The sequence below is a fragment of the Cricetulus griseus genome, chromosome 2 (assembly GCF_003668045.3).
Source record: "Cricetulus griseus strain 17A/GY chromosome 2, alternate assembly CriGri-PICRH-1.0, whole genome shotgun sequence".
NCBI classification, from domain to species: Eukaryota; Metazoa; Chordata; class Mammalia; order Rodentia; family Cricetidae; genus Cricetulus; species Cricetulus griseus.
Window position 1 is genome coordinate 417249241 of NC_048595.1, and position 71758 is coordinate 417320998.

The 71758-nt window shown below is 41.7% G+C and overlaps 3 protein-coding genes and 2 non-coding genes across 5 annotated transcripts; 3 read left to right on the forward strand and 2 right to left on the reverse strand.

Moving 5' to 3' along the window:
• Nucleotides 1-443: 443 nt before the first annotated feature.
• Nucleotides 444-32585, reverse strand: Ndufs1 (NADH:ubiquinone oxidoreductase core subunit S1). Its single transcript, XM_027397052.2, has 19 exons — nt 32428-32585; nt 28019-28084; nt 27015-27106; nt 25903-26010; nt 23050-23126; nt 21366-21447; nt 21146-21276; nt 20517-20702; nt 17554-17688; nt 16643-16757; nt 14037-14182; nt 13031-13159; nt 11511-11640; nt 10002-10162; nt 7181-7335; nt 4730-4905; nt 2327-2461; nt 2157-2229; nt 444-765 (listed from the first exon to the last, which is right to left on the reverse strand). Exons 2-19 carry the CDS (start codon nt 28077-28079, stop codon nt 674-676), a joined length of 2184 nt encoding a protein of 727 aa, XP_027252853.1. The 5' UTR covers nt 28080-28084; nt 32428-32585; the 3' UTR covers nt 444-673.
• A 227-nt stretch (nt 32586-32812) lies between these two features.
• Nucleotides 32813-35685, forward strand: Eef1b2 (eukaryotic translation elongation factor 1 beta 2). The gene is made up of 6 exons (XM_027397054.2): nt 32813-33171; nt 33637-33759; nt 34365-34491; nt 34777-34843; nt 35251-35376; nt 35478-35685. The coding sequence occupies exons 1-6, from the start codon at nt 33092-33094 to the stop codon at nt 35630-35632; spliced, it is 678 nt and encodes a 225-aa protein (XP_027252855.1). The 5' UTR covers nt 32813-33091; the 3' UTR covers nt 35633-35685.
• On the forward strand, nt 34618-34696 carry LOC113833631. Its single transcript, XR_003481736.1, has one exon. It is a non-coding gene; the product is annotated as a small nucleolar RNA SNORD51 (small nucleolar RNA).
• On the forward strand, nt 34998-35129 carry LOC113833632. The gene has a single exon (XR_003481737.1). It is a non-coding gene; the product is annotated as a small nucleolar RNA SNORA41 (small nucleolar RNA).
• Nucleotides 35686-38566: 2881 nt separating the features above from the next.
• On the reverse strand, nt 38567-39691 carry Gpr1 (G protein-coupled receptor 1). The gene has a single exon (XM_027396053.2). The coding sequence runs from the start codon at nt 39689-39691 to the stop codon at nt 38567-38569; it is 1125 nt and encodes a 374-aa protein (XP_027251854.1).
• Between the last annotated feature and the right edge of the window lie 32067 nt (nt 39692-71758).

Consider the following 71758-nt stretch of genomic DNA (forward strand, 5'->3'; position numbering starts at 1 on the left):
CTCAAATTTACAGAGATCTACCTGCCTCTACCTCCCGAGTGCTGGGATTAAAGGCGTGAGCCACCATGTCTAGCTGAGACAGACTCTTTTAACTCTGAAGCCCAGGTGGCTAGGTTTTGTGTGTGCAATTTGTAGGATTCCGTTTCTTCTACCATGTAGGTTCCAACTCAAGTTAGAGCTGGCTGTAAGCAAGCACCTTTACCCATTCTGAGTCATCTTGCTGGCCCAAAAGTGTTCAGCATAAAATGTAAGACTGAATGTGGAAGATCTTTGTTGTTTTCTTAAGTTTCAGGGATCAAATATTTAGCCTCACACATCCTTGGCAACTACTCTACCTATGAACTATGTCCCTAAGCCTGAAAGGCCTTTCATTTCATCCATTTTGAAATAAATGATCTATGAAAATAAAAAAAATCATATTTTAAGGATCAGTGTTTTTAACATTAAAGAACAAACAATAGTTTTATTAAACTACGGAATGCTTGCACATAATACACTTTAATAAATCTTAAACTGCCAAGATTTTTGATAAGTGTAATACCATGTTCAAACAAGCATAGTATAACTTTAAATATTACATCATTCAGAATCACGTTGGAAAACATTAATTTGTAAGGGATTACACCAGTGTCCATTTACTCTCTATAGCAAAACTGGGTCCCTGGTAGATGTCTCAGCATATGGATGGTTCCTCTACAGCCTGAGCTCCCTCTGTGACAGCTTTGACACACTTGGCCATTGTCTGTGAGGCTCTACTGATTGAATCTGAAAGACATTAAGAACATGCATTTTATTAATACAACCACCTTTGTTTTTTTGAAAACAGTGTTTCAGATTTCAGGCCAGACAGGAACCAAGTTAGCCTCAAATTTGGAGTGATGCTCCTACCTCAGATTCCTGAGTGTTGAGATTACAGGGAGGAGACACTATACCAAGTTTTTGTTGATGTGACTTTAGAACACACATGGAAAATTTAATGTTGCACAGATTCAAGAACAAAAGATGGTGAGGCTGTAATGCAATTGTAAGTAAGCAATACACTTTGCACATAAGCTCTTCACTAGCCGAGTCTTTTAAGTTAGGGTCTTGTGTATCTCGGGCTGTCTACGAAGGCAAGGATGACCTCCTGAAACTATGATCCTCCTGCCTCCACTTCCTGTTTACCACCACAGCTTTCTGGCCAACTGCTTTACTATCTAGCAAAAATTAAATAATCACATAATAGCAAGATAACATACTAGCATAAAAAAAATTAAATGATAGGAAATTCTTAAAAATCTAATAATAGACACAACTGTTTGTCAGATATAGTAGCTCCTACTATAGTCCTCTAGCAACAGGCTGAGACAGGAGAATTGCTGTTGAGTCTAAGGTCAACCTGGGCTACACAGTGAGAAGAATTCTCAAAAACAAAACAAAACAAAAACCCACCCAGGAGCTGGCAAAGGCCTGATAAGCCGAGTTTGAGCTCTGCATCCCAATGTAAAAGCCTGATGTACAGGCACACATCAGTCATCCCAATACTACTATGACAAGACAGGCACTGGGAACTAAGAGAATCACCCTGTAGCTTGGGCTAGCTAGCCTGGAATACAAATCATAGCAGAAAAAGCAAGAGACTCTTAGCCTCAACATGATGGAAAGAGTACTAGCTTCGGAAAGTTATCCTTTGTCCTACACAAGTATGGCGTGGCATGCACAGACCTAAGTTTCTATATAGTAATTTTTCTTATAATAGTAAAGTTTTATATTTAAAACCTTTTAAACATTTTGGGTGTTCAAACTTTGCTTACATGTCACAAACACACAAAAAGCTACAGGACTAGGGGTACAGTGCCCGTGCTTACCATGCACAAAATGAGCTTTCAGCCCCAGTCCTGCCTCCTATATTACATTAGTTTTAATGTCTGACAATTTCAGATTAGAGGCCTGTGAGGTGGCTCAGTGAACAAAGGTGCTTGTCACCAAGCTTAATGACTTGAGTTTGAGTGCCACAAGTTGTCCTCTGACCTCCACACTCTTCATGGTGAGAGAATGCTTGCCCACACACAAATACATGTAAAGCCAAAAGATCTTCAGATTAACAGCAAACAGTGCCAAGCACAAATCATCTACAATAATAAAGGAGATCCTGATTCTCTCTGATAGTTACTTACCTGTCATATAGAAGTCTTTTATAGTTAGCTGAGGTGGAACGAGTGGGTCAGCAAGAAGTTTCTGGTTCACTAGCTGAAAAAATAAGAGAAACCAACAATTGTGCTGAACATCTGTACTGTTGTGCCGAGATATACACCTATGGGAAAACTGCACATAGGCAAGCTTTTACCTTGGCAAGCTCAGTTGCTTGCTGGAAGTAATTCGCTCCTTCAACATCATCATATCGAACAAGATTAGGAGACACCTCTTCTAGACGGTTCCTCACTTGATCCAGAGTATCATATGGAAGAGTGAGACCTGCAATCTACAACAGATCAGATCTATCACCACATACAGCTTTACTACTTAAATATGTCAGAGTTGTGGCAGGCCAAGATGACTCAAACCCAAGGATCGGAGTCCATCCCTAGGACCCACTCAATAAGGGAGAGAAAAGACTCCATTGGGATGCCCTTTAAACCTTCAAATACATGCTGCAGCATGCACAACCCATGACCCAATAGAATAAATGTCACTTAGCTTGGCAAGATGGCACAGTGCTGTGGAATATTACTTTAACCAGGCAAAGATGTGTTATATTTGTTTATGCTGCATTTGTTTAAAGAGATCTTAAAAAAAAAGGGGGGGGGAGGGTGTTGCTCTGCCTGCCTAAGGTACCCAATTGGTCTAATAAAAAGATGAACAGCCAATAGCTAGACAATAGAGGGGTAGGCAAGGCTGGTAGGCAGACAGAATAAGTAGGAGGAGGAATCTAGGCTCGAGAGGTGACACCAGGGGCCAGACAGCCACAGAATAGGACATGAAGAATGAAAGGAAGGTAAAAAGCCCAGAGGCAGAATGCAGATGATGAGAAACAGGATAATTTAAGTTATAAGAGCTAGCAAGAAACAAGCTAAACTAAGGTCGAGCATTCATGACTAATAATAAGTCTCCATGTCATGATTTGGGAGCTGGTTGGTTACTCCAAAGATAGCCTGGTACAGGCTGGAGAGATGGCTCAGTGGTTAAGAATACTAGCTAGTCTTCCAGAGGTCCTGAGTTTAACTCCCAGCAACCACATGATGGCTCACAGCCATTTGTAATGAGATCTGGTGCTCTCTTCTGGTGTGCAGGGATACATGCAGACAGAACATTGCATACAAAATAAATAAATAAATAAATAAATAAATAAATAAAAAGCCTGGTGCAGCATAGACCCTTAGTACTAGCATTAAGGAGGCAGAAGAAGGTGGGTCCCTGAGTTTGAGGGCAGCCTGGTCTACAAATTGAGTTCCAAGGCAGCCAGGGCTACACAGACAAAATCTACTATGAGGAAAAAAAGAAAAAAAGTCTGGGCTAGGACTTAGTATGTACTTCAGACTGGGCTCAATCTCCAGGACCAAAAGAGAGGGCAAAATAATTTATAATTGCAACTATGGTGAAATATTGCAGCATTACTAAAAGGGAAAAAAATCTATTATTTTCTTTTTCCGTTTTTTTTTTCAAGACAGGGTTTCTCTGTGTAACAGTCCTGGCTGTCCTTATTTGAGGATGGCCTCGAACTCACTGAGATCCACCTGCCTCTGCCTCCCAAGTGCTGGGATTAAAGGTGGGAGCCACCACCACCCGGCCCTATTAGTATCTTTAAGCAGACAAATTTTTCTTTTCTTAAAAATTAATTTATTACTTTTTTGTGTATGTGTTTTGCTTGTGTGCATTATCAGTGTACCATGTGCATGCCTGATCTCCAAGGAGGCCAGAAAAGTGTGTCAAATCTCCTAAAAGGAGTTACAGATCTTGTGAGCCACCCTGTGTGTGCTGAAAATTGAACCCAAGTCCTCTGAAGGAACAGTCAATGCTCTTAACTGCTGAGTCATCTCTCCAATCCAGACAGATTTTTCAAGGAAGCATGAGGTGTGGAATATAGATGTCAAAAATTCTAATTCAGCCAGGCAGTGGTGGCACATGCCTTTAATCCCAGCACTTGGGAGGCAGAGGCAGGTGGATCTCTGTGAGTTCAAGACCAGCCTGGTCTACAAGAGCTAGTTCCAGGACAGCCTCCAAAGCCACAGAGAAATTCTGTCTCGAAAACAAACAAAAAATTCTAATTCATAAAATGTCACTATATTAATTTATCTGCAGAAAGTTGTTCCATAGTAGACAGTACTTAGTAAGTGCATGGTTCTATAGTAAAGGATTACAGAGATGATGCCAGCCTAAATATCAATGCTTGCTTTAATGCTTCATTTTCTGAAGGCTTCTTCTCCTACACTACCAGGTTATGCAAACCCTCCCTCATTTTAGAGAAAAACTTCCCATGATTCTGAAAATCATTCTAACAAGCTAACATGTCTAGCATCTCTTAAGCAGCATCACTACAACATGCCTCAATGAATGAATGTGTGGCTCAGTGGCAAAGCTCCTGCCTACTGAGGCCCTGGGTCTATCTCCAGCACTATAAATTATATACAGGAATTTATTGAACTCAGAGGACTTCAAGTATGCTAAGCAAGCACTCTACTAACTGAACTCAGTTGCTTAATGAATATTAACGAATAAAAAATACTTCAAAGAAATGCATCGAAAAAAATACCTCCGAGAGAGCTCTTATGATTTTCCAGTCTTCTCTTGCCAAGCCAGGAGGCGTCACAGCTACTTTGGTTTGCTGGGCTCTACCCTCAGTATTGACATAAGTAGCAGACTTTTCTGTGTAAGCAGCCCCTGGGAGAATAACATCAGCTATGGGAGCACCCACATCACCATGATGGCCTATAAGGAGAAAAGTGATGAACCACATTTAGTAAACACTAGATTAATACATACAAAGTATGGTACACAGCCATAATCCTAGAACCTGGGGCCAAGGCAGGAAAATTTTGAAGTCAATGTGAGTTATATAGTTAAGTATCAATACCTACCATCACCCACAAACCAACCCAGCATACACTGGTTACGACTATACTGAAGACAGCATAGCTCCTTTGTAATTGCCATTTTTATTTTTACAACTCTGAGCATCAAACTGCCTCTTGCAAACTATTTTCTATTACCCCCCCCCTTTTTTTTTGAGACGCAGTTTCTCTGTGTAGCACTGGCTATCTTAGAACTTGCTCTGAAGACAAGGCTGGCCTCGAACTTGGAGATCAGCCTGCCTCTGCTTTTTGAGTCTAGAATCAAAGGAGTGTGCTACCATGCGTAGTCATTTTCATAGGTTTAAAATGAGAATAAGAGTGTAGTTCAACCGGGTGGTGGTGGCACATTCCTTTAGTCCTAGCACTCAGGACACAGAGGCAGGCAGATCTCCCAAGTTCAGGCCAGTGTGGTTTCCAGAGCGGGTTCCAGGACCTCCAGGGCTACACAGAGAAAAACCTTGTCTTGAAAAACCAACCAACCAGCCGGGCGATGGTGGCGCACGCCTTTAATCCTAGCATTCGGAAGGCAGAGGCAGGCGGATCTTTGTGAGTTTGAGACCACCCTGGTCTACAAGAGCTAGTTCCAGGACAGCCTCCAAAGCCACAGGGAAACCCTGTCTCGAAAAACAAAAAAAGAAAAAAAAGAAAAGAAAAACCAACCAAAAACAAACAACAACAAAACAAAAACAAAAACACCCCTAAAATCCAAAACCTATTAAGACAATACACATTATTTTAGCTGGATGTGCTGGTGCATGCCTATACTCTCATCACTTGGGAAGCAGAGGCAGATGATCAGAAGTTCAAGGTCATCCTTGGCTATACACTGAAGTTAAGGTCAAACTAGGCTACAAGATTCTGCCTGAAGAGAGAAGAAAAAGAAATGGCATGCATATCAAACTGACTACCCCTAGAAAGCACTAAAATAAGATTTTAGTTCACTCATTTCGTTTTGTATTAACTATATATAAACTAAAGATATAACAAAATCTTTTTTTGTTTGTTTTGGTTGTTTTGAGACAGGGTTTCTCTTATTAGCACTGGCTTGTCCTGGAACTACCTCTGTAGATCAGGCTGGCCTCAAACTCAAGAAATCTTCCTGGCTTTGCCTCCGAAGTGTTGGGATTAAAGGCATGTGCCACCACTGCCCGGCTATTAGTTAAATTTTACAGTTTTGTCAGGCATGATAGTACATGCCTATAATCCCAGTATTTGGAAGGTGGAGGCAGGAGGATCAGAAGTTCAAGGTCATGTTCAGCTATACATTGAGTTAGAAGCCAACCTTAGCTACATGAGACCTTGTTTCAAAGAAAAAAATTATAATAAATGTTTTGCACTATTAAAGTTCTTTTCCCTAACAATACATAATAACTGTATATTATGATTAAGTAACAATGCTAAACATTCTGATAGAGTCTTATGTTGTCCTGGCTGACCTCAAACTTGTATTCCTCCTATCTCAGCTTCCTGAAGACAGGAACTACTGCTGCTTACTTAGCATTCCTCTTCATGAGTGAGCCAACCTCAGCCATTCCTTACCATTCAGTAATTTCAGGCAAGAAATCTTTTTAATTTTTGAAAATTATTTTGTTTATGGGTATTTTGTCTGCATGTGTATCTGTGCACTACATACAAGCCTGGTACCCTCTGAGGTCAGAAGAGGGTGTTGGGACCCCTGGATTGGAGTTACAGATGGTTGTGAGCTGCCATGCTGGTGCCTAAAATCAAATCTAGGCTATCTGAGGAGCATCCAGTGCCCATGACTGTGGATCCCCATCTGCAGCCTGGAAGGTATAGTTTTTATTAGCAGTGTCAAATATAGTAACATCTACTATGGGTTTTTAAAGACTGCCTCAAACTCTTGTCTCATCCTAGATGGGTGGTGACCACAGGCATATGCTACCCCTCTATATAACAAACAGATTTGTTTTGGTTTCTAAAATAAGGTTTATTATAACACTTGCAAATAAAAAAGTCACAGACTCAGATTAATCAGACCCAAAGTCTATGCATTTCAATGAACTTCTAAATAGTTAGAACAGCTATTCAAAACAGAAACTGTGTGTATCAAATAGCTTTTAATATACACCATGCATGACTCTCTTTGTTCCTAGTACCATGGTGCTACTTGCCTTGGTAAATAATGAAACAATCCTTTGGCAAGTCCTGTCGTGTGACACAACCTCCATCTGCTCCCAGAAGAAACAGCACTTTGGGAGGGTTCTTCCTAATTGCGTCTATCCCAGGTTTATAGCCAAGGTCCAAAGCAGCTACCTGGCTTGCAATCCTATAAAACAATTGTGGAATTTCAAATAAACATAGGGTTTCAATTTGAGTAATTACACAGGAAAAATTTGTAGTTTCTTTTTTATATACAATTCTTACCCACTTAAATATAGAATGCATAGCATAGTGTCTCTCTTTTTCTTCCCTTTTTGGGGGGAGGGGGAGTTTGTGTAGCCCTGGCTGTCCTGGAACTCACTCTGTAGACCAGGCTGGCCTTGAACTCAGAGATCCACCTGCCTCTGCTTCCCAAGCCCTGGGATTAAAGGTGTGTGACATGGCCCAGTTTTTTCGTTCTTTCCTGTGGTTTTGGAGACTGAACCTGGACTCTTGTGTGTGCTGGGCAAATACTGTAACAATGAACTACTTACTCATCCTCCTCCTGACACTTTTTCATGAAACAATATGCAATGGAGTAATTATGGAAGCTTTAAGTCAACTATAAATGGCTTAAATTCAACACAGTGGACACAAAACACCAGTAAATCAAACATCCTCACTAGAAAAAAAGCCACAGGATTTCAAAAATCAAAAGGGAGCTAGGTGTGGTAGCATATCACCATAATCCCAGCTAATCAGTTCAAGGTCAATCTGGATTGCACAGCAAGATCCTGTCTCAATGGGGAAAAAAAGCAACTAAAAGGGAGGAATTTAAAACTACTGATGAAACAGTAATTCAAGTAAGGGATGATACTGGTAGTTCCAGCTACACAAGGGTCAGAACTATGAAGAGGGCTGCAAGTTTGAGGCCAACCTGGTGGGGAAACATAGCAAGTTCAGGGCTATCTGGACATACATCAAGAACCTGCCTCAAAAAGCAAAAAAGAGCCAGGCATGGTAGTACGTGCCTTTAACCCAGCATTTAGGAAACAGAGGCTAATCCATCTCTGAATTCTATACCAGCCTGATCTACACAGCAAGTTCCAGGCCAGACAGAGCTACACACATATACACAGACGGGAATATACCTTTATGGAATTGTTTCCTGCAACTATTGTTTGTTTCAGTCAAAGAACCTCCTAAGGAAGAGGCTCAAAGTAACAACCCTCATATAACTAGTAGAAACACACAAAACGGCTCCAATTAGTCCAGTGCTTCTGTTCTTATAACCTAAGGAGGCAATCTTAAGCTATCAATGCTTAATTTGTTTACTTTTGTAGCTGAGAATGGAAAGCAGAGCCTTGCACCTAGATAGGTAAGCACTTTATACCACTAAGCTATACCTCAGTCACTCACAGAATTATTTAAAAGTCATTAGAAACTACTATCAGTGTACACGTTAAGAAAAAGAGTATTATATATTATTATCATAAATAAGTATTCATGTCTTTGTTTTATTTTTATTTTCTGTACTATTGGTTTTTATTTATCTTTTTTTTTTTTTTGAGAGAGAGAGAGAGAGAAAGAGCATGAAGTAGGGTGGAACCCAGAAGGAGTTGGGGAGGGGAAAGAATATGATCAAAATATATTATATAAAATTCTTTCAGGTTTTTGTTTTGTTTTGCAAGACAGGGTTTCTCTGTGTAATAGCCCTGGCTGTCCTGGAACTTGCTATGTAGCCCAGGCTGTCATAGAGATCTGCCTCCTCACCTTAACCCTAACTCTAACCTGAGTGCTGGCATTAAGCGTATGTGCCACTGTGTCCAGATGAAAAAAAAATTTTTAAAGGAAATAGTTCATAAAGGGTTTCCAATTATAGGTGAAAATTCTTTACTACTGAAAATAAGTTAAATCAGCATACAAAATTGATAGTCAAAGTATGATTTCAACTATATAACTAACAGTAATCATACAGGGAAAAAAAGACTAGAAGGAAAGGAACTAAAATAGCAATAGCAACTATTTTCAGATTATGAAATAATTTCATTTTCATACTCTGTTCCCTTTTTAGCGTTCTTAAAATAAATTAGCATACTTGAATGTTTACCAAAAAAATCTCTTTAGCTAAATTCTCATATCAGATTATATTTTTATCATCAAAGTCAGAGGACTCACTGTATTTTTTTTTTTAAAAGACAGGGTTTCTCTGTGTAGCTCTGACTTTCCTGGAACTCAATCTTAGACCAGGCTGGCCTCAAACTCACAGATATCTGCCTGCCTCTAATTCCCAAAGGCTGGAACTAAAGGCATGTGTCACCACTACCTGGGAAATTTTTTGTTTTTTAATACAAGGTCTCATATATCTCATGCTGGCTTCAACTTCACTGTGTAGTGAAAGATGACTTGAACTTCTGATCCTTGTGCCTCCACCTCGGCTGCAATTACAGCTGTGTATCACTATGTCCAGTCTTACGTGGTACTGGGGAACACACACAGGACTTCATGCATGCCATCTAAATCTCTACCACCTGAGCTTCATACTTTAAAATTACTTTTTTGGTCACCATATAGATAAATGAGTTTCATTTTATTCACTTTTCACCCCCTCCTCAGCTTTCCCCTATTCCATAAATGTTTACTGTTATTAACTTGCATTCTTTTTAAACAAAACATTTTATATTTCATATCTGCAATAGGAATAATGTTTCTAAAGGTTGCTTGTCCACATAAGCATGACAAGTCTGTCAGTAATGAAGACATTCACACACACACACACACACACACACACACACACACACACACACACACACAATCACTTGAATTTTCTAGTATGTAAAACAATTAACAAACCTATGCAGGATATTCATAACTTTCCAGTCTTCAGAAACACCGCTCGTCACTCGAATCATTTGTGCAATATTGGACACAGCTGCAAGAATTGCTGCTCCATCATTTCTCTGGAGTGCAGAACTGCCTAACACCACCATTGGTTTTTTAGCTTCCTTTAAGACCTATTAAAAAAAAAAAAACAAACCTTAAAACTTAAAACACTGCAAGTATAAGCTAAACCATTTAACCCTACTCCCATCTACATGTTCTTCCAAGTTTGGGAATCTAACACGAAGAATCCTTAGTTTACTTAACAACATCTGAGTTAATAAGAACATCTTGCCAATGTTATTGTGAAAAAGCTCAATATCACTTAATATAGATTTTACACAAGTAAGCATTGGGAATGAAAATCCTAGCCAAACATCATTTGACTGGAATGAATATGGGTAGGTTCCTACAACCTGGAGAGTGTCCACAGATACTCAAATGATCTTGAAGCCCCAGGTGTGGTGACACCTGTTTGTCATCTCAGCACTTGGGAAGGATCAACCTGATCTACATCATGAATTCCAGGCCAGCCAGGGCTACAAAGCAAGACCTTGTTTCAAAAAGACAAAAAAGACAAAAAAGAATTAAAAATGTTTAAACACAAAAGAAGATATGATGCAGAAGTGTCACCACTTACAGCTTCCTATGGTCACCAAGACCCAGACAGAAGACAAAACAGGGAAAGCAAAAGAGCATTCCTAAAGCAGCAAAGACTGTTTTACCACACAGTAAGGAAGCGAGTCTTCAGAGGACAGGAAACCACAGGCTTGGTGGGAGATGGGAAAATAAAACTGAAGAACAAACAACTCACATAATAGTATAAAAACAATAAAACAGCTGGCTGGTGATGGCGCACACCTTTAATCCCAGCAGAAGCAGAGGCAGGTAGATTTCTGTAAGTTCAAGGCCAGCCTGGTCTACTGAGCTAGTTCCAGGACAGTCAGAGCTGTTGTTATAGAGAAACTCATCTTGAAAAAACAAACAAACAAACAAACAAAATAAAATAAAATAAAGGAGTTAGAAAGATGACTCAGAACGTGGAGAGAAGCAGGAATTTGGTTCCTAGCACCCACGTGGCAGCTCACAACCATCTGTAACGCGAGTTCCAGGGGGTCCAATGCCCTCTTCTGATCTCTTTAGGCACCAGGCTTGCAAGTAGTAGATACACATGCAGACAGGCAAAACACTCATACATATAAAACAAAATATAATACATTTAAAAGAAAGAACAGTAATAATGATAATTAAAAAGCAGGGTTGGAGAGATGGCTCAACAGTTAAGAGCACTGGCTGCTCTTCCAGAGGACCTGGATTTAATTCCCAGCACCCACATGGCAGCTCACTACTGTCTGTAACCCCAGTTTCAGGGGATCTGGAACTCTCAAATAGACATGTATGCAAAACACCAATGTACATAAAAATAAACTTAAAAAAATAATAAAAAACCAGCAACAGTAGATATGTATAATTTAAAAGCACCTGGCTGAAAAGATGGTTCCCCGAAGCAATGTATTGCAGAATTTTAGGAGAATCTCCTAGATGGTTGTATCTGTAAGTGAGGTCCACTGGACTACCTATGAGAGCCACTTTTAAGTCATTATGAAGCCAGCTGAAACAAAAACAATTTTTGGAGTTAAATAAGCACAGCTCTTGACCTCAACAATTTTAAGTCCTACATCTGTTTACAATCACAAAATGTCAAAAGCACAAAAGAACTCATAGCATATTTAATCTTAGCAGATATAATTTCATGTGTACATTTCAAAGTAAGAGTGTTGTAAACATGTATAAACAATTCAGGGGAAAAATTTGTTGTGTAGGAGTCCTAAGTATAAGTACAATGCAAGCAAAGACTACTTTAGAATAAATAACTGACCTATAGGTTAAATTTCACAGTACTTGTATGGCAAAGTCAGTTATTTCTCAAATATTCCTGAAAATAAACTGTCTATTTATTTATTACTCTCTACAGCAGAGTGCTATGGAGCTTACTTTGAGTATGGTACCTATAATGCTTGTGTGAAGCAATGCTCATTTATCTGTTACCCTGAAGGAGTAACTCCCTCTTTCACTCTCAACATTTCCAGTGGGTGGGGCTGGCTAGACAGTTCTGCAAGGTAAGGCACCTGCCACTCAGTTCATTCCCGGGATTCACATGGTGGGAGGGAACTAACTCCTGAAAGCTGTCCTCTGATTATCACAGGTATACTGCACCATAGCATGTTCATGCCCATATACATATACATACATAAAATCCAAACAAACAAACATGCCTGTAATTCATGAAGAGGGGTGGAAGCTGAAGGATCAGGAGTTCAAACTCAACCTTAATTTCACTGAAAACTCAAGGCTAGTCTTGACTATGTCATAAGACCTTGTTTTTTTTTTTGTTTTTTGTTTTGTTTTGTTTTGTTTAAAAAGTAGCCAGGCGGTGGTGGTTAACACTGCTAATCCTAGTACTTGGGAGGTAGAGGCAGTTGGATCTCTGAGTTCAAGGCCAGTCTGGTCTACATATTGAGTTCCAGAACAGCCAGGGCTACACAGAGAAACCCCATCTTGAAAAAAAAAAAAAAGTACAGGACCAGCACTTGGGGTAAAGGCAGGAAGTTCAGGAGTTCAAGGTTCACTCTGACTTATAGTGAGCTTGAGACTAGCTTGGACCACAAGACAATAACAAGGAAGCCAGGTGGGGTGGTACATATCTTTAATCCCAGCATTCAAGAGGCAAAGGAAGGCTGATCTCTGAGAGTTCTAGGCCAGCCTGGTCTTTACAGTGAGTTCTAGGCCAGACCAACTCAAAACAAAACAAAACAAAACCCTAGCAAAATAAATGGAAAGACAGGAGTTAGGGCAGAATGAATCTGTTAGGAATTTTCCTCTAGAATTACTACAACTAACATTTAGTAGGAATCACCTAAAATATATTTACACACATAAAACAAAAACAATCACATATGTTTAAAACTCTGATTACATGAAGATTAAACTAAGTTACATACCTCTTTCGAATTCTAGCATTAAATAACGGGGCCTCAAAACGTGGGTTTGTGCCAACGAGAAGAACAACATCCGCCTCTTCCACACCAGCAATTGTTGTATTGAGAAGATAATTGGAGCGTAAATCTGTGCTACAAGGGTAATACACGACTCAAGCTCAAAAAGATAAGAAACAGTAAAGACATAAAGCCCTGCAGGTAAACGTAATACATGCTAAAATGCATACCTAAAGTTAATACATGTCAAGACTCCAAGGAATACTCTCTTATCATAAATCCCAGGGCACTCTCACACAAAAATTTTCATAAAGTGTGCCTAACTTTTGCTTAGGAGACAATGTCTCACTTTACAGCCCAGCTGGCCTTGAGCTTGAGTAGTCCTTCTCTCAGCCCGCCAACTGCTTGAGACTACGCAAGAACCACCACGCCAGGCAGACGTAAATGAAATCAAACTTACAGTATTTATTAATGACTACATTCTCCTACAACTTCAGCTGGTTTCATTTATTGAAGTCTTTTATTAGCATGTATTAATTACACACAATGGGTTTAGAATCCCATTTTCATACATGTATAATGTGTAACGAGCATATTCACCACTCATTACATTTTCAAGTTCCCCTCCCACTCCTGCTAATCTTCCTCTTCTCAAACATCCCCTTGTACTTTCCCCATGTTAGATTTTGATTTATATGTGAAGATTCACTGTGTGTTAGAGAACCACAGTGTGTCAGAAAGTGAACCCTGATGCTACAGATGTGGCTGTTTTATGTAACATGGTGGTTGAGAACAGCAGGACTTATTTTTAATTCAAACACTTGGGAGGTAAAGGCAGAAAGTTGTTCCATCACAGAGTTCAAGATCAGTTTGGGACACGACACATCCCCCTCCCCAAAATAAATAAATACATAGATAGATAGATAGATAGACAGACAGACAGACAGACAGACAGACAGACAGACAGACAAAACCCAAGGCAGCAGCTTGGAGCACAGCCTAATGTCCTCACCCAGCTCCTTCAGTGGGGAAGATCTCTTCAGTGCATAAGTTGTCAGAGTCTACTTTATTAAGCAAATCTTTCAGAGCTACTAAGGCTTCAGCATCCACCAAGCCACCTACAATTGCGGCCACATCCTTGCCTTGGAAGCTCTGTAACTAGAAACAGACAAAAGGGGTATCACTAAGAAACCTACAGTTAGCAAAGACCGTAATTGTTCAGAAAATAAAACAAGCCATTTTCAAGTATCGAAAGAGAACTAAACATCAGGATGAATCAGTCATCTTTCCTGGATAGGTGTAGTTACCACCCCACATCAAAGGAACTTTTTTTACAGCTAATGGAAAGAAAGACCACAACTGAACACAATGCAGAGATCAACAGATCATGGGGACCTCCATCACAACACATATATCTACATCAACAGCTCAGGGAACACCATGAAAAAGGCAGAAAGATTCTTTTTGTTTTTTTAAGACAGGGTTTCTCTGTGTAGCCCTGGCTGTCCTGGAACTTGCTCTGTAGATTAGGCTGGTCTTGAACTTAGAGGCTGACCTGCTTCTGTTTTCCCAAGTGCTGGGATTAAAAGCATTCACCACCACACCCAGTTTATGAGAAAATGTACTTTATGAAAATACTTTTCAACAAAAAAAGAAAAAGGCGGGGACTGGAGAGATGGCTCAGAAGTTAAGAGCACTGACTGCTCTTCCAGAGGTCCTGAGTTCAATTTCTGGCAATCACACGATGGCTCACAACCACCTTGAATGAGATCTGGTGCCCTCTTCTGGCCTGCAGGGCACATGCAGGCAGAAGACTGTATACTTAATAAATAAAATCTTTAAAAAAAAAGAAAAAAAAAAAGGCTATCAATTTGAGAGTGGGAGGGAAATGGGAAGGATTTGAGGAAGGGTAGCAGGGGGGTCCTGGAGGGAGAAACAGGGAAGTGATGCAATTCTATTTCAACTAAAAACATTTAAAAACTGAAAAAAAGCAAACACAAAACATGAATTTAAAAAGACACCGTTGTCAAAAATATTAGCAAATAACAGAATTTTAACCTTTTCTTTAACTAGCATACGATTGTTGAAATAACTTATGAGTTCTCAATTTAATATACATATATTTTTTGTTTTGTTTTGTTTTTGTGTTTTGAGATAGGGTTTCTCTGTATTGCTTTGGAGGTTGTCCTGGAACTCACTCTGTAGACCAGGGTGGCCTCAAACTCAGAGATCTGCCTGACTCTGCCTCCCAAGTGTTAAAGGTGTGAGCCACCAATGCCCAGCAATTTCTCCTATATTTTAAGAATTATACATTTATAGCCAGCCAGTGGTAGCACATGCTTTTAATCCTACCAGGGAGGCAGATACAGGTGGATCTCTGTCAGTTCAAGGCCAGCCTGGTCTACAGAGGAAGTTCTAGGACAGCTAGCACTATTACACAGAAAAACCCTGTCTTGAAATTCAAAACAAACAAACAAACAAACAAACAAATAAAAAACCAAATCACACATTTTCTTTGCCAAGTGCATCACTAATATATATTGAACAATCTGCAAAGCAGAAAAACAGTAACCCACATGTGACTAAAAAGCTCTCCACTGCTCATTCAGTCTAGAAAAGAGAAACAGCCGTGGTGTATATGGACCAAGGCAAGTAACTCTAGCCTGGTAGGATGCTGTGCATGCTACCTTCAGAACAAAGGAGCTTCAATATGAGCTCTGGAGAATGAAAATCATGGAATTAGAGTTACCTTAATTAAACACAGCCTCTCCTAAAATATCTGCAACTCCACCTAGGCTTTTGCTCTTTCTCTACACTGTCTTTCATCATGCCTATTCTTTTCCCTTTTATTGGCTGCTGGGCACTAAACCCAGGGCTTTGCACATGTTAAGCACACTCAGTACAAGTGAGTTAAACCTGACCGATCCACCTTCGCTCTGGCAAGCTCACGTTCATTTTCAGGCTTTGTTCCTGAATCACTTTCTTTAGGAAGGTATCTTGATACGGTAGTTTTGATTAGGCACCCTGGACCCCTTTCATGTTTTTTCTGGTATCAGTCCCAGTAGAACAGTAATTATGACTATTTCTCTAGCATAACAAGGTGGAGTTAGACATATGTCAGTGATTTACTGGTTATAGTCTAAAATGTATCTAGTATATCTGAGACACAGCTTTCAAAAATGTCATATAGAGACAAATTATAATCTTGGCAAGAAAGGAGAAAAGAATGGTAGTACATGCCTTTAACCCAAGTACTCAGAAGGCAGAGACAAGTAGATCTCTGCGTTTAAGGCCAGCCTGATCAGCTGGAGCTACATAATGAAACCCCTGTCTAAAACAATAAAAAGGACTGAAGAGATGGCTCAAATGTTAACAGCACTGATTGCTCTTCCAGAGGTCCTGAGTTCAATCTCCAGCAACCACATGATGACTCACAACCATGAGATCCAATGCCCTCTTCTGGCATTCATACATACATACACGCAGATAAAAACATTATATACATAGTAAATAAATTAAAAACAAAAAAAGGATGAAAGAGAAAGATATGTCCTGCCTTCATGGCCAAGTTGTTTCTTGGAAATGACACACTATTTATCCTATATTTCAATTTTTTACCATTTCAGCTACACGAGAGAGTGCATCTTCCCAGGAGGTATAAGTTAAAAGCCCCTTTTCATTTCTGACCATCGGCTCAGTCAGTCTTTGACGTTTTAGTCCATCATAGGCAAATCTAGATAAAAGAAATCACATATTTTATAGAATATTGATAAGGAGCAACTATAATTTTCAAGTTTAAAAACTGTTAAAAAAATGTTATTTAAATAGAAGATTACCTAAAGTGTCAAACAGAATAATAAATACCTAAGGCAGTCATGGTGGCAATAGACAGATCTACCTTAGCTGGGCATGGTGGGGCACGCCTTTAATCCCAGCACTTGGGAGGAAGAGGCAGATGGACCTCAGTAAGTTCAAGGCAAGCCTGGTCTACAGAAAGAGTTCCAGGACAGACAGGCTACACAGAGAGATGCTGTCTTGGGTGGGGGCTCTCCCTTTATTCCTTCATTTCCCCAAGCACTGGTGATGAAGACCAGGGCCTTGACTCTCTTAGGCAAGTGTCCTACAGCTAAGGTACATCTCCAGTCCCCTTTGAATCTTTATTTTGAAGCAAGATCTAAGTCTCCCAGGTTGGCCATGAACCTCAGATCCTTCTGTTTCAGCTCCAAGTACCTATGACCACAAGCTTGTGCCACTATGCCCAGCATTTGTAACTATTAATGTTGATTCCCTCCGTTCTTTTTATAAAAATTCACATTTTTCAATAGTTTATATCATTTTGCACATTAGAAATGACCATAAGGGCTGGAGAGATGGCTATGTGGTTAGGAACTGAGTTCAGTTCCCAGCACCCAGATGGAGGCTCACACTGTCCACAGCACTGTAGTACACAGACATCCATATATGTAAAATAAGTCTAAAAGAAAACTATAAATTTTTATATCAAGGTAAAAAACTAGGAAAGACAGTACCTGGTTTTATCAGAGATCCATTCTTCATTAATATCTTCATGCATTCGTGGCAAAATCCTCATTACCTCTCCTGTCCTCGTGCTAACCACAATGTTACTCCCCACTGCATCCATTACGTCAATGGACTCTGTCTTTCTAAGAAAATAAACATAATTTAATATGCTGATTCTAGGAGTAACAAGAGCTTCTGTTACTTAATCATGTCCCAATCAGTGGGTTGTTTTGTTTTGTTTTTGGTATTTTGATACGCTCATTTGAGGCTGGCCTCAAATGCTGTAGGTAATAAGTGATTTTGAACTGATGGTGCAGCCTCTGCAACCCAAGTACTGGGATTACAGACATACACTTCCAAACCCACCTCCTTTTCTAAATCTAAAAATAGTGCAACTCGGATGAATAGCAATAAAGATAAGCACCTCCATATTTTGAACACATTGACAAGCCAACTGGTAAGGAATACAATTAATTAATTCTGGGCTGTTATAGTCAGATACCAACAAATCAACCATTCCAGAGAGCAGAAACAAAGCTCAACAAAACCAACAACAACAAAAAAATTCCCCCCAAGTACCATTTTATCACTTACATATCAAAATGTAAGACACTTTAATGAGTAAAAACTACTCTGTGTGGCTGGAGAGACGGTTTAGTGTTGCTCTTGCAAAGAACGTGAGTTTGGTTCCCAGCACCCACATGGCAGCTCACCACTGTCTCAACTCCAATTTTAAAGGATTCAATGCCCTCCTCTGGCTTCTTCGGGCACCTGCATGTACATAGGGTTCATCCATAACTCAGACCCACACACATATACATAAGGTAAAAAATAAAATAAATCTAAAAACAACTGTATTGTGGAACTGGAAATATGTTTTAGTAGATGAAGTGCTAGCTATGCAAGCATGAAGACTAGAATTCAGATTCCTAGCATAAAAGACAGGAGAGCAAGGCAGTCTGTCACTCTGGAGGATGGAGGGCTGGGTGGGTGGACCAGGAAAACTGGTGGTCAGAGTACGGACAACAACTGGTAGAGAGCTTCAGGCTCAGCAAGAAATGCTGCCTCAGCAAACTGAGTGACGGGAGAGTCAAGACACCTGATGTCAGTATCTGGTCTCCACACATGTGCACATGCACAACCACACCTAACTAGCCTAAAAAAATCTGTGATGGCTGGGTGTGAGTGGCACAAAATGCAATCCCAGCACTTGGAAGGCAAAATGTATTTCTGTGAGTTCAAGGTCACCCTGGTCTACATAACAAATTCCAGGACAGCCAGGGCTACATAGAGCAACCCTGTCTCAAAACAAAAAACAAACTAACAAACAAATCTGTAATGGTCTGGCTTGATGCCGCTCCTGTCTCCCTCCTCACTAAAGGCTAGTACCATGGCATATAAGCATGCAATTCTTTTTAAGCTTACATAGAAAGCAACTCTAAATTTGTAGAGGTTTGTCCTACCTTTCAATTTAACTAGTTATCTTCCAATAAAACATTTTTATAGGACTGGGTCAGATCAATCAGTAGGTACAGGCCACACAAGCTTAAAGAAAGAACTGATTGATGTCCAATGTCCAAAACCCACATAAAAAGGTGAGTGTGACAGTGACGCCTTATAAACTCAGCACTATGGAGGCAGAGGTTGGGGGCTCACTAGGGCTGGCTGGATAGCCAGATCAAAAAGTTCTTGGTTCAGTGATAAGAAATTAAAGAGGTCACCTGACATCCAACTCTGGCATCCACACACACACCCTCCTCCCCACATATAAACATGTATACACATACAAATTTTTGTTTGTCTGTTTTGTTTTGTTTTTTCCAGACAAGATTTCTCTGTGTAGCCCTGGCTGTCCTGGAACTAGCTCTGTATACCAGGATGCCCTCAAACTCAAAAAGATCCATCTGCCTCTGCCTCCCAAGTGCTGGGATTTAAAGTCATGTGGCACCACCTTCTGGCAATACATTTTTTTTTCCCTTAAAGCAAACAAAAGTGTAGACCAAAATAAATTAAAATTTAGGAAGAAAATGACACAGAACATTTTATAAAAAGTAGTGAACTAAGCTGGGCAGTGGTGGCGCATGCCTTTAATCCCAGCACTCGGGAGGCAGAGGCAGGCGGATCTCTGTGAGTTGGAGACCAGCCTGGTCTACAAGAGCTAGTTCCAGGACAGCCTCCAAAGCCACAGAGAAACCCTGTCTGGAAAAAACAAAAAAGAAAAGTAGTGAACTAAAATTTAAAAACAGGTCCAGGAAAGTGGTTCAGAGAGCACTTGCTGAGCAAACCTGATGACCCAAGTCTGATCCCTAGAACCCACACCAAGAGTCAAGTGGTGCACATTTCTAATCCCAGCATTCCTACAGTAAGATGGCAGGCCAAAAGGAAACTGGCCAAAAGTTTATAGGCCGGCAGGTCTGGCATATGCAGTATAATGGAAGAAATAAGAGACCTTCCTTTACTAATTTCCAAAAGTTGTCCTTCTCATGTGCACACTGGCATGCATCCACCTGTGTATGAACACGCGCACAGGCACACACTAAATAAAAATGTAAAACAAATAATCAGGGCTAGGAGTATGGCTCAATCTGTAAAGCCATGGCCTACACCAAGTACAATGACCTGAGTTCTATCCTCACAGTGCATGTAAAAATGCTGGGTATGATGGTACACGCTTAGAGTCCCAGTGCTGGGGAAGCAGACAGAAGGATCTCTAGCCAGTCACTCTAGCCTAATTGGTGATTATAGGTCAACAAAGGACCCTGTCTCAAAGAAAGTGGACAATGTATCTGATCTGCAGATGACACCAAACATTGTCTTCCAGCTTCCAAATATATTTGCACACACATTTGTGGGCACCTGAACAACATCTGTCACACACACACACACACACACACACACACACACACACACACACACACACACACACAAAGATCTTGTAAAAACAAGTTGATCAAAATGCAAAGATAAATACCTTGTTTCCCAAGGTCGGGCAGTAAAGGCATAAGGCTTAGAGGTTAGGGCACCTACAGGGCAGATATCAATGATATTCCCAGACAATTCAGACATGAACATTTTTTCAATGTATGTGCCAACTTGCATGTCATTTCCTCTGCCCGTTGTGCCCAAATCATCTACTCCTGCAATCTCACTTGCAAACCTAAAAAATAACAATTTATCAAATGGTTGAGTTCAACAAACAGCATTTCCTTTCCTATTCATAATCACAAAGACAATGACTTCCAAAACATTAAAAAGGCATTAGCACATTTTTAATGATAAGCATAGTCAGCAAATAAAAATTAATGTTTTTCTGTAACTAAAGTATAACACACAAATGGAAAACTGTACAAATCATGTATATACAGTTCAGTAAGTTATCACATAATTAATACCAAAATTAAAGTTTTAAATTTAACTGAAATAGGCATTAATTGAAAGCAAATATCATAGTTCTTTCATCAAAATATATGAAAAAAAAAACACCCAAAACAAGAAAAACAAAATCTAACTTTCCCCACTAAATAATGGCTATCATTTCAAGTGTTATTATTCAATGAAAATAAGTTAGTACCCAGTGATATTCCTGAAGAGAAACATTACCTGATGCATCGAGTACACTGTATACATCTAGTCATGATAGTCTTTACCAATGGTCCAATGTTCTTGTCCTCCACAGCACGTTTCCCCTCTAGAAACCGGCTCCTATCGCTTCCAAACATCATGGACTGGTCCTTAAGTAGATTACGAGACAGTCAATCTAATGCTGCTAATGAAATTAAAATGAATCAATCAAAAAGATTAACAGAATTGTTCTAGATACCTGCAGATCACATTCACCTCCCTGGTCACAAATAGGACAGTCCAATGGGTGATTTGCTAATAAGAACTCCATCACACCTTCTCTGTATGAAAAATTGAATATATAAAGTAACGTAAGCAGCTACCACTAAAAAATGGCGACCTTTCCTTTAGACTACCTCCATAACCTTCAAAGGTATTTTTTTACAGTTAGCGTAAATTTTACATTGACTTCCAGACATGGTACCATACTAGTATTCAGCTAGTATTAAACACAGTTTGAACATGTTCATAGAGTTTCAACTAAAATACTGATCCTAAGAAATTGACTTTCAGGGCTTTGTTTATTCACTTATTTGAGACTGGCCTCCAACTCACAATGTAGTCAAGGATGTCCTTGCATTCTGATTTTCCTGCCTATACCTTCCAAATGATGGAAATACAGGTATATGCCACCATCATCAGCATTTTTTATTTTTTTAAAGACAGGGTCTTGCTATGTAGCCCATGTAGCATCAATCTCCCAATTGCTGAAACTATAGGCATGTGCTATTATGCTCATATTTTAAAATTATGACTTTTGGGCTGGAGAGATGGCTCAGTGATTAAGAGCAGTGGTTGCTCTTTCAGAGGATCCAAGTTCAATTCCCAGCACCTACATGGCAGCTCACAACTGTCCGTAACTCCAGTTCCAGGGGATCTGGCACCCTTATACAGACATGCATACAGGCAAGATACCAATGCACAGAAAATAAAATAAATGTTTTTTTTTTACTTTTTTTTTTTTCAAGACAGGGTTTCTCTGTGGCTTTGGAGGCTGTCCTGGAACTAGCTAGCTCTTGTAGACTAGGCTGGCCTCGAACTCACAGAGATCCGCCTGCCTCTGCCTCCCGAATGCTGGGATTAAAGGCGAGCGCCACAACGGCCCAGCTATGTATTTTTTTAAATGATGACTTTTAACAATACAGAACTCTCAAACATCGCTAGGGGTAGGGTGTAGCTTAACTGGTAGAATGATCACCTAGCATGCATGGAGCCTTGAATTCAACTCCACTACTGCATTACTGAGGCATGGTGTCCTATGCCTGTAATCCTGGTACTAAGGAAGGGGAACCAGACTCTCAAGGTCACCTTCAGCCTCATGAGTGTGAGACCATCCTGTGCTACATGAGAGCATCTCCAAAACAAATTCTGTTGAAATTACTGAAAGGTTCTCAGAAAATATCAACATTAATTTTGTTGTTGTTGTTTTTTGAGACAGGGTTTCTCTGTATTGCTCTGCAGACCAGGCTGGAGTCGAAATCACAGAGATCTGCCTGCTTCTGCCTCCCAAGTGCTGGGATTAAACATGTGCAACACCACCACCCAGCTTCAACATTAATTTAAAATGAAGATGGGGCTGGAATTACATACAGCACTATGGCAAAGCACTCACCTGTATCAGTTCTATAGCTTTACCACAAGCTTCAGAAACACACTGAGCACCAGAGCCAATGTATCATGAACTCAGCTCAGCAAGCCCTGGGTACTACTCATCACGAGGTGAATTTTCAACGCTGACACTATTCCAAGCAGTATCTTGACTACTTGAGCTGACCTCCTCTACTGTGTACTCATTTCTGCTGTTCTCCAAAGGCTGACACTAAATCCCTCATCTATGGGAGGCATAAATACCTCCTGACAATTCTACAGCAGTAACAACATACCTGGCTTTCTTAGATTTTTCCGAGTTAGTCAGGATATTCCAGCCCTTCATAACAGGCATAGCACAAGCAGCTACAACCTAGAATTTCAATGGAGAAATCCATATTTGTATTTATTTGTAGTCATAAGCAATGCTACATACAAAACATTAAAAAGTAAACAAAACCCTGGGACATACAATGAGTTGCATGATAGCCTGAGATCTGTCTCAAAGACTAAAAAAAAAAAAAAAAAAAAAAAGCAGAGATTTATTTTTCAAAATAGATTTTAGTTTTCAGCTAGGTATAGTGGTGTATGCCTATAACCTCAGCACTCAAGAGGTAGAGGCTGTAAGTGTGAGGCTAGCCAAGTCTAGCCAGGGTTTTATTTATAGTGGGACCTTCTCTAAAAGACAACAAACTTTTTTTCCAGGTATTTTTATAACCATAAGATAATCTGAACCTTCATGTTATTTTTTCCCCCCTGAGACAGGGTTTCTCTGTGTAACAACCTTGGCTGTCCTGGAAATTGCTTTATAAACCAGGCTGGCCTCGAAGTCACAGAGGTCCACCTACCACCACCACCCAGTCCCCTTCATGTTAATCTTAAAAAATAAATAAGGCATTGCTATGGTTTGTCCCCAATCTACAAAGACTTATGAGAAGCAGTGTCAAGTGGGAGGCAACTGGGACATGGGAGAGTAATACTGGTATCTCAGTGACTAGGTCTTAGAGTAGATTAGCTCTCACGAGAAGTGGGTTATTGCCAAATAAGGGGGGTGGGCCCTCTTGCTTTTCCTTCTGTCATATTATACAACAATCACATGTCTACCAAATGTAGTTGCTTGATTTGGGGCTTTCAGACTCCAAAACTATGAGCTAAATAAACCTCTTCATAAAGTATCCAGTCTTGGATATTTTGTTATAGCAACCCCAAAGAGGCTAAGATATATTAGTAGTCCTTAAGGATTTTTTATTAGTCAAAGCAGCATTTTATCATGCCCTCAAATCATTTTTTTCTTTTTCTTTTCTTTTTTTTTTTTTTTGAGATAGGGTTTCTCCACCTGGCTCTCTATGTAGACCAGGCTGTCCTCAAACTCAGAGATTCAACTACCTCTGCCTTCTAAGTGCTGGGATTAAAGGTGTGCACCATTATGCTTGGCTCTTACTTTTTAAACTTTTTCCTGGTCTGTCTGTCTGTCTTTAATTTGTTCTTACTTAAAAAAATGTAAAGACAGGGTCTTACTGTGTAGTCCGGCTGACCTGGAACTCACTATGTAGATCAGGCTAGGTTCCCACTGGCAGGTCTGCCCGCCTCTGCCCTGTGTGCTGGTATTAAAGGTGTGCACTATCACACCCATCCTGATCACCATTTCTGTGCCTCAAAAACCAGGAACAGGTAGACAAGATGGCTCAGTGTGTAAAGTTACTTACTATGTCAACCCTGGCACCTACATAAAAGAGAAGGGTGATCTGACAAGTTGTCCCCTAATCTCCACATTTCATGTCACATGCATACATATCATGCGCACATACATGATTAAAAAAAGGCATGGCAGCTCATGTCTATATTAGCATTGAGGAGACTAGTGGGTAATGGCACTTGCTGCCAAGCTTGACAGATGTACATGTGCAGCAGTATGCATATAATATACACTCAGGCATGCATGAAAGCAAGCACACAAATATATACACTAAATATAATAAAATTTTAAAAATAGTTTAACATTAGCGTGTGCTAGATATTAAATTTGAGGTCATCCTGAACTATGTAGAGAGACTTTGTCTCAAAAAAATGAAACCAAGGATCAGTGAGACGGCTCAGTGAGTAAAGGCACTTTCATACTTGGTGACCTGAGAGTTCAATCCCCAGGACCCACACGGTAGAAAGATTCAGACTCCTGTAAACTGTTCTCTGGCTTCCACATGTGCATCAAGACACGTACCCCAGACCTCATTTCCTACTAATTAAATGAATACTTATCTTTTAAATTAAAAAAGCAAACAAACAAAGAACAACAGTAACAAAAACCAAGAAAAGAGTCCTAGGATTTAAGGAGCTAGCTTGGTCAGTAAAGTGCTTGCTGTGTTAGGAATTTAAGTTTGATCCCTAAAACCAATATAAAAAAAGCTGGGCATAGTGGTGCCTCAGCATTGGGGAGGCAAAGACAAGCACATCCCTGGGGCTTACCGCTTTATCCTAACCAGAGAAACCTGTCTAAAAACAAGACGGAGGATCCCTGAGGAATGACACGTGAAGTTGTCCTTTTGCGAGCGCACGTGCACACACACACTCACACACACCCCAGCCTTGTTTTCATTTGAGGCATTGCTGACTTACAGCTGTATACACCAAAGTGCATTTACATAACTAAAGTCAACTTCTCTACAACTTGGCCAAGTGAAAACGGCACAGAATAAGCACTTCCACATGCTACATCTGCACCATGAGTCTTAACATACTCATACCTGGAGGCCTCATGGCAGCTGCGGGGCATGTCTTTAATCCCAGCACTCAGGAGGCAGAGGCAGGCAGATCTCTGTGAGTTCGAGACCAGCATGGCCTACAGAGTGAGTTCTAGGGCAGCCAGGGCTACACAGAGAAACCCTGTCTCTAAAAAGCAAAAAACAAAATAAAAAACAAACAAACAAACAAAACCAAAAACCAAAACCAAAACCACCTTGAATTCCTAGACTTGTTATATGGCCTTAATGTTTATACAACACTTCCATCAATGTATTTCACTTTGAAATGAATCATCTATATACAAAAAAACATTGAATTTATAATAGTATTGATGTTACAGAAAAGTTTGCTGCAAGATTTAAAGTTTTCTCCCTCCTATTGCATGATATGGAATTCCAGGCATCATGTACCTTTGGAGCTTTCTCAATTTCCACCAGGCACATCCTGCAGTTCCCAGCAACAGACAACCTTTCATGGTAACAGAACCGAGGGATCTGAATGCCAACCTTCTCGCAAGCCTAGAAGACAAAACTTTGCATTAGAAGATCTTCACAGCTGGGCAGTGGTGGCTCATACCTTTAATCCCAGAACTTTGGAGGCAAAGGCAGGCAGATCTCTGTGAGTTTGAGGCCAACCTGGTCTACAGAGTGAGTGCCAGGAAAGCTAGGACTGTTACATAGAGAAACTCTGTTTCAAAAAACAAACAAAAATCTTCGCTTGGGTTGGAGAGATGGCTCTGAGGTTAAGAGCACTGACTGCTCTTCCAGAGGTCCTGAGTTCAATTCCCAGCAACCACATGGTGGCTCACAACCATCGATAATGAGATCTGGTACTGTCTTCTGGAATGCAAGTGTACATGTAGACAAAACACTGTACATAATAAATAAATTAATAAATTAAATATTTAAAAAAAGACCCTGACTTTGTGCTTGTCCTCACTGAAACAGAAGGTGGGTGTGAGTGGGGTGGGGTCCTTTATTACTAACATCCCTAAATACCTCTACTTTCACCCACTACTCCATATGTTCCTGAAGAGATTTCACTCTTTACTTTGATTCCCAAACCGTCAGCTCTGAAGCTGCCTCAAAGGACACAAGCATCCTCAAAGTTTCCTCATTTTATGTGTAAGAAATTAGGTAAAGTACCCACAGTCTGTGGTGAAGTCTTTTCTCCCATTATCTGCTTTGAGCCATTGTCCACAAGCTTCCCGGTCAAACTGTCCCAGTGGCTTCATGCCTGGACTTCCCTTTTGTTTTTTGGTTTTTTTTTTTGTTTTTTTGAGACAGGGTTCCTCTGTACAGCTCTGGCCCTCTTGGAACTCGCTCTGTAGACCAGGATGGCCTCAGACTCTTAGAAATCCTCCTACCTCTGCCTCTCAAATGGTGGGATTAACGGTGTGCCCCACCACTGCCTGCTACTGAATGTTTTGCTTTGTTTTTAAACTAAACAGTATGAAGTAAATAATTTTTGAACAAAAATCAGAGAACATACCGTCACAAAAATAATTACAACATATGCATACCTGCAAGACAGTAGTTCCTGGTTCCACCATGACAGACTGACCATCAACAAATACTTCAATCAAGTTACTTGCTGCTGTGGCAGTTGTTCGAACTGATCATCAAAACAAAAATGAAAAACAAATTAACAGAGCTTAACTCATTACAGCAGAAGCTACTGGATTAACCATGCATAAAAATTTTCATTTTTGCTAGTCCTCTTCCTCAAGATGCAAACTTCTAAAAGTACTAAAGCAGCACAAAAAGTTTTTCAATTCAATTCTATCAAACATATATCTTTAGACTTAGAAAAGCCTAACAAGGCCCTTTTTCCAGGTAACCCTGGCTGGTGGGGAACTCAATACCTGCCTCTGCCTTCTGAGTGCTAGGATTAAACATGTGTGCCACCAACACCAGGGCTTAGACATCTATTTTTAATAGTAGTTTAAGATGAGACTTTAAGGCCTTGGTGGCACATGCCTTTAATCCCATCACTTGGGAGATCTTTGTGAGTTTAAGGCCAGCCTGGTCTACAGAGCGAGTGCCAGGATAGGCTCCAAAGCTACACAGAGAAACCCTGTCTCGAACCCCTCACCCAAAAAGATGAGACTTTAATATTGCTTTATCAAAACCAAATGACCACTGTTTTTGGTTTTGAAACAGAATGTAGTTTCTAGTATTTTCTATTATGTGTTTTTTGTTTATTTTGAAAATTTTTTTGTCAACTTGGGTCAATTGTTTCTACTCTTATTTAATGTAAATTATGGGCTCAAAAATATCTGATAGACCATGGAACTGACAAAGGTAAGTCTAATACTCATGAACATATATATATATATATGGCTCAGCAGTTAAGAGCACTGACTGTTCTTCTAGAGGTCCTGAGTTCAATTCCTGACAATCACATGGTGGCTCACAACCACCTTGAATGAGATCTGGTGCCCTCTGCTGGCATGCAGGCAGAAGACTGTATACATAATAAATAAAATAAAATAAAAAAAACAAACAAACAAACAAAAGAACTTACCATATCCTTTAGCAGACTTAGAAAGGGCTATTATGGCCCTTTTTACAGGTATCCTTAACATGTTGGCTAAAAAATAAAATAAAGATGAATTATAGTTATAATTCATAATTATAAAACATCTGGTATTCATATACATTATTCTAAGAGAATCTTCAGAAGTCCTGACGTTTTCTCTCAAATTGTATATACAACATTCAGTCTCAGAGACATTAGCTTATACAATGTCACATAGCTAAAAAGCAGTTAGCATACAGTAGACTTTGGGTCCTCCTCATCTAGATAAGTGCTTTACAACTGAACTACATCTCCAGTGTAAATTTGGGCTTTGTGATGCAAAGGGCAGTTTTGTTATAATCAGAAGGAAGTGGTGAGGGCTTAGAATACAGCTTGGTTGGTATACAACACACAAGAGTGCTTGCCTAGCATTCAGGAAGTCCTAAACTATAACCACAGCACAACATAAATTGGCTTACATGTCTGTAATCCCAGAATCTGGGAGGATCAGAAGTTTAAGGTCATCTTTTGCTACATAGCAAGTTTGAAGTCAGGGAGAGATACAGGAAACACTATCTTAAAAGAAAAAGAGCTAAGAATAAAGTAAAATAAATTGCAAAAATAACTATCACCTTTAGTCCCAGCACTTGGGAGGCAGAGGCAGGTGGATCTCTGTGAGTTCGAGACCAGCCTGGTCTACAGGAGCTAGTTCCAGGACAGTCTCCAAAGTCACAGAGAATGCCTGTCTCCAAAAACCAAACCAACCAAACAAACAAAAACCCCCAAAACAAAAAATTACCAGCTATTTAAAATAAATAAAATACCTTAAGGACCATTGTTTTACACCGAGTAGTAAGTTTATCTCACAGACCTGGAATTTGCCTGTATTAAGCTTATATCCTGAATGTATCACGACCTCATGGAATCTCCCACTTCAGTACCAATTCCCAAGAGCTCATAAAAATAAGCTTTACAGCAATGGTCCTCCATTGGACCTGGTGTTACAGGACTATAATCTCAGTTACTTGGGACACCAAGACAGCAGGATCACATTTCCAGGCCTGCCTAGACCATGAGTGAGTTCAATGTCAGCCTGGATAACTTGTTGAGATCCTATCTCAAAAAACAGAAAGGTGACTGGAGAGGCTCAGCAGTTTAAAGCACTCATTGCTCTTGCAGAGGACTTGGCTTCAATTCCCAGCACCCACATGGTGGTACACAGCCATCCATAACTGCAGTTACTCATGTCTTCCTCTGATCTCTGCATGCACCAGCATACACAGGGCACATGCATACATGAAGGCAAAACATTCATATACAGAAAAGAAAATATAAATTATTTTTTTTGTTATTTTTGTTTTTTGAGATAGGGTTTCTGTATGTAGCCCTGGCTGTTTTAGAACTCACTCTGTAGAGCAGGCTGGCCTTAAACTCAGAGATCTACCTGTCTCTGCCTCCTGAGTCATGGTGGGATTAATGGTATGTGCTACCACTTCCAGGTGTGGAAGCATTTTTTTAGTTGAGGCTCTTCCCTCCTTTCAAATGACTTCAGCTTGCATCAAGTTGACATAAAACTGCAGCACAGCCTCTAATATCATAATTTTTCTTTTGGAATTTTTAAGTTTTGTTTAGTCAGTTGGTTTTTGTTTAGTTTTGGTGACGGGATCTCATGTAGCTCAGGCTGACCTTAAACTCCTGATCCTCCTGCCTTTATCTCCAAACTGCTGTTATTACAGGGATGTATGTACAAGATGACTAGTTTGTTGTGTTTGTTTTTTCCTTTTAAAGGAAAAAAATTATGTGATTAGAAAGTATCAACATTAAAAAATGAGTAAAAAAGTTTCAATAGCAGTAGCAGAAGTAATAGAAAATAGTACAAAAACTAAAATTTTTTCTTTTTTTTAATTAAAAAAATTAAGTGTAAGTGTATTATATTTTACCTGTATGTATGTCTGTTCACTATGTGCATGCTTGATGCCCAGAGAGGCCATGACTGGGTGTCAGATCCCCTGGAACTGGAATTACAACCAGTCATATAGTTTTTAGGAATCAAACAAGGTTCTCTAGAAGAACAGCCAGGATTCTTAACCACTGAGCCACCTCTCCAGCTAATCTTGAATTCATGTCCTTCTGCCTCTACCTCTTCAACATACCCTATTGGCATGTGCTACCACACGTGGCTTTTGGCTATACAGAGACCAGGCTGGCCTGAATCCCACAGAGAGAGATTCATCCACAGGCCTTTGCCTCTTAAGTGCAGAGATTAAAGGCACTACCATTCCAGATGAAATAGAATCCTAAACTCTAAAGCCTATAGTTATCACAGATGACCTATAATTAAAAATTCATTAATTTACAACTCATTTCACTTAATTCCTTAATAACAGTAATTACAATTTTCAATACTGAATTTGAAGACATCAAGTCTGGTGTCTGTAAATAATTTCTGGTAAATCAGTTATTGTTTGTTTATCTAGAAAGCAGATCTACAATACCAAGGTCAGTAATTACCAATAATAAAAACAAAGAAAAAATTGCAATAAAAACTGACTTCAACTTCAATGGGCATTGACAATCAGATGTAAAGTGCTCTTCGCTTGTGGTCCTTTTCTTTACGAACATCACACCATACATTTATTTTACTGTTCTATTTACTAAACTTGGGCTAAGCATGTAGCTTTAGTGGAGGACCACTTCTTCAGCCTACACTGGGCTGTATCCCAAACACAAATAAACAAACAAGCCCCCAAAACTAAGTTCCTGGAGAATTTTGGTAGCTACTAGACTTTAAGTTCCTTGACAAGAAATCTGACTATTCCCATTTTCTGGCACAGTACCCTTACAAAAACAAGTCACCAAATTCCAGGATGAGCAGTACATACTCCATTAGCAAAAAGTACTGATGGGGCCAGCGTGGTGGCCCATGGCCATAATCCCAGCACTGGGGAACTTGAAGCATTTGATGTCAGCCTGAGCTACATGATATAAAACCTACATAGACAGTTCGAGGATAACCTGGTTTATACAGCATACAGTTTGTTTTGTTGTGGTGTTTTGCTTTGGTGGTATTTGATTTTTGAGACAGATCTCATAAACCTCAGAATGACCTCAAATTTGCTATGAAGACAAGGATCAACTTGGGACTCCTAAACTTCAGATCTCCACTTCCCAAAAAGCACCAGGATTATAAACATGAACCACGACATCCAGATTGGTATATGTTTCTTGTTGCTGCTTTTTACATTCATTTATTTACTTTGTGTGTGCTAGCATACATTAACTGCGGTGGGGCTCGTGCAGATGAAAGCCAAAGAACAACTTTTGGGAGTCAGCTCTCTCCTTTCACGTGTGGGTTCTAGGAATTGAACTCAGGTTGTCAGGCATGACAGCAAGCACCTTGCCAGCCCTGGAATGTATTCCAAACAGGAACAAAAATAGCTACTCAAGCTAGGGATGTAGTTCAGTTAGTAGAGTCCTTACCTAGCATAAAGTCCTGGGTTCAATCCTCTGTCTCGGCCTCCCCAGTGCCGGGATTATAGACAAGCACCACCGCACCTGGCCCATATCTTGGCTGTGACTTAGACAAACAACTTTCTAAAAGTTGCTGATGCTCTAGCTCAGAACACTCCATTTAATGCAAAACTCAGTGAAAGAAAAGAAAAGAAACCCCCCCCAGGAAAAACGAAACCTAATGTTTACAATTCAGTTTGACTTTGTATCTCAAGACCTTGAAGACACTGCAGCTTCCTGATTTGCGGCTGGGCCCCGAGCAAACTTTTTAAGATTCATTTTTTTTAAAACTTATGTGTGCATGTGCATGTCTGTGTGGGGCTCATGTAAGTGCAGGTGCTCACAATCTAGAAGAGGGTGGCAACCTCCTAGGGCACAGTGACAGGCAGTTGTGAGTCTTCTGAACTGGACACTGAGAACCGAATTCGGATCCTCTCTGCAAGGTACTTGAAAAACCGCTTAGCTAACCAGCCCCGGCTAACTTTTAAAAAGTTGTGGGGAGATTTCCCCGTCAGTAGAATAAATAAATTACTACCCAACATGGTCAATGAACTAGACAAAAACAAACAGTAGTGTGGACAGCTGCAAGACAGCAACTAACCAATGATGCCTAAGGTTTAAGTCCTTCGTGACACTGGGGCATGAGCCGGTCTCCTGTCAAGGCCACCTCCTGCTTTCCCCTGCAGAGAAAGCAGCTCGCAAGCCCGAGTTCCCAAAGGTCTGCTCCTCTTCCTCCCTCTGCTTCACCGGCCGGTTCTCCCGGGTTCCCGCGGTGGCGGGGCGGGAGGCGGTACCCAGTCAAGGACAAGAGGGGAATGACTTCTCTGACCTAAAGGATACAATGCTGCCAAGAAATGGAACCCGGCTTGAAGCCCTTCAGCCTTCCCACCTAAACACGCCCTCACCTTTTCTCCGGAGCCCACTAGGCTGCTCCGCGGACTGGTCCGGATCTCTCTGACCCCTCAATACCGGGCCGCTAAGTCAATATGGCGGCCCCGGCTAACTCCGTCACAGGAACTGGAGGACGGAGAGCCAAGAGGGACGAAAAACCCAGGCTCGACAATTTTTTTTTTTTTTTCCCCCTCTTTGGACTTGTTCGGCAATTTCCGGCAACCCGAGCGAGAGTCGGGAGGAAGCGGAGGGGACGACTTGGACCCGCAGTTCCGCCGGAAGTAGCTGAGGCCTTGAGGCCGAGCGCTTTCGCTCAACTCCGGCTCTTCGGGGGGCGTTTCCCTTAGTTTCGGAATCCTTGTAGGTAGGCCTTTTAAAATGCCTCTTTTATTAATTTCTCTCCGGTCCCAAGGAAAAGCCCGCGGACAACCTGTGGGCCGTTTGATTCCCAAGTCCCGGCTTTACGTGGAGGGACGAGACTAGGAATGTCCTTTGACCTTTAACCTCTAGCCGGTGCAGTGGAGGGAAACGCCTCCGTCTCTATATAAGGACTTTTCCGGCCGGCCCGGGCCCTTTTTCCCTTAGCGCCGGCCGCGGGCTTCTGGCGCTCTCTCTCTCTCTCTCTGTCTCTCCCTCTCCCTCCCTGCTGCTGCCGGCCTCCGGGATCCAACCGACGCCATGGGTTTCGGAGACCTGAAAACCCCCGCGGGCCTCCAGGTGCTCAATGATTACCTGGCGGACAAGAGCTACATCGAGGGGTGAGTCTGGAGGCCGGGGCCACGTGGCGCGGGCTCGGCGGGAGGAAGGGGGGGGTGGGAGCCGAGCCTGGGTCTCCCGGGGCCCGGATGCTGCCGGAGCAGGACCTCCCGGCAGGGGCTGCAAGCGGAATCATTGAAACAGGCTTGGTGGCCGCGTGGCCGCGTTCAACCAAGTTCTTCCGCGTCTCCGCCGAGTTAGGAAATCTAAACCTGGTTTGGTGGCTGGCCCGATGGCAGATGGTAGCTTTTGAGGTCTGTCCAGATACGTGGCAGATGCTGTTGGTTTGTGGAGATTCGAACACGTGTTCGGTGCACTTTATAGTTAAAAGCAACTAAAGCAACTTGTTAGCCCTGCAGTAGTTCCCACTAGTTAGTCTGACGGGTGTAGAGCTTGTCCTATACTAGCTGGTGTTCGTGTCTTTTCTTTAAGAGGTGTGTGCACTTTGTTTTTTGTGTCACCGGCAGGTACGTGCCATCGCAAGCAGATGTGGCCGTCTTTGAAGCCGTCTCTGGTCCTCCGCCCGCTGACCTGTGTCATGCTCTGCGCTGGTATAACCACATCAAGTCTTACGAGAAAGAGAAAGCCAGGTAAAAAATGTCTTGGTGCCACCTGGGTTTTCACATGGTAAACTAGGACCTAGGTTAAGTTACTTAGCTTTGTTGGGCTTGGGTAAGCTGAATTTCTTTGTGACCTTAAAAGGCCAAGAGACTGAAGCCCTCCGTTTTCTCACGGAACAGGTAGAACATGGACAACAGCAATTCAACTTTACCCCACACCTCTCTGCCAGTATGCTTGGACCTGGGGGGGCCATCGCTGGGGTGAGAGGGTAGCTCATTCATTCAGTCCCTGGCCATTCTTCTGAAACTACCAGCAAGCAAGGGTGGAGAGTTTGGGGAAGTGGACTCCAGTTAACTAAGAATGGAAGTGAGCATACTTAATGAAATCCCAAACAGAGATGTTCATTCTGAAAGAGTTAAACCATAGTGAGTATTGAGTATGATGTCTCCCGTGGTACTAATGTTTGTTGGAGGAAGAGCTAGACACATAACATCTTTACCTGGGATTGTTTGTGCTAAAGGATAAATAACCAGAATAGAAGAGATTGAGTGTTACTGGGAAAGAAAGGTTGTGTGTTTTGCCCAGAAAAGAATATGACACCCGACCTAATATTGGTAGAATGTTTGTTTTCAAGCCTGCCAGGAGTGAAGAAATCTCTGGGCAAGTATGGCCCTGCCAGTGTGGAAGACACCACAGGAAGTGGAACTGCGGATGCTAAAGATGATGATGACATTGATCTCTTCGGATCAGATGATGAGGAGGTATGGCTGACCTCATATAGAGTATGTTGATAAGGCAGCGTAAGTGTAGTATAAGTATAGCTGTGTAGTCACTCCCTGGAGTTGACCCCTGGCTTTGCTTTGTTATCTGCCTTTAAAAAGATATCACTGGGTATATGATGAATAAAATCAAATCACCATCTTTCGGCTGAGCTCCTGATGGATTTGCTTTTTTCTGATAAATCTGGTCTCTTTTTTTGTAATGACCCTGTCACTGTGTTTAAGCAGAAGATAACCAACTTTGTGAAATTTTTGTTTCCTATACAGGAAAGCGAAGAAGCAAAGAGGCTCCGAGAAGAGCGCCTTGCACAGTATGAATCAAAGAAAGCTAAAAGTAGGTAATTTTACAGTTGTTTACCTTCATTGGTAAATAATAATGTGAGTGGTGGTCTTTTCCAAAGCTTGACCCTAAAGTGGTTTTTTTTCCAGTTTCATTGAATGGGTCGGTATTTTTAAGAGTCTTCAATAAACATCTTTCCTTATGGAACATCCACAGCTACTGGTCTACAACTGTTCATATGATAGCAGCTGTAGCATTCCTCTGTGGGAAAGAAACTGTTACACAATTTAATGCCTCTTTCTTAGCCAAATTGAAAGAGGAATATGCGTGACAGACACAAGGTAAATTCTGTATGTTTTTTCAGCAAGAAGATGTCTGTTTTGAAACAAGTTGAGATTTGGCCTACGGTAAAGGTGTTTAGTAGAGTGCTTAAGTATAATGCATTTCTTAATCTTTTTTAGAGCCTGCGGTTGTTGCCAAGTCTTCCATCTTACTAGATGTGAAGCCTTGGGATGATGAGACAGACATGACAAAATTAGAGGAGTGTGTCAGAAGCATTCAAGCAGATGGCTTGGTGTGGGGCTCTTGTAAGTTTACTGATGGGTTTTGAAGTTGAAATTCATGTACATTTTCAATGTTTTCCCATCAATAAGAATTTCCTAACTTTTTTCCCTTGTTCTTTTTTTAGCCAAGTTGGTTCCGGTGGGATATGGAATTAAAAAGCTTCAGATCCAGTGTGTAGTTGAAGATGACAAAGTTGGAACAGATATGCTAGAGGAGCAGATTACTGCCTTTGAGGACTACGTGCAGTCCATGGATGTGGCTGCTTTTAACAAAATTTAAAACCATCCTTGGTCAGTGCACTTGAATAAAATCTCAAACAACCCTTGACTCTACATTCTATTGTGAGAAATGGTGGTGTGTGTGTCTTCATTTGGGGGAAAGGATTCAGTGGCTATGTAATTCCTAAGTAATGAAAACTTGGCTGGAAAGACAGATAAAGCACCAGGTCAAGCCCACTTGGCCATGCTTGATTGACCAGCCAGAGTTTAACCCTCAGGACCCACAAGGAAGAGGACTGACTCCTAGAAGTTGTATTTTAGCCAATGTGTTTTTCACATACCATATGACTACACACATTAAAAAAAAACAACTGATGTGTTATTAAACATTTAGCAATTATAGTTAATTTTGTAGCCTTTGTTGATAAAATTCTGTGGCTGTCAGCAGCAACACATGGTGCTGATGAATATGGTCTATTGTGAACAGACGTCTTCAAGATTGCTTTTTTGAAAAATTGACTTTTGGCCAGTAAGATGGTTCAGCCAGTAAGGGTACTCATAACACACATTTACCGCTTGGGTTCGGTCCCTAGAACCTGGGTGGGAAGTAGAATGCAGACTTTGGAAAGTGCTCCTCTGACCTTGACATGCACAGCACTCAGTCACAGAAGTATTTTCTTCATCAGTGTTAATGTATGTGCCACATGAATGCCTGCCTGGGGAATTCATAAAAGGTTATTGGGTCCCTTGGAACTGGAGTTACAGATGGGTGTTAGCGACTATGTAGGTGTTGGTGCCCAGGTTGTCAAATATTCCTAATTGCTGAGCAATCTCTAGCTCCCTCCTTCCCTTTTCTATGCCACTGTACCAGAGGAGGTGAGTCATAACGTCCATTTACAAATGTCACGTATTCATTCAGCTACAGAGGATGGGCCTATTGTTAGAAGTGTGATCTGATGCTAGGGATTGTACTGCCCTGGAAGTACACCATTGAACACATCAGCCATTTTGGCTTCATGTTAAATACCAAATGTAGTTACTATTGTTTTTACAGTTTGGATGTTGTGTCTTTAAAGCTTGCTGTATTTTGTAGATAGAATTCAGAAGGATAAATAATCCAGGGTTATTTCGCTCAACCAGCCAGTACTCTTGCTATCAATCTAGTGAGGGAAGCTTCCTGTAAAGATTTATTTAATAAAACATTCGCTGAGGAAAAGACAACAGATGCGGCCTGAAATAGTGGGAAGATTTTTTTCAGGATCATAATGGCCAGCAGAGGGCAGTGTCTAAACGACGAGAGCCAGAGGAAGGCAATGTCAGAACCATGAGGGTCGGCAGAGGGCGCACTTGCTCTTCTGGAAATTCATAGTGCTTGAGGATTCTGCAGAACACTGACGTAAAGGTATATTTTATTCATCTTATACTGGTGTCCACGTAAACAAAAGACCAAAAGATGGAACTATGCTGGCGATGCATGTTCTTTGAAGTACTGAGTTCGGACCAGCCTCTATATCACCTGGGAAATGTGTTTCTATTGTTTATAGTAATCTACACACTTGTATACAGCCGGAATTTTCCATAACCACGATGTTCTAAAAAACTAAAACTGAACACAAAATTGTAGACACGCTTCAAGAGGTCTGTCCCCTCTGATTCTGAGCCAGCCTAGTCTTGCTTTGACCAGTTGGATATTGTGGAAACAAGGCTGTGAGTGACATTCATAACCTTTAACAGGCCTGAGGATGAGGTTCGGTGGTGGAGCACTTGCCCCTTGCAGCTTTTGGACTGAGAAGTGTAGACGTGAGAGCAAGTACAGTTGATTAACTCGTCCCAACTATTCCAGGCTAGGCCACTTGCATTATTACCCATCTGAGGCTCCAGACAGACATAGGAAGCAGAGTCAAATCACCCTCTGTCTTGTTGGTTTTCCAGAACCTCAGAATTTAACTATACCAACAAGAAATTGTTGCTTTAAACAATTAGATTTTGGGGAAATTTATTAAACAGTTAACAGGAATGGAAGTTTTAAACCAATATAAACAATTGATAGCTTAATTTATAAATTATTAAAGTTGAATATATATGTATTATGCTGTTAAAATATATGTATATTCAGCTGGGCAGTGGTGGCGCACTCCTTTAGTCCCAGCATTTGGGATGCACAGGCAGGTGGGTCACACAGGCAGGTGTGAGTTCGAGACCAGCCTAGTCTACAAGAGCTAGTTCCAGGACAGCCTCCAAAGCCACACAGAAACCCTGTCTCGAACCCCCCCAATATATATATTCAATTTGTTTATTGGAACTTGAGGTCAGTCTAGGATACATAGTGAAACTCTATCCCAGACAAAGATTTTTGTTAATTTTCTCCTTTCTTAGTAACTGAAAAGGTGATGATTAGGGAGCTGGGGAGATGCCCTAGTTCTTAAAGAGCAACACACAAAAAGCCTGGCATGGTGGTGACATGCACTCAGTCGCAGTGTTGGGGAGGTGAGACAGGCAGATCTCTGGGACTTGCTGGCTAGCCATCTTAGCTTACTTGGTGAGCTCTGGGCAAGTGAAAGACCCTGTCTCAAGAAAAATTAGGTGGGAGGCTCGTGAGGAGCAACAATCTAGGTTTATTTATCACTGTTTGCACACATGAGCACCTGCACACATATGAACATGCATACACGCACAAAACGACCCAAAAGCAAACAAAAATGAGCCTGATATTTTTCCAAGATGATTAACGTAATGTGGTATGCATTATAAAGAAGATTTATTTAATCTGAGAGATACATTGCAGTACATCAATGGACGGAGGCTAAAACAGTGGGAGGAAAGTCATAGGTTGTCAGTACCACAATCGCCACCAGAGGGCAGCCAGAAATATGCAGCGTTTAAATGGCAAGGAAGAAATCCTACATTTTATACGCATACAAAAATATAAGGCCAATACACTGAACAAAAACAACAAAAATATAGTCAGTCAATTTAGATCAGGACGAAGCTTCATCTAAAAGGATTTGTTATTAGGCTCACAGGGCGACTCCACACTGATTTCTGGGAACAGGGTACTCAATTGGGCTGTTTCTAGGGAAGACAGGCTCTTGGTTTCAGCGCTCCTGATCTGTTCACTGGCTGTGCCATGGCAGCTGACTTCCCACAGTGAATGCTTTAGTATCTCAGCAGTAGAGGCCCGGAAGTGAGTTTGGAACTTCTTGCTAATTAGAACGTAAAGGATGGGGTTCAAGCAGCTATTGAGGAATGCCAAGCCGGTAGAGAGAGGGAGTCCACCCTGCAGCACGTGCTGGAAAGAGCTGTTGTGGTACATGGTGAGTTCCCAAATGCTAAACAGGTGATAAGGAGTCCAGCAGACCATGAAGGCAATGACCACACAGAGGATTGTCCAAAACTGCTTACTAGACATTGGAATGTTTCGCTTCTTCACCTTGAAGATGAGACACAAGTAGCAGAAGCTCATTGTCAGCAAAGGGAAGAGGTAGCCAAAAAGGAACTTCACCCAGGTTAGAACGTGATGTCTCATCAAGGTGAGGTCGGGGTCCTGGAAATTGTTATAACAAATAATGTGGTTATTGACCTCCAGAGTGTCCCGGAAGTACAGGTTAGGACCTCCAAGCAGAGAAGCCAAAAGCCACACAAATACAGCAACGACCAGTGAGTTCTTTAGGGTTCGGTGCCGATGAGACAAGACAGGATGGATCAAACGGAAATAGTGGTCTAGGCTGATCACTGTCAGGAAGAAAACACTAGAAAACATGTTCAGCAGGGCAATGAAAGAATTAGCCTTGCACAGCCACAGGCCAAAGGGCCAGTGGAAACTCAACGCCACATAGGAGACATACAGGGGCAGGAAGAGAACAAAAATGAAATCTGCAATGGCCAGATTGAGGAACCAAAGAGTAGAGACTGTCTTCTTCCACTTGAAGCCCATGAACCAAATGACAATGGCGTTTCCTGGAATTCCCAGGACAAATGCTAGGACATATAACATCAGGGATATCCAGTGAAGAATTCCCAGGTGCATGTCCTCCTCCAAGTCAGACTCCGGGGAGTAATAGTCCAAGGTATAGGAATAGTTCTCATACTCATCAAATACCGTTTCCTTTGAGATTTCCATGATGACCTTGTAGGTGGAGAGTAAGGAAATCTGTTGAAGCAAATTTTAAAGGTGGGAAAAAGCTTAAAGAAGAAAGTTTGGTGAACAAAGAACATAAACACAAAAGTACTTCAATTTATGATTAGGACGTGGTTTATTTTTCCGAAGGGCTGTGTTTATACCAAAGATGGCCATGTCCCTGTTTCCCTGATTCTGCTCTCAAAGCTTTTGAGAGTTCATTTGTGACTCAGTAATTGCTAAGTTAAAATGATCCACTCTATAGGTCAAGTCCTCTGTCCTAATACTTACAGTGCATTAAGAGAATCTTGACATTCAGCAAGCATTTATTAGGCTCCCGGTATGCATTATTTTACAGCGGATGCAAAGGAAACCAGATTGCTACTTACACAGTGGAAAGTTCCAGCTTTGTAATTGCAGCCCTGACTTCTAAAGCTCTAGTCCGAGAACAACAGCTTTCTGGATCCTTCCATTTCCATGACACTAGTAAGCACTGAAGATTTTGACCAAATTTTTAGGCCCAAACTTTTATGTCTTAGGCAGTGTTAGGAATTAAATTAGGGGCCTGGAACATGCTAAGCAGACACTCTACCAGCAAGTTAAGGCCTCAGCCCTAAGGATGATGCAAATGCTATTAATCAGTTATATTAATAAATGGCTTTTCCACTAGAAGATTCTGTTGTATTTTGGCTTTGGGTGGTTTTTTTGTTTTTGTTTTTGTTTTTTCCTTTGTCCTTCTTTGTGAGATAGGCTAGCACTCTGTAGGCCGTGTGCATGGCTGGCATCTCACTGTATACTCTAGGCTGGCTTAGACCTCACAGTAATGCTCCTGCCTCAGTCTTCCAAATGGTAGGAAATAGGGATAAACCACCACCCAATTAAAAGGTACCTTTTGGAGTAAATTTCATTATGGTCATATAATTTTCACATCAACTTTTCATATAATGCAATTACATTTTTATTTCATTGAAATTCCTTTGATTTGATATAACCCTAGCTTGTTGGAGCCCATTCCCTATGGTGAGATGCCGTGCTCAGCCTTAATCCATGGGAGAAGTGTCTTCTAAAAATTGTCCTTTGATCCACCAGTGTTCTGTGATACATGCTCTCATATGAACACAGGATGGATGGATGTTATTTAAAAATGTAAATACTGTGATGAAAAAACTGGGCAATAAGAATAGAGGGATGGGGGCTGGAGAGATGGTTCAGCGGTTAAGAGCACTGACTGTTCTTCCAGAGGTCCTGAGTTCAATTCCCAGCAACCACATGGTGGCTCACAACCACCTTAAATGAGATCTGGTGCCCTCTGCTGGCACGCAGGCAGAAGACTGTATACTAAATAAATAAAATCTTAAAAAAAAAAAAAAAAAAAAAAGAGGGATGTCGGGCATTGGTGGCACAAGCCTTTAATCCCAGCACTCGGGAGGCAGAGGTGGGAGGATCTCTGTGAGTTCAAGACCAGCCTGGTCCACAGAGCGAGTGCCAGGATAAGCTCTAAAGCTATACAGAGAAACCCTGTCTCGAAACCGCCCCCCCCCAAAAAAAATATAGAGGGAAGGGAGCTAGCAAGATCCTTCTGTGGGAGTATGAAGGGATTGCTCAGTGGTTAGAGCACTGGCTGTTCTTTCAAAGAATCCCTGTTCCATTCCTAGTACCTATATCTTGGCTCACAACCTTGTCTAACGCTAGCCTCAGGGTATCTGCTGCCCTCTTCTGGCCTCTGCGGGCACTGCATGCATGTGGTACTCAAGACACACATGCAAGCAAAACAATACACAAAATAAAATTTTTTAAAAATTAAAGATGGATTAGTGGGAGTAGAGAGATGGCTCAGCGGTTTAGAGCACTGACTGCTCTTCCAAAGGTCCAGAGTTCAATTCCCAGCAGCCATATAGTGGCTCACCACCATCTATAATGGGATCTGATGCCGTCTTCTGTCATGCAGGCACATGTGCAAATAGAGCACATTATAGATAAATAAACGAATCTTTAAAAAAAAAATGTATCAGTGGGTAAAAATGTTTAGTGCCAAGACTGAAGACCTGAGTTCAATACAGGGAAGAAGAAAAGGAAACTGATTTCCAAAAGTTGTCCTCTGACTTCCTCATACATGCCATGTTGTACCCCACCTCACAATAAACAAAAATATAAATATTTTTAAGAAAGAGAAAAGAAAGAATGAAGCTCAATGAAGTCGTGATGGCTCACGCCTTTAATCCCAGCACTTGGGAGGTAGAGGTGGATCTCTGTGAGTTTGAAGCCAGCCGGGTCTACAGAGCGAGTTCCAGGACAGCCTCCAAAGCAATACAGAGAAACCTTGTCTTGAAAAACAAACAAACAAAAAAATGTGAGCATGACATCAGAGTATGTAGGCAGAAGGATTTTTTTTGGGGGGGGAGAGTTTCCCCCGAGGCAGGGTTTCTTTGTGGCTTTGGAGGCTGTCCTGGAACTAGCTCTTATAGACCAGGCTAGTCTCGAACTCACAGAGATCCGCCTGTCTCTGCCGGGATTAAAGGAGTGCGCCACCAACGCCTGGCATTAATTAGAAAAGTATTATAATGACCTGGCTGGGGCTGGAGGCCAGCCTGCAATTTAAGTCATATGTGTAGGTTATAGCATGTTATATGGAATTATGACCTTGGTATCATTTTTCATTTGGAAGTGTGGCATAAGGCAATTCGACTGAATGTCGAGTTGATGAGGCCTGTGATGGTGAATCATGGTTGTCATCCTGACTGAATCTGGAGTCCACTAAAAGCCAGTAGCTGGGCACTACTGAAAGGGGCTTTCTTTCTTTCATTTTTTTTTTTTTTTTCTGGACAGGTTCTCACTATGTATCTCTACTTGTCCTAGAACTCACTATGTAGACCAGGCTGGATTAAAGGTGTGCACCACCCTGCCTGGTTTTTTTGTTTTGTTTTTTGTTTTTGTGACAGGGAATCTCTGTATAGCCTTAGCTGACCTAGAACTCACTTTGTAGACCAGGCTGGCCTTGAACTCCCTGAGATCTGCCTCTCTCTGCCTCCCAAATGCTGGGATTAAAGGAGTGTGGCACCACTGCCTGGCAATTTTAAACATTTTTGAAAGATACATTTATTGTATTTTATTTGTGTGGATGTTTTACCTACATATACATATATGCATCATATGTATCATGTAGGTGCCTGGAGGTCAGAAGAGGGGGTTGGATCTCCAGGGACCGGAGTTACAGATGCATGTGGGTGCTGGAAACAGAACCCAGGTTTTCTACAAGAGCCACAAGTGCTCTGAAACACCCAGTCATCTATCCAGCACAGCTCCACATCATTTCTTAGGAATCTTAATGGGAGAGGGGGGTTGCTAGCCAGTCAGTGGTGGCACACGCCTTTAATCCCAGCACTCTGGGAGGCAGAGGCAATCTCTGTGAGTCTGAGGTCAGCCTGGTCTACAGAGGGAGTTTCAGGACAGCTGGGGTTACACAGCGAAACCCTGTCTAGGAAAAAAATCTTAAATTGGGCATAGTGGTGCACACCTTTAATCCCAGCACTCAGGAGGCAGAGGCAGATGTTTTTCTGTGAGTTCAAAGCCAGCCTGGGCAACTTAGCAAGACTCCATGTCCAGAAACAAAACAAAACAAATCTATTTTGTATAGTCTATCGTAAGTCCATCATACTGTGTTGTATTTATCTACTCATATTTTGGTGAGTAAAAGAAGAAAGGGAAGACATATGAAAGAAAACAGAAAATTTTCCCTTAGTCTAACTAAGTAGAGCTATAGCAAAACAAATAGCAGGGTGTTGCAGCACTCGGGAGGCAGAGGCAGATAGATCTCTGTGAGTTCGAGGCCAGCCTGGTCTACAGAGAGAGTGCCAGGATAGACTCCAAAGCTACACAGAGAAACCCTGTCTCGAAAAACAAACAAACAAACAAAACAAAACAAAACCCCAACTAGAAACACACATGTGTACACACATACATGTGTATTTGGGAGGCATGATTGAGTCTCAGAGGTGAGCTAGGCAGAGGAAGGAATTATGTTAGGCAGAGACAAGAAAGAAATATGGACAAAGTAGATGTTAAGTCTTCAAATTTGCATTTAAAAGAAATGTCATTTATTAAGCAGACAGCTCACAGTCACTTTGCACCGAGATGTAGGTTTTCTCAATTTGGAAGAGCAAAATAATGCCAGAATGAGGCTTTTAGGCCTGACTGAAAATAGGAAAATAGCTACTGTTTTAGTCTAAAACCATTTGTGTGACTGAAGGGTAAGTAAATAATTCTGACTGCAATAAAGGCTAATAAAGATATTTATAATCATAAAACATTTTGAGTTGCCACTAAAATAACTGCCAAGCTTCAGTGTAGACATGGATAGAGCCACTGGAATCTGCTAGAAACGTGTGGAAAGTGCTTGGGACAGAGCCAAGCTGAAGAAACTGTCCTTGACGTCCGTGGTCTGGTGTCCTGAGAATGTGAAGGGGCATATTGAGGGATTCGGTTGCTGTGAGGGCCCAAGCGATCACATTTCCTGCTTACATTTATTCATGCCCTTAAGCATCTGTCCTGTTCTGGGGACAGGAATTTACAGGAGTAAACAAGCTAGCTTCTGATCTACCAGGAGGCTAGCTTGAAATAGGTGCTAAAGCTTGAAACCCTTTTCCGAACAAATATATTTTACTGTAAGACTTTTGTCAGAAAGTATTAGTGACAAATGGTCTATACACCAGATGACTTTGGGGGAGAGGACATCTGGTAAGAATGTGTAACATTAAGCCATGACATTAGACAAAGCGTGGCTACAGTGGGAAGCATTGGTTTTAATTGCCACCATCTCAGCACTCAAGAGTTAGAGAGAGGCAGGAGGACTGGGACTTGGGGAGTTAGAGGTGAGCCTAGACTACATGAGACCTTGTGTTATCTCAACAACAATGCTACCTTCTGACAGAATGTGGGGGAAGGTGGAGGGAGATGCTGGACTTAAGTTCTGTGACATCAAGGTGCATGGTTTTCCTGAAGAGATGTGTGCTTAGCAGAGTCGGCAGGGGGCTTGGACTTTAACCTACTTTGACAGAGGAAGATTGGATGCTGTTGACTTTTGTCTGTGCAGACTGAAGGAAAAGAAGCTCATCAGCAGACTGTTTATCCTGTTAAAACCATGGGCTTTGGCTGGCCATGGTAAGGAATGCACTTATGCCCAGAACTCAGGAGGCAGGGACAAGTGGATCTATGTGAATTAGATGCAGGACAGCCTGGTCTATGTAGATAGAGAGTTCTAGCCCAGCCTAGGTGACATAATGAGACTTTATCCTTAAAAAAAAAAAAAAAAAAGGCAATTAAAGCTACAGACCTTTGAAAGAACATGTGTTTTGCCTATGATTGGATAACAAAAACAAATGCGAAGAGAAATAAGAAATTCCAGCATTTGGGAGGCAGAGGCAACTGGATCTCTGTGAGTTTGAGGCCAGCCTGGTGTACAAAGCAAGTTCCAGGATTATTACACAGAGAAACTCTTGTCTTGAAAAACCAGAAAGAGGGGGGAAAAGAAAGAAAGAAAGAAAGAATCTATTAACATGAGAGAAACTTTAATTAAAGCCACACAGATTCATGATCCAGGAATCATACTGAGTCAACAGTCAACAAAGTTGCATTACTGTTGAGAGAAGGCAGGATTTCATGTAACCCAGGCTGGCCTCGAACTCCTGGATTCCTGATCCTCTTCCTCTACCCACTGAGTGCTGGGATTACAGGCATGAGCTACAACACTTAGAGAACATAGCTATTTTTAACAGATTTCTTCCTAGTTGAAGAAAGAATTTTGGGAAAGCGGACATGTGTATATGTGCTCACGTGTGCCTACATGTGTATGCACGGGGCAGGGCGGGGATGACTTAGGTCATTGCTCAGTGCTCTCCACGAACTATCAGACGTGAACTATATACCACACCCCAGGATGCACTCAAGATGTTTGGCACCAGTAGAGTATTCTGCCGCCCTTTGGATGAACAATCTCTTGGAAAGTTCAAGGCACAGTAACATTTTAAGAAATACCCTGTTTATTTACCCAAGGGGAGCAGAGGACATTTTTGTTGTTGTTACCAGGGTTTAGGATAGAGTCTAGAGCCTCTGGCATGCAACAGGAGCTTCAATGAGGCTGAAGGAGGTTGTGTACAGTATAATCTTGACACTCCAAAGGCCCAGGGGGATCACCAAGAGTTCCAGGCAAGCCTAGGTATATAGCGAGTTCCAGATCTGGTGAGGCTAGTGCATTGTTAGATCTTACCAAAGGAAGAAAGGAAGGAAGAGAGGAAGGGAGGGAAGCAGAGAGAGGGTGGAGGGAGGGAAGGAGATGAGGGGAGAGGGCAGAAAAGAGAGAGGGAGGGGGAGGGAAGGAAGGAGATAGGGGGAGGAAGGGAAGGAGGGGGAGGGAGGGAGAGGGATGGAAGATGGAAGCTGTGTATTATACTGACAACCTCTGTTGGTCAGTAGGCAGTAGGACAGAAATTCCCAGATTGTACCTCCCCAGCTATCCCTTTCCTTCAATAGAGAAGTATCTTGCTTTCTTTGCAGTCACCACATCATTTATTGCTTCATGCCAAGAGCGGAAGATAAAGGAAAATATTCTTTGGTGCCTTACAAGGAGTGGACTTGTTTTGGTCTAGCTGGAAACAACACAAAACTTTGGGAGTGTTCTGAGGAAGGTCTTTGAAAGTCACTGCTCACGGGTTTGGATTTTATTCCACTGCCAGTTGGGAGCAAGTGAAATGTTTCTAGCAGGGAGTGACATACTAAATCTTTGTTTTTATCAAAATCATCTGGTAGCAGTTTGGGAGATGAGTTAGGAAAAAAAAATATTTGAATGAAAGTAGGGAGACAGTTACCACACTTGAAATCCAAAAGTGGAAGGGGGCTTAGCAAGAGCTAGAATGGAGATGAGGGAGGCACACTTGAAAGATGTTAATTCAGTGACTGAACAGAATGGGGAGGCCGGGCTGAATATAACCTTCACAACAACATTCATCTCGAGCTGGCGCTGAAAAGTCTATCTTGGACAGAATTGCTAGCTAATTTGAGACATAAATGTGTTATTTGGCTTTCAAGGCTGTGATGGAGAGAGAGAGAGAGAGAGAGAGAGAGAGAGAGAGAGAGAGAGAGAGAGAGAGAGAGAGAGAGAAAGAAAAAAGAAAGAAGAGGGTTTTTTTTAATCATTAAAATAAAACAACAAACGAACGAAACAACCAAACTAAATCAAAGGCAATGAAGTGGTATCTGTTCCTCTGTGCTGAGACCAGGTTCTGCTCATAAAAGGACTTGCAAACTGATCTGTCGGTTGCCCATGCCTTACTTGGACAGTTGGGGAAAGAGAAGGAGGCACATATTCAGGAATGTCACCGCCTACTTATGGACCAGTTGTTTTATTGCCCCACCCAGAAATTAGTCCCTTCACTGGCACAGTCTTGGGTCAGGGGATATTTTTCAGGCTTAACTTCTTTGCAAGTGTTAGAATAATCAGCACACAGGTATACTTTAAATACCAGGAAATACAGTAGGGGCTGGACTGCCTTCTGTCTTTCAAACCCCAGTTCCACTTCATGCCTATGGGATGTTAGACGCCTGCTCCTTTGAAGTCTCTTTTCTTTTCTTTTCTTTCTTCCTTCCTTCCTTCCTTCCTTCCTTCCTTCCTTCCTTCCTTCCTTCCTTCCTTCCTTTCTTTCTTTCTTTTTTTAAGGGTTTCTCTGTGGCTTTGGAGCTTGTCCTGGAGCTCACTCGGTAGACCAGGCTGGCCTCGAACTCACAGAGATCCGCCCACCTCTGCCTTCCTGAGTGCTGGGATTAGAGGTGTGCGCCACCACTGCCTGGTTTTCTTATCCTTCTTATCCTGAAGCATAAAGTTGCTGTGATGGAGCTAGAGAGATGGCTGAATGGTTAAAAGCACTTACGGCAATAACCGGAAGAGCAGTGAGTGTTCCAATCCCGTCAACAACATCAGACAGCTCGCAAAGGCCTATAATTCCAACTCTAAGGGACACAGCGTCCCCTTCTGGCCTTTATGAGCAACAATCACTCTCCCCACTCGTGTATATGTACAAACAGAAATAAAATAACACAGACTTCATAAAATTTGTTGTGGGGGCTGGAGAGATGGCTCAGAGGTTAAGAGCACTGACTGCTTCTTCCAGAGGTCCTGAGTTCAAATCCCAGCAACCACATAGTGGCTTGCAACCCTCTGTAATGAAATCTGGAGCTCTCTTCTGGCCTCCAGGGATGATGGCACATGCCTTTAATTTCATCACTCTACAGAGCTAGTTCCAGGACAGGCTTCAAAGCTACAGAGAAACTGTCTCAACCCCTACCCCCAGAAGCTGTTGTGATAATCATGTGAAGAAATCTCCCAAAAGTGCTTAGCTCAGGGCTTGACCCAAAGCAGGCTCAGCAATTGCAAATACTGATTGTTACATGATTAGAACAAAGCAGTAGGAGAGAGAGGAAGGCATGAAGAGTGGGGGCTTCTTTTGTTGTTTATTGTTTTGTAGACAGGGTCTCGCTATATAGCTATGACTGGCCTAGAACACCTTACATAGATAGACCAGGCTGGCCTTGACCTCACAGAAATCCACCTGCCTCTGCCTTCTCAGTGCTGGAATGAATTAAAGATTTACACCACCATACCCAGCTACAGTGGGAATTTATCTGATCTAAAAATGTTTTCCGTGTTCCATGTTTTCTCTGCACTTTATTTTCTTCATAGGGGCAGGAAGAATGTAGAGAGGCAAGTCCTGGCTGGCCTGGAACTTGCTCTGAAGACCAGGTAGGTCTTGAACTTGCAGCATCTTTCTGGTTCATAGTTTAAAAATACTGACTTGGGCTGAACAGTGGTGGTGTGAGCATACCTTTAATCCCAGCACTTGGGAGGCAGATGCAGATGGATCTCTAGGTTCGAGGCCAACCTAGTCTACATAGTGAATTCCAGGACAGCCAGGACTACACAGAGAAAGCCTGTTTGGAAAAATCAAATTTAAAAAAGGGAAAAAAAGAAAGAAACTATTCTATTAACTTGGTATGGAGTTCACAAGTATTATCTTTCTTCCATTTGAGTTGGAGATTTCTGTGTCTAGCCCCAAAGTGTTAAATTTAGCCTCAAATTTCACAAAAGATGATAAGAAATAGACGCCTAGATAGTATTTTCTTTCTTTTAAAATTTTTTTGGTATATTTATTTTGTTTTATGTGTACGAATAGGATGTACAAAGCCCTAGGTTTGGTCCCTACCCAAAGAAGAAGGTGGAGGAGGAGGAGGAGGAGGAGGAGGAGGAGGAGGAGGAGGAAGAGGAGGTAGAGGTGGAGGAAGAGGAGAAAAGGAAAATAAACTTAAAAGAACATGCTAAAAAGAAACAATTTTCTTGGTCTAGAGTCTTAAACCATGACTTGGAATCTGCAGATCAAGACAGTCTTCCCAGAAGCCGGGCACACACAATGGGAGTGTGTCTGTGTGCATTACCACAGCCCTGCTTTTTATTTCACCATTCCTTGGCATGTTTTGATTATCAGTCACACACTGTCAGTGATATCTGTAGCAGTCCAGGGGAAATGCCAGATTTCGGGTGGAAACTGAATTGGCAGCCCCTATATTCTTATTTTAATTTACATCAAGACATTTCTTGTCTTAAAGACAAGGCTGTTCTCTTAAAGGAGGAGGAACAACGGTAAGAGAATCTGCAGAATAGATCAAGGCTGAAGTCACTTAACAGAACAATACTGCTCATCATGCAGGGTGGTAAAGGTGAACTTGCTGCAGCCTGTGGGAAGAAAGCATGTTTTTGGTAGCAATGCAATTCTGTTCCATACGGCAGCAAACAGTGGGGGAAGAGAAATGGCAGCAATTTGAACTCTTTCTCTTATTCCTACAAGATTACATCTGGACATATTTTTGCTGTCTTTTTTTTTCCTCCTACTAAATAGTAGGGTGTGCAGGTTAGCACAAGCAGAAGAAATCTGTCTTTTGTTCACAATCATACTGTGGTGGGTTAGAGAAACACCATCATTAAACATCTTTAATAAATATTAATATTACTATCCCAAGGTAATGATAGAAAGTTAGCCACTGAGATTCCTTTTTTTTTGAAGACAGATCTTGGGGTTAGGGGTTTAGTTCAGTGGTAGAGTACTTGCATTGGATTTTGTTCTCAGTTATGGGAAAAAAAAAAAAAGACAAACAACAACAACAGCAAAAAAGGACAGGTCCTGTTGGGCAGTGGTGGCGCATACCTTTAATCCTAGCAGGCAGATCTCTACAGAATGAATTCCAGGACAGCTAGGGCTGTTACACAGAGAAATCCTGTCTCGAAAAGCAAAAACAAACAAAAAGGACAGGCTTTGCTATGTCAGTGGTTCTCAACTTGTGGGTTGTGACCTTTGGGGGGGGTTGAAGGACTTTTTCACAGGGGTTTGCACATCAGATATCCTGCATATCAGATATTTACATTATGATTCATAACAGTAGCAAACTTACACTTAAGAAAAAGCAACAAAAATAATTTTATGCTTGGGGTCGTTACAGCACGAGGAACTGTTTTAAAAGGCCACAGCATAGGAAAGTTGAGAACCACTGTGCTAAGTAATTTTAGCAGTCATTATGTAGCCCAGGCTTATCTTACAATCCTCCAGCTTCCCAAGTGTTGACACCATACCCAGCAGGGGTATTCCTGTTATGGCCAATCTGTATTAAGAGAACTTAGTTGAATTCCCCCGACTTTGAAAATTTCATTAGAAAACTGAAGCAGGGCAAAAGGAAGGACTAAAGAAAGTGTGCTGAAATTATAACGTAATTGGAATGGCTGAAACAGAAAGGAAGATTAAGGAATGGCGATTTTCCAAAGCTTGAAGATGAGGAAACAGATGTTTCTTTTAAATGATTCTGGTCTTGGAATTAGAACAAAATTCTTAGTATAGAGTTGGTAAGATAGCTCACTGGGTAAAGGTGCCCCTGCCAATGCTGGCAAGCTGAATTTGATCCGTGGTACCCACATGGTAGAAGGAAAAAGCTGACTCCTGGAAGTTGCCCTATGACCTCAAGACTCATGCTATGGCATGAATGAATAGTCTCCCCCAAACACATGCAAAAGCTCTGTTTCTCCTTTTCTCTCATAAATACAATATTTTTTCAAAAGTTCCTATTTTATTATTATTATGGTTTGTTGTTTGTTTTCTGAGACAGGATTTCTCTGTGTAGCTCTGGCTGTCCTGGAACTCATTCTGTAGACTAGGAATGGCCTCAAACTCAGGGATCCACCTGTTCTGTCTCTCCGAATGCTAGGATTAAAGGCCTGTGCCACAACTGACAGGCTTCAAAAGGGTTTTAAAGAATCTTGGGGGATGGTGAGATGGCTCAGTAAGTGAAGGAAGGCACTTTCCACCATATCTGACAACCTGAGTTCAACCCCCAGGACCCACATGGTAGGAGAACTAACTTCTGTAAGTAAGCTGCAGCATGAGTACACAACACACACACACACACTCACACTCTCACACACATTTATCTACATGAATCAATAAACAATAAGATTTTCTTTAAATCAGCAAACTAGGATAATCTGGGTTTTTAGGGGCAAGAAGTCTATTCAAAATTGAAACTGTTAAGAGCCTACAAACCAACAAACCCAAAAGAAGGCACTGCATTGCCTGGACTCTCCTAAGTTCAGACAGCTCAGTGCTACTGAACTGGCACATTCTACAAGGCACTCATATACACACTAAAGGGGCTCTGACTGTTTCTTTTTTTCAAGGCAAGGATTTGTGATAAGAAATATCAAGTATGAGTCTTTCTATTTAAAGAGGAAGAAAGTGAAGACTAGAAAAAATAAAGGATTTACAAGAAACATAGAGCTGGTAAGTTGCCACGGCCATAATTGGCATCCAAACTGAAAACTACCTCTGTCTTAACCTCTGGGCACCTGGGTTTACAAGTGTTCACCATACACTCCGTTCACTAATTACTGAGGTTCCAACCAAGGCATTGGTCTGTGCTAGGCAAGCACTCTGCCAACTTCATTATTTCCCTAGCACTCTCATTCTAAACGTCTATGACTCTGCTTGTGGGCTTTCTTTCCTAGCTAGCTGAGAGGCAAAATGATGGATGAGCTTGGAGAACAGTACGTTGACTCTTATGATATTGTTTTAGTAAAAGATGAATCACTAGGAGTTAGTAATTTTATTTTACAGAAGTTTCCGTCAGGAAGCAAGCTTCAAGAAGACCTCTTTTGCATGATAAATAATGTAAGAACCACACATCTATCTTGCAGAAAGAATCTTGTATGGCTGTTTGTTTGTAGAGAAGACCGCTTTGGACAGCCCAGACTGGCCTCTAACTCTTTTCCCAGCTTTTCCTCCCTAGCACTGGGATTATGAACATTACACCCGGATCCAGAAAGGCTCTGATTTACAATACATTCTTTCTCTTGACATTTTGCCTTTGCATAACAGTATTTTCAACATGTTGAACCCATCAGTTGTCAGCCTCTTCTTTCCCCCACCTGTCTCAATACACTCATTGCATTTTTTAACAGATTAAAACACTCTTAATGCCAAAATTTGAATAACAATTCCCTGTTTTTCTGAACTGAATTTCGTAGTTTAATGTTATTATGAAGTTTTGAACTTGTCTTTTTAAATGGCGAAAGTTTCTGGAAGTTAAAAAGTTTTATCTAATAATGGTAAATGGTGTGCATAGTTTTAAGTGTGCATAATTGCTATTTGCTTTTCACTTTAATAAATTATGCTGATGGCGTCATTATCTCCTAAAATTGATTCCTACTTGGTCATTCTGTCAGGAGTAAATTGTTATTTACTAGAAAACACTAGTACTTGTTTTTGGTTTTGCTTAGTTTATTTATTTGTTTATTTTGCTTCCATATTGAAGCACTAAAAATAAACATGGGGGGGAAAACTCTGAAAAAAAAAAAGTCTCCAACTAATATTTATTTATTTATTTATTTATTTATTTATTTATTTATTGCTCTTATTGTTTGAGACAGGGTTTCTCTTGGTAGCCCTGGCTATTCTGGAAGTCATTCTGTAGTCCAAACTGGCCTTGAACTCAGGAATTCCTCTCTGCCTCTGCCTCCCAGAGTGCTGGGATTAAAGGCCTGCACAACCACTGCTCTGCATTTTTTAATTGCAAATATACAATGAAGGAGTGAAGGAAAGGCATACAACAGAGGCTAGAACCAAGATACTACACAAGATATTCTTGCAAGTCAGACAAGATCTTGCCAAATAAAAAATATCCTCACACCCTTAACTATAATAATAAAAAAAATCTAAAATCGGGCCGACAAGACGGCTCAATTGGTAAAGGACTGTGCCAAGAATCCTGATCCTGGGATCCTAATGGCGGAAAGAGAGATGTGACTGCAACAAGTTGTCCTCCAAGCTCCACACAATCACATGGATGGACACACTAAAAAGTAACATTTTTTTTCTTAAAGTCTATGAAATCATTGATCTTTCTGCTTTGTTTAAGCATAGAAAAATCAGGTTGCCTTTTTTTTCCCCTCCAAAATGTATTTTGTTCAAATATTTCAGGTTGTGCGTGAAGCTGACTTGTGCAACCATTTCACCCTTTGGGATTCCTTCCCACTTGATGATACACAGTACCACCCGAATGAGTCACATTTCATAAAATGTAACATCTGTGCGAGAGTGTTATAAACATGACAGTGCCCAAAACAGCTGTGGAATTTTGGAAGAAACAGAATCTCTCCTTACAGCTCGTTCTACATAGTTCGGTTTGCAGAAGATGAGCACGCGCTTGTGCGTACAGCCCTCATACATTTTCCTTTCTTGTTTTTATCCGCAAAGGGAGGGCCGGTGGTGTAGCTCAGTTGGTAGAATGTTTCTCAAGCTCGCACAAGGTACCGCAGACGACACTTTAAAAAGCGGGCCAGGATCCTCCACGAGGGATTCACCTCACTCGTGTCATTTGGATGTTAGGACCCCGACTTGGCCCACTTACAAAAAAAACACTAAGATTTGAGGGCACTCAGTCAGGCAGAATCCCAACCTGCCTGGCCACAGGTAAGCCCCTCGAGCAACCTTAAACTGCCAGGTTCTACCCACAGAATACTCTAACTGCCCTAATTGCTGGAACTTGCCCACCACCTACAGAGTAAAAGGTCAGGATCTTAGGACTTGAGATCCCACCAATCTCCATTCTGGAAAACTTCAACCCGAAAAGCTCCACACCATTGCCCAAGAAATTCTACCTAAGCCCTATATCCTGTCCAGTGCTCTGTTGCTTCTCACCTGAGCAGAGAGAGAGACACCTTCATGGTTTCTGCCCTCCCATAAATAAATAAAGCTCTTGCATGAGGTTTGTTGTGTGGTGTGATTTTGTGGTTTTCCTTGGCTCCTGACTACCATGATATCTTTTCATCTAAGCTACAATGCTGACATTGGGTGTAAAACCTGAGATAGGTTCTCCTAGTGTCCGTGGTTCCCCTTGGGTTCTAAGATGCACTGGGACTCCATCCCTCCTCTCTACTCTACCTGCAACACACTCACCTTCCAGCTTACCAATTGCTCAGCACCCCATCCACCAACAGCAATTGTTGGGGCCTATAAAGATAGCTCTGCTTCATCTTGGCTCAAGATTAGAGTGTTCAAAACTGTCCCTAGTAAGTCATAAGACCTGAAGGACTAAGGTGTGGCTACAGTAGGATGTTTGATCTTGGCCTTGGGTGTCTTATCTAAATAACAACAGATTTGGTATGAGGTGTGTTTACTCTTGACCCTTAAGGCCAGATAACAGAGAAATGGAATCTAAGGTGTGGTTATTGAATCCTTGGAGAATTGAGGAAGGAAGTCTGTTCCATATACATGATATCATCTTCCCCTTTTTGGTTAAGGTATTTAAGATGGTGAAGAATAAACTCAGCATGTTCAGTATTCACTGGATTGCCCTCCTGACTCTATCCTGTGTCTGTGTGTTTCTCTTAGTGTCTTTATCTGCCCTTTCTCAATCCACACTCCCCCTCTCAGATACAAACCAGGGGCAGGTGGGCTGGTTCTGACTGTAGCCCCACAAACACGGGCTCCCACAAGCAATTAGCTAAGTTTCTCTTTGATCAGTGCAAAAGTTTCCCTGAGTCCAAGAAAGCGACCATTGCATGTTCAGCACCCCTCTGGTACTCTTGGTGGCAGAGGTACCCCCAGGCGTGGTCTTTAAGGATAGGTTGGCTGTCTTCACCTGACTCCGTCCTCCCAACCTTGGAGCTGCAATCCTGAAGTTTTCCTTAGGCCCAACCAGGCTATTTTGCCCCTTCTGCCCTCTTTTCCCATCTTCCCTTCAGATCTGTGAAGAGCAGAGCAGAGCAGAACAACTCTTAACACTTTGCTGGGGAAACCCTCCCCTGTTGTAGCAGAGTTCACACACTTGCATTAGGGAAATCTTTCCCAGAGCAGAGCTGTAACACTTTGCTTGGGGAACAGAACCGCAACACTTCTGTTAGGAAAGCCTTCCCTTAAGAGCTACTTGCAATCCTGCAGCTCCTCTAAACTCTCGTAGTTTTTGTGACTCTATTCTCTACATCTTTCCTGTGGATGAGATCCTATTCCCAAAGCTTGTATTTTTGTCTTCGCCCTTACGCCTCTATGAAATCCATGGTACCCCTTGAGTGTTATGATAACTCACTGAATGGCCTGGTCCTCATTCAGTCCTCCCTGAGTTCTGGGGACACCCATTACAGGATGCACTGACGTTACCCTTTTCTCTCATCCATGTTTTGTCCTCCATACCCTCTCATTACCTCTTGGTACACCTCTTAGAAAACCTCCAGCCTCTCCCTCCACCTGATGCTTGACTTAAAGGGCCCTAAACTTACTCAATTTTGCAATCAGATTTGGCTTCAATAACCATTAGATAATCAATCCAAAGAGCAGCCTAATAGCACCCTAGATTCCAGTATTATTTGGGACCTTTACAAATATTGTGAGTTATCAGGTAAGTGGGAAGAGATTCCCATTCCCTATTTCTCTTTTCTCTGCTCCAAGCTGGTTTGTTTTTGTCAGATCTCCCCCACACACCATTGTAACGATACATTCCCCATCACACCATAGTATAAATATCCTGTCTTTTAAGTTGCCATAGATGTATCTATAAAGTCAGAGCCAGGAATGAGGGGGAAAAAGCAAAGGAGCAGTCCAGTTGCAATGTGCACACACCCTGCACACACTCACACACTTTTCACTGGCTGGTGCTTCTCTCAACTCCCTCCCACAGCATCCTTTGTCTATAGCAGTGCAAAAAATTTTCCTATCTCTAAGCTTTCTTTGTTCCCAGCTTACTAGATTCATTTTTACAGACATTCAGGTGTCTTTCAGGCATGAGTGGCATTAGACTGTTGTTTCATGTTGTCCCACTTGAATTAAAATCTGGCTCTGGGGTTAGGGTATGGTTCCCCCTCCTCTAGACCCAAGCAGGCTTGTTTAAATGTGTCTTCCAAAATCTATTTCCCATATCAGGCAAGCCACCTGACTATGTAACAGAGAAGGGAGAGCAAAAAAAAATGAAGAGACAGACAGACAATTCTCAATACGGGCTATTGCTAATTACCTCATACTCTTTTGGTTTTAAGTTTAACTGTCTAAAACTTTTGCTAAGGTCTAAATCTTATCTCAAGATTTGTAAAACTATTATGTAAACTTTCTGTATCCCAATAAACATATTGGGTATGATTAAACCCTATAAAATGGGGGCTGGAGAGATGGCTCAGTGGTTAAGAACACTGGCTGCTCTTCCAGAGCACCAGGGTTCAATTCCCAGCACCCACATGACAGCTCACAACTGTCTGTAACTGTCAGTTACAGGGATCTGACATTCTCACACCAATGCACATAAAATAAAATAAATGTTTTTAATTTTATTATTTAATTAAAAAACATAAAATTTGTAGCAAAGGGGTTGATTTTAAAACTCATAACACCAGGGTTGACAGTTAGAATCCATACATAGGTAATCTTAAACATATGGTTTGCTGCCACCTTAGCTGCTGTCTCCACATTGGGATGGAGGCACCCATGTGGCTGACAGCCATCTTTGCTAGGGTTGGAAAAGATGAATTTTGCCATGTGACCTCACTCCCATCTTGATTAAAAGTGACCACATAGCATAAGCCATCCAAGGAAAAACAGCTCCTCTAAGCTATGAGGCCCAAACCAGATGACTCTTCCATTATTTTTGATCACACTAACAAGCATCAACCCACAGTCCCTCATCTTCCTTTCCAACCTTCATGGTTTCCCTTTCTCCCTTCTTAACTACAGACTGCTCACCCAGTTGAAGGGACCAGCTCCCCATTTCAGCAGCCATGACAGTAACATGTGCTTGCTATGACCTTGTCCTAGTCACTAGAAGTCAGATGCCTGCCTCGTGGCAAGGAACCAATCAGAAGTTAGCTTGTGGCACTATGCTTTAAGGCTCTGGGTGTGCTTTACGGACAAGTACACAGCAATGACGTGCAGAGCATAGCAACCACCCTGGGAGGGCCTATGAGCCATAACAACAACAAGTTGGTCAATCAACACAGGGCAAGCCCTCTAAGCCTGGAGGGACACCAATCCTGAGCCTGTTTGTACCCCTAGACACGCCCCTTATGCTGCCCTACAAGATCTCTATGCAGCCCCTTCGAGCTGTCTTTGCTAGCCATCCGCCATGGCGGGTGAGTGAAAGACCCGAGCTAACATGGGGTTAGCTCATTAAACAACAATAAAGCCTCATGCTGTTTGCATCAAGCTTTTGAATCTGCCTGGTGATTGGGGTGACTGAGGACCTGGGCTGAGACCCTGGAGGCATGAGTTTTCTGGGGGTCTAACACAGTCAGGGCTGCAGCAGCCCCCCACCCCCACCCCATGAGGGTCCTGAATGGAATGACAATCCCCCAAGGGCATCCTTGCTAGGGATCAGTTTGTAACTTGTCTCCTGGTGATCGCCCTTTAAACAGTAAATCATGAAAAAGTCCAAATCATCCAGGCCAAACATGAATACCTCATTTAATTCCTAGACTGCCTCACAAAGGCCCTCTTACGATATACCAATCTGGATCCTCAGACCCCAGATAGAAAACAACTCATTATGACCCATTTCTCCTCCCTATTATCAGTTTCCCTGATATTAAGGCTAAACACACATCTATAAAGAGGACTTCTGATTCCACATGCCAAAGTCTTACCAATGGCCTTTTTTTTTTAAGATTTTATTTATTTATTATGTATACAACATTCTGCTTCCATGTATATCTGCACACCAGAAGACAACAACAGATCTCATAAGGGATGGTTGTAAGCCACCATGTGGTTGCTGGGAATTGAACTCAGAACCTCTGGAAGAGCAGTCAGTGCTCTTAACCTTTGAGCCACCTCTCCAGGCCCCCATTTTAAGGTGTATCATGGGGCGTTTTCAGGTGTATCATGGGGGGGTGTGTATCAAAAAGCCTGAAAATAAAAATAACCACAACAACTGCCTAACTGCCTAGGCTCCCTTGACCTGACCACTGCCATCTTTCACTGGGAGCCCCAGGTAGACATCACAATATAAGAGTGATCTATCTCTCTTCTTCTGGGGCCACCTATTTAGTACTGATGGAGTTTTCTGGACCCTCCTCTTCTTGCTCCCCTATTATCAGGGTAGGGTGACAGCTTTATCAAACTCATCAAACCGCATGAAATCTATCACACAGGCTTTAACCTCTGACTTATTCTCTGTTTCTCCCTAAAGCCAAGCTTATACAACATAGCCAAACATGAACAGCCTGTGGGTCGCACACCAGGGGGAGCGCTGAAACTAAGATGATGATAACCAGAAGCTTGGTCGCCGGGCCAGAAGAATTTTAGTACTTCCGGGTCTCGGAAAATGGCGGCTGTCCATGGTTTAAAGCTATATGTGATAACCAAGTAATCCCGTAAGAAAACTTTGTTCTGGTTATTCTCCTATTTAACTATGGAACTGGAGATACTGCCTCAGTAACTTCGGGCTCACAACGCGGTCGGCCGTAAAGGTAACTATTTGTCACTTGCAGAGGTAACTAATCCGTTCACGTCTGCTTTAGGGAACTGAGTCTTAAATTTGTGGAATTTGTACTATCTCCAGGGTAGTACCTCCATACAGGAACACCACACACCACATTTGTACTTAGTGACCTTTGGAATTGTCCAATCCCTTGGATTGTTTTACAGACTTCCGTGAGCTGACTTGTAGGTACTGGGAATTGGACCCTGGAAGAGCAGCCAAGTGCTCTTAAGACAGTCGAACCATCTCTACAACCCAACTCTTGGTTTCTTGAGAAAAGATCTCATTGTGTATCCCACCCTGGTCTCAAACTCCTCCGGCCTCAGTCTCTTAAGTTCGGGGTAATGGATACATATTGCCACCATATTCTGGGTTTGATGTAAGGATGTCATGGGATAGTCTATAGACATTCAGTGTCTGGCTCATAGAACTCTGTAAATGAGAGTCCCTATAATAGGTTTATAATAGTTCTCACAACTTAGATATGACTACAGAAGGGAGCATGTTTTTGAATTTGTAGCTAATTTAATGATGTATAGCTTAGATCAGAGAGCTTATTTGAGGATATTATGTGTTAGGTTTAATAACAGAGTTACGTTTATACTGAAAGAGAACATCAGCTGAAAGAACCATTGTAAAAAGCAAGATAATGGCGTCCTGGCTATTTTAGAATGGTTACATTGTGCTCATTCTTTCTTATATTTTGTAAAAGTAGGACATTCTGATCCTCTGATAGATAATGGTCTGTGTTTGTTTTGTGTCAGACCATTCAAAAGATGTGTTCATTTCTTGTGATGAATATCAGTACAACAGACCTGAGTTTCTTTGTATGGCCCTGCTGATGAGATATAAACCACCTGGCTTGAGAACTGAAAAATTATCTGCCTCAATGAGAAAAATGATGTCCAGGCACCCTCTTAAGTTTGATGAATATATTATATACTGATTGTAAGAAAAAAATGAGAAAAAATGTAAGAGGGAAAAAAAGGCTATTCTGTAGAAAATTACTGCCCATTTGAGCAAATTCACTGATAATAGGAACAAAACAATTTTTTTTTTAAATTAAGGGTTTTTTCAGTGTGAAGCAAATGAGTATTCTTGTATATATTCTAACAAAAGCTGGGCATGTCCTACATACACGATCATTTTCTTCCTTCCTGTTTTGAAATATACTAATTTATGAGAAAAATCTAAAAAATATACTGTATTTTACTTTGTTGCTGTTGTTCAAGTTCAGACTGGCCTGGAACTTTTTTTTTTTTTTTTTTTAACCAAGACTGGCCTTAAAGCCATGATCTTCTAGTTTCCACCTCCCAAATATTGGTTTTAAGGTCCGCATCTCCATATTTGGCTGAACATTACCTTTATGTACCTTGAAATTCACGCTTCTCTCATTAGCTCTGCAAAACAAAAGTAGAGTACTGGTTCAAACCTTTCTGATGCTGTGACTCTTTTTGTTTGTTGGTTGGTTGGTTTGGTTTGGTTTTTTTGAGACAGGGCTTCTCTGTGGCTTTGGAGGCTGTCCTGAAACTAGCTCTTGTAGACGAAGCTGGTCTTAAACTCACAGAGATCTGCCTGCCTCTGCCTCCCGAGAGCTGGGATTAAAGGCCTTGCTGTGACTCTTTAATACAGTCCCTCATGTTGTGGTGACCCCACCCATGGAGACAGATAGAGGAGTATGTCTCAGTTTCTAAGACCATCAGAAACATGTGTTTTCCCATGGTCAAACAGGTAGCGACCCACAGGTTGAAAGCCACTGGGCTAGAACATTGCATCAAGGAACAAAGAACTTAGATCTATGGTCTTGAGGTTTTTTGTTTTTGTTTGTTTGTTTTTTGCTTGTTTAAATTTAAATTGTGTGTTTAAATTGTAGTGGTGCACATACTCAGGGGGCTGAGGCAGGAGGATGACAAGTTTAGGTTAACCTAGCCAATATAGGGAGGCCTTGCCTCAAATTGAAGAAACCACAAAAACAAAAGAACAAAAAAAATCTCTTAAATTTCTTGTGCTTAGGGTATTTAATTGTTGTTATTGTTTGCTTCTCGTTGCATTTAAGAAAGGGAAAAATTTAGCCCATGATAGCCTCCAACTTGCTAAGAAGCTGAAGATGGTCTTGAACTCCTGATCCTCATGCCTCCACCCTGTAGGCAGTGAGATGATTAGGTGTGTTACCAACAGGGTCTCACTAGTTGGCCCTGGACATCCTGGAATTTATTCCATTTGTCTTGAACTCACAGCAGTCCTTAGTTTTCCAAATGCTGGGATTATGGGAGTAAGGTACTATATCAGACCATGGTTATACTGTTAAATATATTTAACTATAACCTATGTAAAAAATAAAGGAAATGTTTAAAACAAATTATTTCATATAGATGTAACCCATAATTATTCTTTAAATAATTAATCCATGTTTTACGCTGGAGCACAAGAAACCTAATTACATTAGGCCAAACATTAGGCTGTTTTTAGCACCACTCTTTTTTTGAAACCTATGTCTACTTTTTTTTTGAGACAGGGTCTCTATACGTACATCTGTCTGGATTGGAACTCAAATGATTTACCTGCCTCTGACTCCCAAATGCTGGGTTAAATGCCTGAACCACCATTTCTGCCCCATGTCAACTCTTTTTTTTTTTTGCTTGTTTGAGGCAGTGTGTTACATATCCCAGGCTGGCCTGGAACTCAGTAGGTACCTAAAGATGGCCTTAAACATCTGATCCTCCTCCAGCTTCCACGTCCCAAGTGCTAAGATTACAGAGGTACCAGGAGGCAGTGCCAGGGTGCAAACCTAGGGCCTCACACCAGGCAAGCATTCTACTAGCTAAGATACATTTCTAGTCCCTAAGTTAATTCTTAATTTTTTTTTTTCGAGACAGGGTTCCTCTGTGTAGCTTTGGAGCCTATCCTGGCACTCGCTCTGGAGACCAGGCTGGCCTCGAACCCATAGAGATCTGCCTGCCTCTGCCTCCCGAGTGGTGGGATTAAAGGCATGTGCCACCAACACCCGGCTTTAATTCTTAATTTTATAGTTAGACAGCATACTCCATTACCATTTTACCTTCCCCACAACAAATGTTCATCCCTATGAATTAGTGAAGAGAAAGTTTTATGCAAAATTAAAGATGTCATGCTTATAAGATCCTTATTCTAGCTCCAATGACCAAGTCTAGTCTAACTTTCATGCCATCAGGGACACCTTGGTTCTAAGGTGAATTCAATCAGATACAATGTGTCTTCCGTGTGCCTTAGATTGTCTATCTTTCCCATGTTGTCAGGTTGCAGACTTCTTTGAAAAGTCCCTCTCAAGCTGGGCTTTGTGGTGGTGTACACCTTTAATCTTAGCACTTGGGAGGCAGAGACTGGTGGAGTTCTGTGAGTTTGAGGCCAGCCTGGTCTATATAGAGAAGCCCTGCATTTAAAAAAAAAAAAAGGAAGGAAGGAAGGAAGGAAGGAAGGAAGGAAGGAAGGAAGGAAGGGCGAGAGATTGAGCAAGTGCTTTTCTATGAGGTCCTCAGTATTAACTCTCCCTACTCCCAGTCCCAGGCCCATGCCTTGGTGTTCCTCAGGTCATTCTTGTTCTTCTGCCATGGTTAGAGCATGTATGTACAGAATAGCCACTTTTTGTTAAATATGGCTTTTATTAGATCTGGCTATATATTTTTAAAGAAGGAATTATATGTAACTATATATAACTTATTAAACTGAGTGAATGGTTAATTATGGACAATTAATACTGCTTTATTATTGCATAGAAATAATAAAAAATTAGTACTTTCAGGATTAACCCTGGATGTCATTTAAGTCCATATGAAATATTTTTTAAATTTATTTAACTTTATTTTATGTGTATTGCTGTGAAGGTGTCAGATCCCCTGGAACAGAAGTTACAGACAGTTGTGAGCTGCCATGTGGGTGCTGGGAATTGAACCCAGGTCCTCTGGAAGAGCAGCCAGTGCTCTTAACCGCTGAGCCATCTCTCCAGCCCTATTTTTTTTTTTTTAATGGTTTCTCTGTGTAGCCTTCGCTATCCTATAACACACTCAGTAGCCCAGGCTAGTATCCAACTCACAGATCAGCCTGCTTTTGCCTCCTGAGTGCTGAGATTAAAAGTGTATGCCACCACTGCCTGGCTGTCATTCTTCTTACTATATTTATTTATTTGTATATGTGTATATGTGCGTGGGCACATATGCCATGGCACACAGGTAGAGGTCAAAGGACAACTTGCAAGAGTAAGTTCTCTCATCATGAGAGATTTGGGGATCAAGCTCACTCAGGTTATCAGTGTTAGGCCCAAATGCTCTTCTGTCAAATTCATGCCTTGGCACTGTTTTGTTTCTGTGTGGATCCTGAGTGAGCACCATGGTCTCTCCTTTAATTCTTATGTGCTAAACTTAGTGACATGAATCACCTTCTCCTTTCACTTGCAACTTTGATACTGACAGTTGTCTTTGCCAATGATATAAGGCCTTCAGATTGTAGAGTTCCAGGAATGTCTAGTAGGCCAGGAATCCTTGTCTACTCCATGAAGTCTTCAGTTTTAAACTCCACTCAAAGTAAATTCCACTTGGAATTTCCTGGTCCTGCTTAAGGTGACCTAGATTTATTAAATTCTGATATATATTTGCTGGCAGTGACACCAAGCTAACAGGTTTTGAAGATTTGAGTGAGATCCTTTATTGAGGTTTATGTAGGGTAGTATTTGCTTTGAGGGTAGTATTCTGCAGCGTTATTAAGAGTAACACTATGGGGCTGGAGAAGTGGCTCAGCAGTTAAAAACCTGTACTGTTCTTGCAGAGGACATGAATTTGGTTCTTAGCTCTCACATTGTGCAGCTCAAATGACAGTTGCCTACTATACTAGCTCTAGGGGCTCTGACGCCCTCTTCTGGCCCCCAATGGTACCACATATAGATGCACAACCTCCCATAATGCACCTAATTAAAAATAAAAATAAATCTTAAAAAAAAATTGCATTGTGAGCGGGTGTAGGGCACATGCCTATATACCGGCACGTGGAAGGTGGAGGCAGGAGAATCAGAAGTCTGAAGAAATTTTTCAGAGCTTCAGCATTCACTAAAGAGCAGGTTGGAGGCCAGCTTGAACTGTATGAGAGCTTGGCTTCAAACAGCAAGGAAGGGATGGAGAGATGGCTCTGCAAATAAGAGCACTGGCTGCTCTTCCAGAGGACCTGGGTTTGATTCCCAGCACCCATATGGCAGCTCACACAACCATCTGTAGTTACAGTTTGAGAGAATCCATTCTACTCTTCTGGCCTCCAGGAGCATCAGGGAAGCATGTGGTACACAGATCTACATACAGGCAAAACACATATAAATAAATGAGCAACAACAACAAAACAGCAAGGAAAAAAGGAAGGAAGGAAATAGCCCAGTGAGAAATCCTACGTACTTGTATATTTGTGAATGTGAATTTTTCTGTACTTGGCTAACTCAGGACTGGCTGTTACATGCCTCTTGGTCAGCACATTGGTCTGTGTGCTAGCCTAATAAATATATCACACTTTAGAAGAATTTTCTAAAAATAAATAAATAAATAAGTAAAGCATATCTCTATCTTTCCAATGAGTTGATCTCTGACCCCTGTAGATATTAAAGTCTGGATGCCCACATCTGTGTCATAAATACAGTGGTGTTCACAGGCACTTGGTCCACTCCCTCCTGCCACCAGCACCCCCAAAGAGGAAGGTCAGTGAAGAAGTGAGTGAAGGTTTCAGCTTAACCTGCTCCCACAAAACTGGGCAGGACAGCAAAACATTCTGCAGGAAAGGCTAACTTGTCAAGCAAAGAGGAGAAGCAGGAGGAGACGGGACAAGAACACAGACTGGGGTTGCCCACTAAGAAATGGAGGCTTATTTGCAGCAAATGAGAAACTAAACATGAGAAGCTGCTTCTGATGAGTCAGGAGAAAATGACACAAAGTCTGACTCATACTGTATATCCTGAGGCCCTCACCTGAGGTCCCTGATGGAACCAAAAAGATATCTGATCCATGGCTGTGTAAGGGTACGACTACATGTTTGTAATTGTAAACATGTTTGACATGGAGGAAATCTTGCCTCAAATCGTTACTGAAATGTAAAAGCTTTTGTTTTAGGTGTGTGTGTGTGTGTGTGTGTGTGTGTGTGTGTGTGTGTGTATTGGATGGTGTTTGAGACAGCCACTCACCATGTAGTCCTGGCTGGCCTGGAGTCACGTAGACCAAGCTATCCTCCAAATCACAGAGCTGTGCTTGCCTCTGCCTCCTGAGTGCTGGGATTAAAAGTATGCACCACCATGCTTTGCCAAACGCTTTTATTTTAAAGGCAAAATAATTTATTTGTTTTACCTTTTGCTTTTTAGAGGTTTTGAATTTTTTATTACATTTTATCTACTACCTATTTATTTATTTAGAGTGTCTCCATACATATGTGGGTCCGGTGCATGCCATGGTTCTTTCCTTCCATCATTTGGAAGAAAAGAATCAGAGGTTGTCAGGTTTTATGGGAGCCACCTTTATCTACTGAGTCATCTTGTCTGGCCCCTTGATTTTATTTATTTATTTTTTATGTACAACCAGAAAATACTGACGTATCAAATTACAGGGGGCTCTGACTGTATGGTGGTGGGGGTCTGTGCTGGGTGGGTAGAGCTGCTGGTGGATTTTATATCCCATACTACAAAGCTGTACTGACTGTGACTCACCCTGCCTCAGTATCCACTTGCAGTCTCAGCTGGGCCTTTACACAGCTGGCAGTTGTCCCAGCCCCTCAAGGTGATAGATGCAGTCCTACTGCCTCATACAACCTCATCCCGGTGCCACCTCCTCAAGGGACAGCTAGATACAATTCACTTGACTCAGCCAACTGACCCCCAAGTCCCTTATAGAGAGTTCAGACACCCCACTTTGGCCACCTCTGTCACAGAGCCTCAATGGTACTCATCTGCCTGCTCTAACTGGGCCCCCAACTGGGACTCCCTACGGGAATCCTGCTGCGGTGACACCCTGTACCCATCAGCCTATAGGTTCCCCCACCATCCCCGACCCCGTTCTCCTTCTCTCCTTCTCATTTCCCTCCCACTGTCTGCTCCTCTGTTCTGGACAGCTTCTTCCCACTGGCTTCAGAGGCCCCCTGTCCTCTGGGATTTGTAATTGTCACAATGATTCTGTTGTCCCCGGACTTTGTTCTCCTGCCTCCTCCTTTCTCACCTGACCTGCACTTGGACCTAGCTCTCCTTTTTCTCCTTTGAAATAAACTGGACAAAAGAAAAATGTAACCAGATGTGGGTGGCCACCTTTAGAATTTTGGCCTTAGCTTGTGGAGGAGGAGGCCATATGCATTTAGTAGAAACTGTACCTCATATTTTAAATTCTGGTCATTATCTAAGCTAGCAATATGACACAAACACTTCAGATCCCGGGCAGCACAAGCGGCAGCTCTTAGTCAGCCATGCAATCATGAGGAAAAAAAGCGGTACTCTGAGCACACAGTGTTGCTAAGCAACCGTGTTCAGTAAGTGAGGTGTATTCAATTTGTTTTCAATTAAGATATTTTCAGTTTACAATGTGTTTATTGAGGTGTAATCCCTTCATAAATCAAGGATTATCTGCATAAACAAGTCCCTCCTGTGAAGGACACACAGTCACAGGTTGGACACTTTACCACTTAGGCCAAGCTACAGCAGTGTCCAGAGAAAGGCAAGCCGAAACATCCATGACCACCTCCCTAAGAGGCCTGCCAGGGCAGAGCTGGGGCCTCTCCCTGAAACAACCGAACCAGAGGAAGATACACAACAAGCAGGATGTGACCGGGAGGGAGCAACCCTCCCCCACCCTTGACCTCCTGTGTGCCCCACAGCGGGGGAAAGCGGGGGAGGCAGCTCTTAGGCTGAAGTTCTGTCACTCCGCCTTCATATGCTTCCCAGCGCCTCAGCTGCTGGTTCACTGCCCTGTCCACCCCCGAGTGTCAAAGTAAATCCTCCCAAAGGACTCACCGTGAACCCTCCACTGGGCCCCAAAGAGGCCCTAGACTTACAAAAGAAAAAAACAGGGGCCTCTCATCTCATGCCAGTGAACCTACATTAGATTTCTAAGTTTTAATCCCATCCTCAGTGAAGCTGAGGGTTGAGGGTATGTAGGAAATGAATTCTCGGAGACCACAAAGCAGGAAGGCATACTGGGACTAGACTGGATCTTGCTATGTAGCCCAGGCTAGTCTCAGACTCTCTCCCTCCCCTTTTCCTCTGCCTCCTGAGTGTCTGGAATATAGGTTTGATCGACTCTGCTCATTAAAGGGATACTCATTTCTCCTCCCTTCTTTTCAGTAGTGGGGATTGAACCCAGGCCTCATGCACCTTAGACATGCTACCTGCTGCTTAGCCACGGACTATACCCTTAACCAGCATGAGAATAATACCACAACAGGAAACCAAGCAACCACCACAGAAAAAAATACAGGGGTGAAGCTTCTGGTAGCTTTTTGCATCACTGACGCTAATGAGGGCACCTTACAGAGGGAGGCAGCTGGCTGAGAACCGGGACAATAGGAATTCAAAATGGAGGCCACTGCTGACAACAGAAATTTTTTGCTATCACTTTAAGTATAGCAGGTAACCATTCAAACAGAGGGCAAGCAACGTCAACCACCTAGAAAAACAAACCGCTGTAAAGATTTTACTCAGAGACCAAAATAAAATAAAATAAAATAAAAGGGTGGGACAGCGATGTCACAGTCCTCAGAAGATCCTATAAGCACACAGCTCTGATTTTAAACATTAACAGAGCAAAGCAAGGTGGTGTGTGTGTGTGTGTGTGTGTGTGTGTGTGTGTGTGTGTGTGTGGTAACTTCAAAATCAAATTGGGAAGAATTTATATTTACAAAAGAGTAGCATTCTTAAATGGCAATTTGGAATCACAGTCCTGCAATTAAAATGTTTTGAACATTTTAAATTGGACTTCCATACTGTTTTTTAGGAGAATTGCTTCCTTGCTCTTGGCTCCTGCTGTCACAATTCCTGTGCTCTGTCACATCTTAGGTTGTGGGCGTCCAATTTTCCTAATAGGCTTATGGTAATGTACTGTGAACAAACGAAAATCTAGCATGGCATTAAATTGTAAATTAACAGCTTACTGACATTTGAAGGTACTAATACTTGATATCTTCCTAAAAAAAAAAATCCTTCAACTTTTACGTTGGAAAGTTACTGTTGCTCAAGAAGAATCACAGCTACATGACTTTCCTTTTCAGTGCATAAACTGAGGTTGGTGGGCATGCCTTTAATTCCCCAATCTCAGGAGGTAAAGCAGGTGGATCTTGGTGAGTTCTAGGCCTACCAGGGCTTCACAGTGAGATACTCCCTCAAATTATCTTAATAAATAAATGAAAAGGTTTTAAAGATTAAATTAAGTAAATTAAAAAATTCAATATAGTATATGTTAAGAATTGTGGCTAGGTGGTGGTGGTACAGGCAGATCTCTGTGAGTTTGAGGTCAGCCTCATCTACAGATGGAGTTCCAGGATAGCCAGGGCTACACAGAGAAGCCCCATCTTGAAAAAAACCAAAGACCAAAACCAAAATCCAAAAAATTGTGGTGTTTGGTCAGGTATAGCACACTTTTAATCCCAACAGTGGGGAAGCAAAGGTAAGCGGATTTTTTTTTTTGAGGGGGCGGGTTTGAGACAGGGTTTCTCTGTGTAGCTTTTGGAGCCTATCCTGGCGCTTGCTCTGGAGACTAGGCTGGCCTCAAACTCATAGAGATCTGCCTGCCTCTGCCTCCTGAGTGCTGGGATTAAAGGTGTGCGCCACCAACTCCTGGCGGTAGGCAGATTTCTAAGGCCAGCCTGGTCTACATAGGGAATTCCAGGACAGCCAGAGCTACTTATGGAGTCCCTGTTGAAAAAAATAACATCTGATCAAGTAGGATTCATCCCAGAGATGCAGGGATGGTTCAACATACGAAAATCTGTCAATATAACACATCATATAAACAAACTGAAAGAAAAAAACCACATGATAATCTAAGAGGCTGAAAAGCCTTCAACAAAATTTAATGTACCTTCCTGATAAAGGTCTCGGAGAGAATAGGAATACAAGGAACATATCTAGACATAATAAGTGCAATATAGCCAACAGCCAACATCAAACTAAATGGAGAGAAACTCAAAGCAATTCCACTGAAATTAGGAACAAGACAAGGCTGTCCACTCTCTCCATATCTACTCAGTATAGTACTCAAAGTTCTAGCTAGAGCAATAAGACAACAAAAGGAGACCAAGGGGATACAAATTGGCAAAGAAGGCGGCAAACACTTGCTATTTGTTGATGATATGATAGTTTATATAAGTGACCCCAAAATTCTACCAGAGAACTCCTACAACTGATAAACATGTTCAGTAATGTAATAAGATTAGCTGGGCAGTGGTAGCACATGCCTTTAATCCAAGCACTTGGGAGGCAGGACAGGCAGATTTCTGTGAGTTCAAGACCAGCCTGGTCTACAAGAGCTAGTGAGAGATCACTGACTCTGGTCTGACAAATGGGGAACCTGCATAAGACCGAACTAGACTTCCTGAATATAGGTGACAGTGGTGTGGCTGGGAAAATATATGAAGCCACTGGCGGTGGGCCCAAAAGCTAACTCTAATGAACAAACTTACTTAGTGGAGCCCATTCTATATGGAGAGAGATACCTTGTTCAGCACAGATGTGGGAGTGGGGGTAGTGCCTTGGTCCTGTCTCAATGAGATGGTGGGACAGACTTAGTAGACTTCCTTTGGGAGGCTTTACCCTCTCTGAGGAGCAGATGGGAGGTTGGGGCGGGCAGTGGCTGGGGAGTGGGAGGAGAGCTGGGAGGGGGTCCTGGGATTGGAATGTAAAAAATAAATTAAAAATGGAGAACCTTGGGCTGGAGAGATGGCTCAGAGGTTAAGTGCACTGACTGCTCTTCCAGAGGTCCTGAGTTCGGTTCCCAGCAACCACATGGTGGCTCACAACCATCCGTTATGAGATCTGGTTCCCTCTTCTGGTGTGCAGGTATACATGGAAGCAGAATGTTGTATACATAATAAATAAATAAAATCTTTAAAAAAAAAAGGAAAACCACATCTGCCTTGAAATACAAGCATACAAAAAAAAAAAAAAAAAAAAAAGAGTTGACATGTAAAGTAGTTGTTATGAAAATCCGAGGGCTTGAGTTTGGTTCCCGGAACGCTAGTGAAAGGGGAGAACCAGCTCCCATAAACTGCCCTCTGACTTACACAGTAATAACAATAAAGTCGATTTTTTTTAAAAGTTAAATACAAATGGAAATGTATGTAGGTAGATTTTGATCATCTCCAGTAAAATCTTACCAGACAGTTTTGTATGTAGCATGCGATGCCGAGCGGATACCGAGTAATGCATTAATCATCATGAAATCAAGTATAGAGGTCAGTCTAAATGAAAAACACGCACAACAGGTCAGGTATTGCCTGACTTGACCCTTGTGAAGGACAGAAGGATTGAAAATTTGTTTGCGTGTGTGCGTGCGCGCATGCGCAAGTCTGTGTGCTACAATGCCCGTATGGAAAACAATGTCTTCGGTTTGTTTCAAGGATCAAACACAGGTCAGGCTTGGCGTCCATTGACTTTAATGCAGTTTAAACTATAGTTTTAAAAAGTCTTGATGAGAGGATGAGAGAGTAAAAAAAAAGAGAGAGAGAGATTACATTTTTAATTTCGTTAAACTTGGACTCTACTATGTTTTTTTGTCTAGACCCGGGAAGACAATCGGGGCTCGTGATTGTACCCTGGGCAAAGGTAGGTATGCCTCCTGTGTCTGGGAAACCAACCACCTGCTTCCATTAAGATGATGTGAGGAGTGGGATGCTTGGGAGCAAACAGACTTGTTAGGTTAGGAGAGCTGATGTGCTCTGCTTACCTTTCTAATGGCACCGGGTGTGACCTCTGCACACGCTGTGCACGTGATGTGCCATGTACAGAACCGTTTGTGTGCCAGGGAAGATGTGGCAGGTTTAACCCGTAAATAATGAAGTATACGAACCCTATTATTACAAAGAAGGCCTAGGCAAACAGAACCAGACAGGAACATACCGTTCTTTAGACTTCTAAGCTATATTCTTAGAGAACCAAAGGACCAATTGATTTAAGAGGTAATGAAATTTCAGAAATAAAGGGAGAAGATATAAACATGCTGGTAAATTCAACAGAAGCTGTTAAAAGTATTTTGAGATATCCTACCTAGCAACAGCCAGAATGGCTATCACCAACACAAGTGCTGGAGAGAAGTGGAGAGAAATGACTTCCTATTTATTTACTGTTGGTGGCGATGCAAATTGCAAATTAATGCAGTCATTGTGGAAATCAGTCTGAAGATATCTCAAAAAATTAAAAATAAAGCTGGGCAGTGGTGGTGCACGCCTTTAATCCCAGCACTCAGGAGGCAGAGACAAGTGGATCTTTGTGAGTTCAAAGCCATCCTGGTTACAGAGTGAGTGAGTTCCAGGACAGAGAGGGCTACACAGAGAAACCCTGTAAACCTTCATGTTCTCTTCCATATGTGGAATTTAGCCATCATTAATATATGTATATATGAAACAAACATCCATGTGGGTACAGAATAACACTCAGAAAAGAGAACAGGAAAAAAGGAAGAGCTAAATACTGGGGGATGGGGGGGTGGGAGGGTGGGGGAGGTTGCTAAGATGGGGTTTCTCTGTGTTGCCTTGGCTGTCCTGAACTCACTGGAGCTCACAGAGATCCACCTGCTTCTGATTCCCCATTGCTGGGATTAAAGGTGAGCTCACTGCCTGGCTGATGTGAGATGTTCTTATTTATCCAAAAGGTTTTTTGTTTTTTGTTTTTTTTTATAATTAAACTGTTTATCTTCAGAAGGGATGAGCAATGGGTGAGTGTGACAAATACATCTAATCAATGCAGGAAAGTTTTTGCTGTCCTTTAATCAAAAAACAAAAAAAACAAAAGACCAAAAAAACAAACTTTCAGGGTTCCACTTCTTTCTCTGCAGTGAACTT

Bases quoted from the DNA above. Each gene is read 5' to 3' on its own strand.
- Eef1b2 (XM_027397054.2), top strand. From the start codon at position 33,092: ATGGGTTTCGGAGACCTGAAAACCCCCGCGGGCCTCCAGGTGCTCAAT. The intron at 34,492-34,776 runs GTATGGCTGACC...TTTCCTATACAG, and splicing joins TCGGATCAGATGATGAGGAG to GAAAGCGAAGAAGCAAAGAG. The intron at 34,844-35,250 runs GTAGGTAATTTT...AATCTTTTTTAG, and splicing joins TGAATCAAAGAAAGCTAAAA to AGCCTGCGGTTGTTGCCAAG.
- Gpr1 (XM_027396053.2), bottom strand. From the start codon at position 39,691: ATGGAAATCTCAAAGGAAACGGTATTTGATGAGTATGAGAACTATTCC.
- Ndufs1 (XM_027397052.2), bottom strand. From the start codon at position 28,079: ATGTTAAGGATACCTGTAAAAAGGGCCATAATAGCCCTTTCTAAGTCT. The intron at 27,107-28,018 runs GTAAGTTCTTTT...TTTGATGATCAG, and splicing joins TAAGTCTGCTAAAGGATATG to TTCGAACAACTGCCACAGCA. The intron at 16,758-17,553 runs GTACTGTCTTTC...TCTTTTATCTAG, and splicing joins TGGATCTCTGATAAAACCAG to ATTTGCCTATGATGGACTAA.